Raw genomic sequence first — 72089 nt, 5'->3', positions numbered from 1 at the left:
TTATTAAATCCTAGCTGTGTACATTGATATGATCATGGGGCATCATTCACTAGCTTTACAGACCGTTTACCAAGTTTCACATAAACCCTTGTAAGATGCACCACTGGTATAATCCCACCGATCCCTTTCCCTCTATCCACCTCCCCCCTCCCCTCCCTTTCCCCCTTCCCCCTATTCTTGGGTTCTAACTGGGTTATAGCTTTCATGTGAAAACCCTAAATTAGTTTCATAGTAGGGCTGAGTACATTAGGTACTTTATCTTCCATTCTTGAGATACTTTACTAAGAAGAATATGTTCCAGCTCCATCCATGTAAACATGAAAGAGGTAAAGTCTCCATCTTTCTTTAAGGCTGCATAATATTCCATGGTGTACATATACCACAATTTATTAATCCATTCGTGGATCAATGGGTACTTGGGCTTCTTCCATGACTTAGCAATTATGGATGGAGCTACAGTAAACATTCTGGTACAAATATCTTTGTTATGATGTGCTTTTTGGTCTTCTGGGTTTATGCCCAGTAGAGGGATTACAGGATTGAATGGCAGATCTATTTTTAGATCTCTAAGTGTTCTCCATATCTCTTTCCAAAAGGAATGTATTAATTTTTATTCCCACCAGCAGTGCAAAAGTGTTCCCTTTTCTCCACATCCGCGCCATCATCTCTGGTCTTGGGATTTTGTGACATAGGCTAGTCTCACTGGAGTTAGATGGTATCTCAAAGTAGTTTTGATTTGCATTTCTCTGATGATTAAAGATGATGAGCATTTTTTCATATGTCTGAAGGCCACGCGCCTGTCTTCTTCAGAGAAGTTTCTCTTCAAATCCCTTGCCCAGCCTGTGATGGGATCCCTTGTTCTATTCTTGCTAATGCGTTTGAGTTCTCTGTGGATTCTGGTTATTAAACCTTTGTCAGAGACATAACCTGCAAATATCTTGTCCCATTCTGAGAGCTGTTTGCTTGCTTTACTTACTGTGTTCTTAGCTGTGCAGAAGCTTTTTAGTTTGATCAAGTCCCAGTAGTGTATTTTTGAAGCTGCTTCAATTGCCCAGGGGGTCCTCCTCATAAAATACTCGCCCAGACCAATTTCTTCAAGGGTTTTCCCTGCACTCTCCTCTAGTATTTTTATAGTTTCATGTCTTAAGTTTAAATCTTTGATGCAGTGAGATTCTATCTTAGTTAATGGTGAAAGGTGTGAGTCCAGTTTCAGTCTTCTGCAGGTTGCCATCCAGTTCACCCAGCACCATTTGTTAAATAGGGAATCTTTTCCCCACTGAATGTTTTTAATTGGCTTGTCAAAGATTAAATAACGGTAAGTAGCTGGATTCATCTCTTGGTTCTCTATTCTGTTCCAGACATCTACTTCTCTGTTTTTGTGCCAATACCATGCTGTTTTGATCACTATTGATTTGTACTATAGTCTGAGGTCTGGTAGCTTAATTCCTCCTGCTTTGTTTTCATTTCTGAGTAATGTCTTGGCTATTCGAGGTTTTTTCTGATTCCATATAAAATGAGGTATTGTTTTTTCAAGATCTTTAAAGTATGACAGTGGAGCTTTAATAGGGATTGCATTGAAATTAAATATTGCTTTGGGTAGTATAGACATTTTAACAATATTGATTCTTCCCAGCCATGAGCATTTTATGTTTTTCCATTTGTTAATATTTTCAGCTATTTCTTTTCTTAGAGTTTCATAGTTCTCTTTATAGAGATCTGTCACATCCTTTGTTAGATAAATTCCCAAATATTTCATCTTCTTTGGCACTACTGTGAATGGGATAGCGCCCTTAACTGGTTTTTCAACTTGACTGTTGTTGGTATATATAAAGGCTACCGATTTATGAATGTTGATTTTGTAACCTGAGATGCTGCTGTATTCCTTGATCACTTCTAAGAGTTTTGTAGTAGAGTCCCTAGTGTTTTCCAGATATACTATCATATCATCTGCGAAGAGCAAAAGTTTGATCACTTCTGACCCTATATGGATACCCTTGATTGCCTTTTCTTCCCTAATTGTGGTGGCTAAAACTTCCATCACAATGTTAAAAAGCAATGGAGACAATGGGCAGCCTTGTCTGGTTCCTGATCTGAGTGGAAATGATTCCAATTTAACTCCATTCAATATGATATTGGCTGTGGGTTTGCTGTAGATGGCCTTTATCAGTTTAAGAAATGTCCCTTCTATACCAATTTTCTTAAGTGTTCTGATCATGAAGGGATGCTGGATATTATCAGAAGCTTTTTCTGCATCGATTGAGAGAATCATATGGTCTTCGTTTTTTAATTTGTTTATGTGCTGGATTACATTTATAGATTTGCGTATATTGAACCAGCCTTGAGATCCTGGGATAAAACTGACTTGGTCATGGTGTATAATTTGTTTGATGTATTGCTGGATTCTGTTTGTTAGGATCTTGTTGAATATTTTTGCATCTATATTCATTAGTGATATCAGTCTATAATTTTCTTTTCGTGTTGGGTCTTTTCCTGGTTTGGGGATCAGAGTGATGTTTGCTTCATAGAACGTATTGGGTAGTCTCCCTTCTTTTTCTACCTTTTGGAACAGGTTGAGTAATATAGGTACTAATTCCTCTTTAAAGGTTTGGTAGAATTCAGACGTGAAACCATCTGGTCCCGGGCTTTTCTTTTTAGGGAGGTTTTGTATGGTTGATGCTATTTCAGAACTTGATATGGGCCTGTTCAACATTTCCACTTGATTCTGGCTAAGTCTTGGAAGGTGACGTGCTTCCAAGTATTGGTCAATTTCCTTCAGATTTTCATATTTCTGAGAATAAAGTTTCTTGTAATATTCTTTAAGGATTTTTTGGATTTCTGAGGAGTCTGCTGTTATTTCGTCTTTGTTGTTTTTGATTGATGAGATTAGAGATTTTGCTCTTTTTTTCCTGATTAGGTTGGCCAAAGGTTTATCTATTTTATTGACCTTTTTGAAAAACCAGCTTTTTGATTTATTGATCTGTTGTATAATTCTTTTGTTTTCAATTTCATTTAATTCAGCCCTAATTTTGGTTATTTCTTTTCTTCTACTGGGTTTGGGGTTGGAATGTTCTTCCTTTTCCAGTTGCTTGAGATGTCCCATTAAGTTGTTAACTTCCTCTCTTTCCATTCTCTTGAGGCAGGCTTGTAGTGCTATAAATTTCCCTCTTAGAACTGCCTTTGCGGTGTCCCAGATGTTCTGATAGTTCATGTCTTTATTGTTGTTTTGTTCCAAAAAATTGGCGGTTTCTTTCTTAGTCTCATCTCTGACCCAGCTATCATTCAGCATAAGGTTATTTAACTTCCATGTTTTTGTATGAGTATGCAGATTCCTGTTGTTACTGAGCTCAAGTTTTATTCCATGGTGGTCCGAGAAGATGCATGGAATAATTTCTAGTCCTTTAAATTTACTGAGGTTAGACTTGTGACCTAAGATGTGATCTATTTTGGAGTAAGTTCCATGGGCTGATGAGAAGTATGTGTATTCAGTTTTGTTGGGATGAAATGTTCTATAGATGTCTGCTAAATCCAAATGTTGGATGTTTAGGTTTAAATCTAAGATTTCTTTGCTCAGCTTCTTGTTGGAGGATCGATCCAACACTGCCAAAGGAGTGTTGAAATCTCTTACGATTATGGAGCTGGAGGAAATCAAGTTGCTCATGTCTATTAGAGTTTCTCTTATAAATTGAGGTGCATTCTGGTTGGGTGCATAGATATTAGTAATTGAGATCTCATCATACTGAGTATTACCCTTAACAAATATGAAGTGACCATTCTTGTCCTTCCTTACTTTTGTTGGTTTAAAGCCTATTGTATCTGCAAATAAAATTGTAACACCTGCTTTTTTCTGATTACCATTTGCCTGAAATATGGACGACCATCCTTTCACCCTGAGTCTGTATTTGCCTTTTAAGTTAAGATGTGACTCTTGTATGCAACAAATATCTTGCCTGAGTTTCTGTATCCAATCAGCTAACCTATGCCTCTTTAGAGGACAGTTTAAGCCGTTCACATTAATGGAGAATATTGATAAGTCTGGTGAAGTTTTGGGTATTGTGTTTTTCAAAAGTCCAGTGGGCATTTTTAATCCTTTTACCAGTGTGGAAATTGGAGTTTGATCTGAAGTTTCTCAGTGAGTTTACTTTTGTGGTACAGGATTGGGTTGGTCATTATGGAGGATAGGTCTGAGAATATCCTGAAGAGCTGGTTTGGTTATGGCAAATTTCTTCAACATATGAATGTCATTAAAGTATTTCATTTCTCCATCATAAATAAAGTCAGTTGAGCTGGATACAAGATCCGGGGTTGAAAGTTATTTTGCTTTAGGAGATTAAAAGTCGGTGACCACCCTCTTCTGGCTTTAAAAGTTTCAGCAGAGAGATCTTCAGTTATTCTAAAATTTTTCCCTTTGAAGGTAATGGTTTTCTTTCCCCTGGCAGCTTTGAGGATTTTCTCCTTCATATTAACTTTAGTGAAGTTAATTATGATATGCCTGGGGGATGTCTTATTGGGGTTGAGTCATGTTGGGGTACTGAAGCTGTCCGCTATCTGAATTTCAGAGTCTCTAGGCATGTCTGGAAAATTCTCTTTCATCATTTCATGCAGAAGGGCCTCTGTGCCCAGCGAGGCCACTTCATCTGTTTCTGGAACCCCTATGATTCAGATTTTCGCCTTCTTTGAATTATCCCAGAGCTCTCGGAGAGAATGATCCATTTTTGCTCTCCATTTCTCTTCCTCTTTGAGAGTTTGGGAGCGTTCAAAGGCTTTATCTTCGATGTCAGAAATCCTTTCTTCTGCTTGCTCCATTCTGTTGTTGAGGGATTCTACTGTATTTTTCATATCTTTGAGGGCTGCAAATTCTTGCTTCAGTGTGTCTAAGTCTTTGGTGGTTTTGTCTTTAAATTCGTTAAATTCTTGAGACAACTTTTGAATTTGTCCTCGAATTCCTAATTCCACTTTGTTACTCTTGTCTGCAATCCAAATTCTGAATTCGATTTCTGACATCTCAGCCAGTTGTTTATGAATGGGATCTTCAATTGCATCTGCCATATCTTTCCTTGGGGGGGTTGATCTATTCTGGTTATTCATGTTACCAGAGTTTTTCCGCTGATTCCACCCCATGGTTGTTTTACTCCCTCTGATTTTTTCCCCTGAGGCTTTGTCGAGTGCCTGTACAGTGTTGTGGCCTGAGAAACTGGGGCCCTGTCTGGTGTGGTGGGGCTAAGTGGTTCTGTCTTGTTTTCAGCTGGTTTCTGTTCCACCCTAGTGAAATAGATGCTTTGGATTGAAGTGTCAGCTGTGGAGAAATGTCAGCAATTAAGTCACCCCGCTCCCCACCGGCAAACAATTGGAAAGGAAAAATAAAACCTTCCTACCACCGTGCACCCAGGGCACCACCTGATTTGTCCTCAGGCGATTGGTTCAGTTCAAAAAGGTCCAAATCAATTGTCTCAGTCTGCACCTGTCTCCGGTGAGACAGTTTAAGAGGTCTCTGGGAATTGGACACAGGGGTCTGGTGACTACTCTGGTTTGGCTTGCTCCAGTGCTGTGTGGAGTCAGGAGAAGTCATCCAGCCAATAAATCAGTCTGGGAAGGTTGCTGCCTCCTTCCCCACCTTGCACCACTTCACATCCAGTCACTGATAGCCCTGCAGTTGGCTGACCCAGTTGCCTGTAGTGAATCGGTACTCTAAGAGTTTGTACCTACCTGAATCACAAGGAAGTCTGCCAGGCCGCTGCGCTCTGCCTCTCTCCAGCAGGAGGAGGTGAGGCCTGACAACCTCGGGCGCTAGATGAAGGTTGAGGGGTTTTCACTCAGGTCCAGTCTCGCCCCTGATTAATGTTACTGACAGAACAGAACAGAACAACTCTGCGGTTCCCGTGCAGAAGAGAAGCTGAATTGAGCTCCAAATCAGCTTGTCTTTGCTCCTGTATTGTCTATAGGCTGACGATCCCCTGAGGGCCAGGTGCATCTTAGGTTTAGTAAAGTGGACCTCTGGGTCAGCCCCACCCTGGGAGTTTCCCTGGTTTGCAAGTTGGAGTTGCCTCAGGCAAACTCAGAGTCTCTGGTTGCCCAGGGAGACAGGGGATGTGGCTTCAGAATATTTGGTAGTGAGCCGTATTGCTAGCAAAAGAGGGCCGCTGCTTTATGGCTCAGGCAACGGCTGCTCCGGTGTAGCTCCCTTCCCGCCAACCATCTTCTCTCTGCTCCCGTACCCCAGAGTCTGCACCGACAGGCTGCAGCCCAGCACTGTCTACACCCCTCGAGCAATCGCCCAAGAGTCTGGACCCCTGGGGGACGGGCCTCCAGACCTTGGAGCGACAGCAGAGGGGAGTGCGGGGAGCGCTGGGAGGCTGGGGTTGTGGGCAGAGAACACACAGAGCTTTACACAGTTTTATGCCTGGCCGTATTGTCACCAAAAGACGGCTGTTGCACTGTGCCTCAGGGAACTGCCACTCTGGTGCAGTCCCCTCTCCGCCGACCAACCGGGACTGGCCTCCAGAGCCCAGTGTTAGCGAAGGGGAGCACTGGGAGCTCAGAATTCCAGGTGGAGAGTATATACAGTTTATACAGTTTTATGCCTGGCAGGAGGACGCTGTGGCACCCTAGTAGGGGAGGTAGGTCCAGTTTTTAGGGGGTCTCTCCCGTGGAGTGTAGTGGGAGGACCTTTGAACTCTGACCTGTTGTTTGTGGGGCACTCTGAGCCATTCTAATGGGGGATGGGACTGCTGTCCACTTGGTGATGGATTTTTTACCTTTCGTTTGTATCCTTGTGGTTGCAGCTCGCCTCAGCAGGGTTGACGTGCGTTCTACAACCTTCTCTCTTAGTGCAGCTCAAATCCACCAGGTTACTTGCTGAATTTTTGTCCTTTAACTCTCCTTCTGGACGGGAGCCTCTGTGGAAAGCTGGCTTTAGTCAGCCATCTTGTCTCCTCCCCCCATACATAATTCTTAATGTAAAAATACTGCTTCTCAATGTGCCCCAAAGTGAAAAGGACAAAGTCATGCATTTTTATGAGAATGGGAATGTAAATATTTCTGCAAATGAATATTTCATCTCTGATACATATATTTTTTTTTCCTGTGTCACATGTAACTAGTAGGTTCTCTTTAAAATACACTTTCATAATACAGAGGTAATTTTAAAATCTTATTACCAAACAGCGGAGAATGTCAAAAACATGACAAGTTGGTTTCCAGTTCAAAATGGAATGTCTCCAATGCAGCATCTTCTAATTTTATGCATTCAGACTCATGAAGACACTGAAAAATGATGACTCCTCATAACCATGACACTGGAAATGAAGCTTGAGTGGCAGCCAGAACCTGGGAGGAAACATCATTAAGTGAAATCTCATGGAGCTTGACTAAAAAATCTCTGTCAGGAACTGTCAAACGCTCTGCCCCTGATGTGAAAAATCTTGCTAGAAGTTGAAAGCAGCTTCTGCATACTCCCTGCTTCAGGAACTCGAGAACTTTTACCAATCAGAAAACTGGGGCAGAAGCTGTTCTTCTGCTGTGAAGGTTAAAAATAAAAAGGTAAACAATATAACGAGAGGTGGGAAAGAAAAGAGAAAGAAGGAAAGAAAGAAAGGAGGCAAAGGTAGCCATATTAGTGTCTTTCAAATCAAAAACAATTTGGTAGGAAAAAAAGAATCATTTTATACTGATAAAAGATATGTTCCACAATGAAGAGAAAATTTATGAGTCTTTATAGTATTACAACTCAATAAAGAAAAAAAAAATTCTGGAAAATCAAAGAGAAATTGACAGAAATATAATTGTTTTATGAGACATTGACATATTTTTCTCACGATTTGGTACAGACTGAAAAATAAAATAAGGTTGAATCAGCAGGCAGATATTGAACTTTGTATCTTAAATACAGAAAATACATCATGGATCATTTTTAGTATCTTATCTTGTACTGGGGTACAAAGGGAATTTTAGTATATAATACGTGGGTAAGTGGGAATGCATAGAAGCCACATTCATGTGATCACAATTACCATATGCTAAGAAAAGTTTAAACAAACAAAACTCTTCCATCTGTGACTTACCCAACAATTTCCAAACTGAATTCTTAGAATATTTATGTTTTTGAAACTTTTAAGTTTATTTACAATTTATAGGAGGATCTTCACGACAACACTTTAATAACAAAATGCTGGACTAGCCCAATGTTTGCCAGTAGAGAATTAAGAAACCATAAAAGAGAAGTTTCTCTATTTGCTGCCATCTCTATATACTCTGCAGGATACATTGTTATGTGAAAAAAGCAAGATGGAGGAAAATATATAATATGCTGCCCTTTATACAAAAAAGGTAACAGGGATATGGATATATGTATTTGCTTATATTAAAACCACAGGAACAGAATGAGGACATAATAAAACAAAACTGAAAAAATTAAAAATGAGTTACCTATATTCAGAACAGAATGGAGGAAATGTGGGTAAAAACAGCACTTTCTGATCATTATTTTGTTTTATAAATTTGACTTTGAAATCAATACGAATCTTTCATAATTACAAAGTCCAACTAAATTTTTGAAAAATCCCCAAAACTGAAAGCAAAATAAAAGTTACTGTGTTCAGCTGGTGACTTAACTACACAGAGAAGAATTATATCAAGTAACTTTGTAAACCAGGAATTTAATGTATAAACTTAGTGGGATACTACCTAAGAATAAAAAGAACTTATGAATATACGTTATGCTACTTTCAGTTATCATGTTGTTTATAGTAATATTGACGCTGTTCTTCTAAATATGTACATATAGGATATGGCAAATAACTAATTATGTGTATATTATTAAGAAACACGATCTTAACATGAGAAACAAAACATAAAAGAAAAGAAGTACAAACTCTATAATCCTTTTAAACGTGAATTGCTAACACCAGTATGAACTCACAGTGTATTTGATTAGGTGTGTGGAAAGAGCTAGCCTTGCTACTGCGTTCTCTGGAGAGGATAAAGACTGTGTCTTCACACGGTAGATGTCAGAAGGGCAAAAAGGGCCCAAGGTAGTTCCCTCCAGCCCTTTTACTCATCCATTCTACCCTCTCTTATGACTTAATCACTTCCCAAAAGGCCCCACCTCCCAACACCACCATAATAGAGATTACGTTTCAACACATGAATTTTAGAGGGGACACATTCAAATTATAGGAGTCTGGAACATGTTGTCACACCACATAGCAAGAACATTTCATTGGCCACCAAAGTCATGTTAAAAAGGACTCAGAATCTAATTTGAATACCTGTCAAACTTCGCTGACTGTAAAATGGGGAAATTTGAATGATGGATTGATTATGCAGCAGATATGTTTAAATCCGTGAGTTCATTAAAAACAAATATCGCTAGGTCACCTGTAGAGGATTCTGGGAAATCAACTCTTTATTTTGAAAATTGATAAATCAAAAGAAAGAATTAAGCATCTATCCTACCTTTCCTGTACTAAGTGTACCACAGGGAAACCAAATAGTTGATGAAGGGAAGTTTCTTTATTATAGAAATATTCCTGCTGATACATGAATAAGGAATGAGAATTAGCAAATTTGTACACTCTCATTACATAGTGGGGTATAAGGTAAAATTTCTAACATCACACAAAGAGAGGTAACTGGGAATTATGGATCTACTAGAGTCCTGTCACTATCACCAATGATGTCTTCTTGCTCAAATATCCACTTGTAAGTGATTAAACTAACAGTTAGGAAGTGAGAACACATATGATGGAGGGGATGGTGAGCACAGACAGAAGACACAGCATGGATGCAGTCAGCAAAACCCAGAATATTGGAAAATCTGCAGGACAAACTGACCCGGTTCTTTCACCACCTGCTGGCAAGGAAGGAAGTGAGAGGGGCTGTTGGTGCCCACCCACATCCTGTGGGCCTTTCCCTGTGCTCAGCCTGACCCCCAGCTCTCCTAGCTGCCTCTCTGTGCCAAGAACTTTTTTTTCCTGAAACGCAGAAGGCCAGAAGTGCCAAGCAATTAATGCCCCCAGAAGCGGCCCTTAACCAATGATTGAATAAAGTGGATGATTAAAGGCTCAACCTCTTTCAACTCCCAGGTGAATAACTCTGAGGTGGGTGTGTGGAATTATACCTTTTCCAAGAACTTCTCTGAAGGATTAAGCTTTAGTTACCTGCTGGTAAATGGCTTAACAGTTCACTCGGTGACTCATCACTATTTGTGGCTTGAAGTTATTTTTTAGTTACATAGACTTATAAGGCTTACATTTTTTCCAAAATGCTGGAATTTCTGGGATATTTTGATGATTTGATGAGACAAAGCAGGACTTGATTAGAAAAATCTAAGATTGTTGAATGCTGAATTTATCTAACGGCTATGGTTTCTGAAATTTACAAGGTGCCCATTGCTATTGCTACCAAAACCACCCAGCTGATAAAACTAAAACTTCATTGAGAAAATCTTTTAAGTAAAAGAATAATTTATTATGTGGGAGAGGCAGGGTAAATCCGAAGTCTTAGAAGCTTGTAAACAGAAATTTGCGAGGAATTCCTATAGAATGTGTGTGTGGGTGACCGTGGGGCTGGACCTGTAGTCCAGGAGGCAGGAGGATTGCTAGAGCACAGGAATTCAAGGCTATGTATAGTATACCCTGATCATGCCTGTAAATAGCCACTGCATTCCAGCCTGCAATATAGCAAGACCCTATCTCTTTATACATATATATATATATGAGGAGAAAGAGAGAGATGGTGTGTTTCTATATCACAGCAATCCCTAAAACATTCTATTACTTTCCAGTAATTCACATTATTGCTAAGATTTGCTTTCTTGCAGGATTTCCTAATGACATGAAATTCTTGTATAAAACAGTATTTAGTTTGACGATAAGATATGACTGATTCTAAGAAGACTCACTTGAAGATTCTAAGAAACATAGTGGAATATTTTTGAAGCGTCCTTCAAAAGGCAAAGTTTAAACTGAAAAAAGCAAAAAGTTAAACGTTATATATTTATAAAAAGTCGAACTATTTTTTTCTCTCTTGGTTAAAAAGGTGGTTCCAAGATTACTCACTAGCTTTACATAGTAAACAATTGTTTTTTTTTAAATGGATTTATTCCTAGTTTTATTTCTACTTGTCTTTTACTGTCCTTTTTTGCTTACATGTAACATAATCAAGTTATAGTTTTCATAACCTTCTAAGAGGCTTTTTATTTTTTATGGAAAATGATGTAGGAATAATTATAAATAAACTTAAAAACTGAAACAAACTAAAGGTTGACACAATAACATTCATGTGTATTGTTATCCTTAAATTAACCATTATAGATTTTATTTTCTAAGATATTTCTGAAAATGAGGGTGGTGCCTGTGGCTCAAGGAGTAGGGCGCCGATCCCATATGCCGGAGGTGGCAGGTTCAAACCTAGCCCCGGCCAAAATAAAAAAAAAAAAAAAAAGATATTTCTGAAAATGAAATCCCCAGCCAGCTAAATTCACTCAAATTTACTCTCTGGATTTGGCTGTTGAGCCTGTAGGCTAAAGCTTAATAAGTTTGCTATTTCTTGGAGTCAAACATATTTAATAGAATAAAATTAATTTCAGTAAGGGACGGATTTAAAGTTTTTGCTAACAAAGTGTATAAGAGGGCTCGGCGCCTGTAGCTCAGTGGCTAAGGGCGCCAGCCACATACGCTGGAGCTGGTGGGTTTGAATTCAGCCCAGGCCTGTCAAACAACAATGACAACTATAAGCAAAAAGTAGCCAGGTGTTGTGGCGGGCGCCTGTAGTTCCAGCTACTTGGGAGACTGAGGCAAGAGAATCGCTTAAGTCCAAGAGTTTGAGGTTGCTGTGAGCTATGATGCCACAGCATTCTACCGAGGGTGACATACTGAGACTCTGTCTCAAAAAAAAAAAAAAAAAGTGTATAAGAGATTTATCATAGACTCTGAAACAGTAATTTAATTTCCCTAACAGGTTAAAGGAAATTTTAGTTCCCTTGGAGGACTTTGGTTAACTAACCATTTATAGTAAGACTGACTTTAAACAGACATAAATTATCCTTATGGGGAAGTGTAAGAGCCCATTCATAAGTATGGAATGCCATAAGTTATGGACAACCTGACTTACAGCATTCCATACTTATGAATGAGCCCCTAAGTTTCCCCATAGGATAATTAATAATTAAATAGTTAAATTAATAATTTGTTAACTAGTTTCTTCTGTACATGTAAACAAACCCATGTGGCGTAAGCAATCCTTTGGTGTGGCATTTTTGCACCAGTGAGTAATCTCATTGTTTATATGGTCGGTTAAGTACAGCAGCATTTTTGTCTTTACTTTTAAATCTGATTTTGTGAGTCAGTGCCTACCCTATGACCATGTCTCCAAAGCCGAAGTCCACTGCAAGTATAGATCAGCTGGCGATGAAGAGAAGGGTGATTACAATGGGAACAAAAGTAGAAATAATTAAGTGTTCAGAGAAAGGCAGCTGCCCTCATTCATTGGGAAAGCATTAGGCTTCAGCAAGAATAATGGGACAGGTGGAAAAAAGGGCTCCAGTGAAAACATTAGTTATTGAGCAGCATAGTGGACTAATTATTGAAATGGAAAGGTTATTATTCATTTGTCTAGAACATACAAATAAGTAACATTCCTATTAGTCAAGTATTGACACAGCATTAGGTGAGTATTAACCTTTAATATTCTTGTTTTGAAAATTTTCCTATCTCCTATCTAAACTTTTCGCATGAGTTTGTTTTTATGTTTCGTTTGTCTGAATGAAAAGAGCCCAGTAGTTCCTGCACCTTATTTTTACAGTACAGAATTGTTGTTATTATTAATATAGCATTACACTTCATTAATATTACCACATGTGAGCCATTATAGTATTGCTGTTATTATTACCATATATGTACTACTCATTAGAGATCCAAAGTACATACAAATCCAACCTAAAGATGTTCTCAGGAAGGTTCTGTGGTCCTGGGACAGCTGGTATTAAAGATTAAGTAATACAGCAGTTAATTCTAATTTCACCAAATTGTAATTCCATTAATTCACCCATTTTTCATGGGCAGAGTTTCTATCTTGAATGCATAATGGTGTTGAAGGTGAACCCTGTTCACCTTCCTTCAGCCTTTTCAGCTGAATGGCTTCCTGCTCCTTCTCTGAGGTTTTCACCTAAGTCCATGATGGATTTTTGAATGCACATTCTGTGCCATAGCAGAATGTGAGGGAAGAGAAGCGCCCCTTGAGCAAAGTCCTCCTTCCTCTGCCCACTGCCTTGTAAACTTGTCCTCAAATTCCATGACTTCTGAACCCACTTACATTACCCTCAGGAGCACTTTGTTACCTTTGGAGGGAAGGATCCATCACCTTTGGTCCTCTCAGCCACCTTACTAGTGAAAACATATTCATTTTATACAGGAGGAAACTGAAGCCCAGAGAAGGCACCTTGGCTTCTTAGCTGTGTGTCTTCTTAGCCTGTCTAAACCAAAGCTGGTTGTCTGCAGAACCTCTGCCTGTATAAACCAGTAGCATCCATGCTTAGATGGCAGAAAGCAGAGCCTGGAGGAAATGGACCACCGACCATTATGTGTTGAACAGGCCATGGGCATGAAGAAATAACTGAGCACTTGGGAGTGGAACTCGAAACAGGAAACAAACTAACGTAGGGGCAGGGCACTGAAAAAAGCTGGGGAAATAAACATATTCAAGTTTCCCATTCCTTTCTTAAGACCAGGTCACGTTGGAGCTTGTTAAATAGCAGACATTAGGCAGCCAGACCAGTCTGTAGGACAAAGGAATTTTTGTTGAAAAGACCAGTAAGAATCTACTCTGATGGGGCAAAGTTGTTTTTTTTTTTTTCTAAATCTAAGATCTTTTCTTTTGTGTGCTTTGTAGAATGAAGTGCGGTTCTTTGGGTGGGGTTATACATGCCACAGTTTTCCAAGTTTTGTTTTGTCTTCCCTCTCCATGTTATTTAATGTCTTTCTTTTTCCTTGGCTCTATCCAAAGATACCAGTCAAAGAAGCCAAGCAAAATGTTCCCTTATCTCTAGAGTTAAATATTTCAGATATGGGTAGGTGGTTCTGTTAGGCAGGAGAGCACAAGATCTGCTTACAGGAAGAGAAGGCGGGGAGTATGTGGTGTCAGACACTGAGGCAACCTTCCTCGCACTCCTGCACCCCCCACGAGGTATTGTGCTCTGGGGGTCAGAAGACAGGAGGCGGGAGATGGATCTCCCAAGGCTTTTTACTAGTCTCCATTTATTCTTTCGCTGAATGCCTCTTCTGCATGATCTAGACCAGGGTCATTTGCTTGCAAGGATGGAAAACAAACTAGAACTAGCTCAAGTGAAGAGGGATTTACTGGAAGGACATGAGGAGATGCCCTGGAATTCACTGTGTCCTTGGCTGAGGTCAGAACTGCTCTCTATTCCCTGGGGCTATTTGCAGTAATGCCCCCTTGTAGTGCTATGTTAGCTACTCAGCTGCTCAAGTTTATGGGGTAAAAAAATTTTTGTGCCTGTTAGCCAGGGTAATGCAAGTTGTTTCAAGGAATGCTATAAAATACTTGCAATAAAAGTCATGCTCACAGTCATTAAAAAAGAATGAACTAAACCTATACTGTGTTGTTTCTGTCCATGCAAGTGCAGGAGTGGAAATTGTGATATCAAGACAAGGTAATCAAGTAGATAATGATAGGGTGCCAAGATTCCACAGGGATGGAGAATCACTGTTGTTGGGGCTGGTCAAAGAACTCATCCCCCCACAAGGCATGTGGCTTCAAGCCTGCACACCAGCATACTCAGAATTTGTTCTCTATTCCTGCCTCTATTTCCTGCCTCCTTATAACATTTTAGCTTAACTGGGGGACTGTGCAGTGTAAGGTCTTTCTATATAGCCTTTTAACATCCAGATACTTACTTTTCTTTTCTTTTTTTCCTGAGACAGGGTGGCAGCCTATCTCACAGCAACCTTAAGCTCTTGGGCTCAAGCAATCCTCCTCCCTCAGCCTCTTGAGTAAGTGGGAATACTACAGGCATCTGCCACCGGACTGGCTAATATTTCTATTTTTTTGTTGAGACAGGGTCTTGCTTTTGCTCGGGCTGGTCTTGAACTCCTGCTAGGATTATAGTTGTGAGCCCGGCACCTGGTCCCGTTATTTCTGAGATGTGAGGCAACCAGTAAGGGTTGCGTCTATTGCTCTAGTTCTTATCTTTTGAAAGTTTTAAAGTCTTCTCTTCATCCTTGTACAAAAGATCAAATATTTGATCAAAGGTCAGAGTCTAGAACATCAGACCCAGATAGTAAACCTGTGGCTTGCAAATAGCTGTGTGAAGGGCATTGAATTTAGACAGATTTCAAGTGAGAGACCAAGATCAAGGAACTGAAAGGCCTATCTGGATTTGTTTAAAATGAATAAAAACATAGAGTGTTTATAGGGGGATATAAAATGGAAAGAACCTGTGGTGGTCTTGGTTCTCTGGTAAATGCAGATTGGCCACCTCTGTTGCTGACACTCTGCCCTACTGTACCAGCCACACTGCTGTTGCAAGTTCCAGAGGGTAGGATTGGTAAATCATACACACTTTCTGAGCATTGGGTCTGGGTGATCCTGAGAGCTGCTAGTATGGCCAGTGCTGTTGGCATCAAGAGGCCAGGAGATGACTTTGGTCAGAATAGATAAAGAACATTCAGGGACACAGAGAGCTATGGATATAGCTTCCTTCTTTCCTAGAAGATGGTGCAATAAATTACAGTAAGCAGGCTTGAAGGGAGTTCGTGCCCCTAGGGGGTGGATGAGTGGAGAAGTTTTGTTAGTCCTATTATTTCAGGGCCCCACATTCCAGAGCCTTTTAGTTTTAATGTGAGAGTAGGACCAACATTCCCGGTCCCTTTGAGAATGACCCAAGAAAATGGGACAGGGAAAGGAAGTTGTCACTTCTGATCCCTCCAAAGGAGTCCCTAAAGTCCCTTTAGTGTTTGGTTTAATTGAGGTGTGAAGTACAGTGTTGATTTTTTTTTTAAACAAAAAACGATTGATTTATATGAATTGGTTGATGGCTGGCTATTGGGGATTTAAACATGAAAATCACATGATCTTAACTCTTCCAGAACTTAGAGATTAATGGGAAAAATGGATACATATTTATGGTATTATATGATAAGGACAGTTGAAAATCGAGTACAAAATAAAAAGAATCTTTTGGGCTTTGCGTTGGACAAAATGTGTCTAGGATGCCCTTTACCTGGGGGCAAGTATGGGTCCAATTCCAGCTCCAGATGTTCTAAAAGAGACCTGAGTCTAAAGATCACAGATTATCTCATAGCTGGAGGCTGGCCTGATGTTAGAAATTTCCTAGTGTCTATCGAGCTATTGGTCTGGTCCGCACAGCCCCATTAATTATTATCCATCTCTCATTTCTGCTTCTGGATTAAATACCTGCCAGAGCATGTCAGGAACAGTGTGTGTTTGTCCCAAACGGTCTTTTAGGTCAGGCTAAAGGAGATCCAGACCTTACTTCTTGATTTCTCTTCCACCCCTTCCACAAGCTTAGACCCCCATAGCCAGCTGCCTGAAGAGCTGAAACGGCAAGAAATCAGTAATGGAGAGACAGGAAGCTTAAGACATGAGTAGCGTATGCCCAGCACATCACAGTCACGGACCACTGTGCCGCCCGTAAACATTAAGGTTCCTTGTCATGCAGACTGCAGGAGTCCTGGATAAATAGTCTCTCACTCTCAGCAGTCTTTTCTGCAAGAATTGGAGAAAGATCATTCCTTTTTTTTATTGGTCTCTTTTTAAAAACATCAGCTTAACATGAGGCTACAAATGACTAGGTTACAATGCTTGCGTTAGGCAAGGCCCCTATTGTAGTTGTGCCCCTTACCCAGGAGGTGTTTCATAAGCCCTTACATTGTGCCCATAAGGTGAGAGCACACCAGTCCCCCTCCTCTTTCCCTGTCCCTCCTCCTGTGGCCCCCCAACTTGAATTACATTGAGTTTTTCTCTTGTGTGGGTCATCAATTGGCTTCGTATTAGTATTCTTGTTATACGTTACTAAAGAGAATGTTCTTCATCTCTACCCAGGTTTCTACAAAAGATGCAAAGTCTCCATCTTTTTATGGCTGAATAGTATTCCATTGTATACATATACCACAGTTTATTAATCCATTTATGGTTGATGGGCACCTAGGTTGATTCTGAATCTTGGTGATTATAAATTCAGCTGCACTAAACAATCTAGTGCAAACATCTTTATGATGATTTTTTTTCTTCTGTGCAGATACCTCGTAATGGGATTGCGGGATCAAATGGAAGGTCTGTTTTGAGTTCTTTGAGGATTCTCCATCGTTTTTTCCAAAGAGGCTATATTCGTTTGCAATCCCATCAACAGTATAAAATTTTTCCCTTCTCTTCACAACTGCACTGGCAGGAAAGATCATTTTGCTGCATGCAAAATTATAGAAGATATTCTATTAAGATACAAAATGTTTCTGTTTTAGACAAAACTTGCAAAAGTTCAAAGATCAACCATTTATTGGAAAAAATGAGTTTCAATGGCTTAAAAATAAGGAAAAATAAATACTATAGATAACAGTATTAGCCTTCTCATTCTACCTAAAAGCACATTTTTGAAGCCTCTCTTCTGTATTTGAAGACAGGAATAGAGAAATATTCAAAAGAGATAGTAGATAAGACTAACATCTCAGCAACCTGAAGATAAATCCTGTTCTTAGAAGCAGATACTGGATTCCAGAAGCTCTCTGAACACTATGGAGCACGGAGAAGCAGCAATCCTGGCTCGGACCTTGATGAAAGAATGGTTAGCATATTAATGAAGGTGCTTCTGCTAGTCCAGCACACTCCAGCCACTGTATATACCCTCATCTATTCAATCTTATAGGACATCAATTATTACCAGATCCTTCAGGCTCTGGTGTCTTCTAAGACAAGTTAACTCAGACACTTTCATAGAAAGAAAGATTTAACAAAAAGGGAACAGCCAGTGTATTACATAGATGTCCCTGTGGCTTCGTGATAGACATAATACATTTGTGCCCTTAGGGGAAAAATGATGAGGTCAGAGAGGAATCTGATAGATCAGGTCTGGCACTTTTGATCCTGGAGTCAAAGACGATCTGATGGAAAGCCAGGCAGACAGTTCAACTGAGGCATTCGGTGGGTCTGGCCATAAAAGTACAGTTTAGGTGCCAGTGTGGGTGCACAGATCAAAAGCAAGAGGTCTGGGAAATGGGGTAGATGCCAGAGCCCAGAGAGAAGCCTCAGGCCTGGGGCAAAGTGGTTGGTGCTTTTTCCAGGGTGCTGGTATCTGGGCACCCTGGAAGGGCCCTGTGAAGGGCATGAGGTCTCCAGTACTATCTTGGGCAATGCTCCCCTGGTTTCCAGGCAAAGGAGGGGAACATCATAAGAATGGAGCAGTTGTGCCAAGTTTCATCCCAACATGTACTTCTAAACAAGTAAGAAGGTTCTTAATCCCCTGCTTTAATCCTAGAGAGCTGTACTAGATTGTCATCAAGTCCCCTTTTTTCCCTACCAGTTCTGAGATTCTGATTCTCAGTAGTAACTGGCCTGATTTTTTTGCGTCTTTATTCTCATGATAACAAGAGATTTTCAGTTGTTTAAACCCTGCTTCGCATACTAAAGGGCACAAATGCCAAGCTTTTATCACTAAGCTCCTAGGTTTGTCAAAGAAGTAGTAATGCCAAGAGAATCTTTGCGAGCTACTACCCGTAATCCATGTGCAGGATGCTTGATGTCTTGTGGTGTGTTGTTTCTAATTCCCTAAGTAAAGGGTTAGCAGACTTTTTCTGTTAAGAGCCAAATAGTCAATATTTCAGGGCTTGTAGGCAGCATTCAATTCTGCATTGTAATTAGAAGCAGACATAGGCAATAAAACAATGTGACTGTGTTCTGATAAAACCTTATTCACAACACAGGCAGCAATCAGACTTGATCTGTGGGCCATAGTTTTTTATTTTTTTTATTTTTTCCAGAGACATGGCCTTGCTCTTTTTCCCAGGCTGGAGTGAAGTAATGGCCTCATCATACAAGCTCATTGCAACCTTGCACTCTTGGGCTTAAATAATCCTCCTACTTCAGCCTCCCAAGTAGCTGGGACTACAGGTGCGGGCTATCAAGCATGGCTAATTTTTTTTTTCATTTTTTGTAGAGATGAGTTCTCACCATCTTGCTCAAGTTGGTCTCAAACTCCATCTTGCTCAAGTTGGTCTCAAACTCTTGCTCAAGTGATAATCTCTCCTTGGCCTCCCAAAGTGCTGGTATTACAGGCATGAACCATCACACCTGGACTTCATAAGCATTCTTTTCTTTTAATTGTTTTTTTTCTGAAGGATGGGGGAAAGGAGGAACCATTTTGCCTACAAGGGGCTGCAAGTCACTGCCATTTCTCTTGTATCTTACATTTATAACTTGGGAAGCTAATAGCCAGAAACTAAAATTTCTTCCTGCTTTTAAGACAGAGAAGTTTCTGGAATGTCCTATTCCAGGTTTTCTTGAAAGAGAGGGACCTCATTTTTGACTTTCCCCCTCTAATCTAGTGAAATTTTTTGCACACAGCAGGCCTCTGGTAAGAGTTTGGTTACTTCTCCTGGATGGCCTCTATTCTTTCTTTTTTTTCTTCTACTTCATTGGGAGCAATGGACAACTGAAAGCTTTTGTAATCTTATATTTTGGTTGGGGGTGGCTTATACACATAAAAAGTTAATAGGTTTAAAGACAAAGCAAATACCATTTCTTTTAAACTCAGAAAAAAAATCCAGCAAAATAAAACTTGAATGAAAAACTACTAGAGAGTTATCACAACCTAAAGGTTAAATATGTTCGAGTCCAAAAGTTGAACATGTTTGCCTTCCTTATCTAAGGACTGAAGATGTTCAGACCAATGGACAGAACTTGATTGAGTCTAAATTCTCTTAGGTAACTAGCAAATTCCACATCTATTGGTTGAATTATATCCCCCCCAAAAAAGATATGTTGAATCCTAACCCTTAAAACCTATAAATGTTACCTTATTTTGAAATGGGATCTTTGCAGATGGAACCAATTAGAGATCCTTGAGTTGGGGCCAATTGCATATGACTGATTTTCTTATAAGAGGGAAATTTGGATGCAGATATACACAGAGAGAAGAGAACACCGTATGAAGACACAGAGGCAGAGCTCAGAGTGCTAAGAAATGCCACGGACGGCCAGGAACTGCGGGTAGCTGGGAGAGTCACACAGAACCGACTCTCCCTCAGATCTCTCCAGAAGGAACCAACCCTACTGGCACCTGCATGTTGCACTTCCAGCCTCCAGAACTAGAAGAGAATAAATTTCTGTTGTTTTAAGCTACTCAGTCCATGGTAATTTTTTTATGGCAGCTCTAGGAAGCTAACATACCACCCATAGGCTGCAGAAAAATAATAACTCAAATACATTCTGTTGATGTTTTAATGAACATCTTTCTCCTTACTGTGTAGGCACCTCAGTTGTGGAACAAACTGAATAATCTTGACTGTCATTGTATGCACAAGCTACCCACTGGTTTCACTTTGATTTATCTTTCATTCAGATAATCTGGGACTTTCAAAGTCAAATGGGAAGTGATCGTTTTTTTTTTTTTTTTTTTATTGTTGGGGATTCATTGAGGGTACAATAAGCCAGGTTACACTGATTGCAATTGTTAGGTAAAGTCCCTCTTGCAATTATGTCTTGCCCCCATAAAGTGTGACACACACCAAGGCCCCACCCACCTCCCTCCTTCCCTCTTTCTGTTTCCCCCCATAATTGTTATTAATTGTCCTCATATCAATAACAACCATAATTGTTATTAATTGTCCTCATATCAAAATTGAGTACATAGGATTCATGCTTCTCTATTCTTGTGATGCTTTACTAAGAATAATGTCTTTCACGTCCATCCAGGTTAATACAAAGGATGTAAAGTCTCCATTTTTTTTAGTGGCTGAATAGTATTCCATGGTATACATATACCACAGCTTGTTAATCCATTCCTGGGTTGATGGGCATTTAGGCTGTTTCCACATTTTGGCGATTGTAAATTGAGCTGCAATAAACAGTCTAGTACAAGTGTCCTTATGATAAAAGGATTTCTTTCCTTCTGGGTAGATGCCCAGTAATGGGATTGCAGGATCAAATGGGAGGTCTAGGTTGAGTGCTTTGAGGTTTCTCCATACTTCCTTCCAGAAAGGTTGTACTAGTTTGCAGTCCCACCAGCAGTGTAAAAGTGTTCCCTTCTCTCCACATCCACGCCAGCATCTGCAGTTTTGAGATTTTGTGATGTGGGCCATTCTCACTGGGGTTAGATGATATCTCAGGGTTGTTTTGATTTGCATTTCTCTAATATATAGAGATGATGAACATTTTTTCGTGTGTTTGTTAGCCATTCGTCTGTCGTCTTTAGAGAAAGTTCTATTCATGTCTCTTGCCCATTGATATAAGGGATTGTTGGCTTTTTTCATGTGGATTAATTTGAGTTCTCTATAGATCCTAGTTATCAAGCTTTTGTCTGATTGAAAATATGCAAATATGCTTTCCCATTGTGTAGGTTGTCTCTTTGCTTTGGTTATTGTCTCCTTAGCTGTACAGAAGCTTTTCAGTTTAATGAAGTCACATTTGTTTATTTTTGTTGTTGTTGCAATTGCCATGGCAGTCTTCTTCATGAAGTCTTTCCCCAGGCCAATATCTTCCAGTGTTTTTCCTATGCTTTCCTGGAGGATTTTTATTGTTTCATGCCTTAAGTTTAAGTCCTTTATCCATCTTGAATCAATTTTTGTGAGTGGGGAAAGGTGTGGGTCCAGTTTCAGTCTTTTACATGTAGACATCCAATTCTCCCAACACCATTTATTGAATAGGGAGTCTTTCCCCCAAGGTATGTTCTTGTTTGGTTTATCAAAGATTAGGTGGTTGTAAAATGTTAGTTTCATTTCTTGGTGTTCAATTCAATTCCAAGTGTCTATGTCTCTGTTTTTGTGCCAGTACCATGCTGTCTTGAGCACTATGGCTTTGTAGTACAGACTAAAATCTGGTATGCTGATGCCCCCAGCTTTATTTTTGTTACAGAGAACTGCCTTAGCTATACGGGTTTTTTTCTGGTTCCATACAAAACGCAGAATCATTTTTTCCAAATCTTGAAAGTACGATGTTGGTATTTTGATAGGAATGGCATTGAATAGGTAGATTGCTTTGGGAAGTATAGACATTTTAACAATGTTGATTCTTCCCATCCATGAGCATGGTATGTTCTTCCATTTGTTAATATCCTCTGCTATTTCCTTTCTGAGGATTTCATAGTTTTCTTTATAGAGGTCCTTCACCTCCTTCGTTAGGTATATTCCTAGGTATTTCATTTTCTTTGAGACTATGGTGAAGGGAGTTGTGTCCTTACTTAGCTTCTCATCTTCACTGTTATTGGTGTACACAAAGGCTACTGACTTGTGGACATTGATTTTATATCCTGAAACATTACTGTATTTTTTGATGACTTCTAGGAGTGTTGTGGTTGAGTCTCTGGGGTTCTCTAAGTATAAGATCATGTTGTCAGCAAAGAGGGAGAGTTTGACCTCCTCTGCTCCCATTTGGATTCCCTTTATTTCCTTGTCTTGCCTAATTGTATTGGCTAGAAGGGAAGTGATTGTTTTAATACTTTTCCTCTTTTAGTTATGTGAATGCAGGTCCAATGCCAAGTGCAGCCTGGCAAACTGTCAGCAACTGATAATATGACTGAAAAACCTGATACGTCAGCTATTGTTCTACTGTATTAGCTTTTCTAGGTCCTATGAGCTCATGAAATACAGCAAAGCACTATTCTGTCTAAACGCTTCTGAATATATAGCTGGTGTTCGTGGAACTTCTGTTATCTTAGTCTGTGCCTGTTGAAGGGGAATTCTCTGATATCTCTGTTTTCTGTTGGAGCTTCCCTCCGAATTTGATCCCTATTTGATGACATGGGAATAAGAAGACACGCTGAAAACCATTCTCCATTGTTGAACTGTTCTGATGGGCCCACTGTACAGCCAAAGGTAGGATATTCCACAGGAAGAATTACAATTACTGACATTTATTGAGTGATTCCCATGTGCCAAACACTCTTTTAGGTGCTTGACAGAGTATACTATTTTCATTCTCACACCAAATGTATGAGGCAGGTGCTAATGGTACCAAAAGTTAAGCGGTATGTGGCATTATTCTGTGTAGGACTGTCTCGTGGATTTCACAATACTTACCATGGCTGGCCTTCAATTGTTGGGACGAACAGGGCCCCCTTAAATTCGCAAGCCCCCTTCCATGGGTGGAGTGCACATGCCCACAGCGGTTAGGCAGGGGTGCTGCAAGCAGATCGCCCCTCCCCTTCACTCCTCCTTCTCTTCTTCTCCAAGCTCCTCCATCCTGTGGCCACCATTGTTCTTCATCTGCCCTGTTCCCTGGCTTTCTCCACGACTTGCCTGCCTTGGTCTCCTCTCTCAGCAGGGTGGAGGCCATGGCTTCCATGCTACTATCGTGGGGAACGTAGCCCTCATGTGGCCACCTGCTGCCATCTTCCCAGCCTTGGGTGTCCTGATACTGTGTTCCACCTCTTGTTTCTTTCCATTTTTTCTTTTTTTAATCTCCAAATCTGGATCTGTAATTTCGTCTGGACCAGTCAGCAAATACTGCCTGGTCCGCACCAGATCTGAGTAGGAGCCCTGCAGGTGGGAGTCGCAGCGGGAGGAGTGTTTAGAAAGTTTCTTCTGCTCTTTGAACCTTGGTTGAAAGGTGTGCAGCAGAAACCCAAGGAGGCCTTATGCTTCCAGAAGTCTGGAGGAAAGGTATTGCAAGCTAGCGGCTCTTGGATCAGGCTGTAAAGGAAAGGATGGAGAGATTCAACCCAGAGTTCCTGACAAAGTTTTTCTCCCAAGATATGCAGGCACCAAAGTGACAAGTATTATTTATTATTTAGAGATGGTGACGTTCTTGGAAAGTATGTCGACTGAAATAAATCACTGTTGAAAGGGCATCCACGTGAAGCTGCCCATTCCACTAAGTTCTGAAATCGTGTAAATAATTTCCATGTCTCTGTTTTATAGCAAATTATATCTGAAAAAGAAAATACTGTCTGAGAAGCACTGTCATATTAGAGCTTTCACCCTTTACTATGGTTTTAATATAGATCCTTAAACACCAAATAATTGCTAAGATACATTGCTTACGATCGGACCAGCACTATCCGTTAAAGTATTACACCTTGCCTTTGATTTTCAGGTTACTCCAGTTTTACAGATGAAAGCTTGAGACATAAATTAAATGATAGATCAAGCTCACAGAGCTTATCATGACAGTGCTGGGATGTACTTTTATGCAAGAGGTAAGGGGGCTACGGAACCAATTCCTATTCTCAGACAACTGGCTACCTAGTACAGGATTAAAAATTTGCCTAGGAATAGAAGAGAATTTAGTAGCTAATATTTATTGAAATTGCCATGTGTCATCAAGTGTGCTTTATGTATATTATTAATTTATAAAAACTTAAAAACTTGACAAATAAAGAATTGTACATATTTAAGTATGTTGACAACTTGGCAAATAAAGAATTGTATATATTTAAGTATGGTCTTTCAAAACACGTGTTCATTGTGTAATGCCTAAGAGCTAATTAGCATACACATTAGCTCACATATTTATTAATTTTTGTAATGAGAACACAAAATCTACTCTCTCAGTGATTTTCAAGTATACTATGTGTTATTATCTGCAGTCACTATGTTGGACAATAGGTTTCTTGAACTCCTTTTTCCTGGCTAATTGAAGTTTTGTATCATTTGGCCAGTGTCTTTCCAATCCTTCCTTCTTCCGCTCCCCAGCCCCTGGCAACCACCATCTTACTCTCTGCTTCTGGGAGTTCAACAGTTTTTAGATTCCACATGGAATTGAGGTGATGCAGAATTTGCCTTATCTGTCTGGCTTATTTCACTTAACATAAGGTGCTCCACGTTCATTCGTGTTGTTGCAAATGACAGGATTTCCTTCTTTTTTAAGGCTGAATAGTATTCCACTGTGTATATATACACCACATTTTCTCTATCCATTCATCTGTTATTGGACACTTAGGTTGATTTCATATCTTGGCTATTGTAAAATAAACATGGGAGTGCAGATATATATCTTTTCCACATACTGATTTCATTTCCTTTATATATCTATATACACCCAGAAGTGGGATTGCTGCATCATATGATAGTTCTGCGTTTAATTTGGGGGGAACCTTCATACTGTCTTCCATAATGGTGATACTTATTTACATTTCCACCACCAGCATGCAAGGGTTCTCCTTCTCTATATTCCCACCAATGCTTATCTGTCATTTTTGTCAATAATAGTTCTTGTAGCAAGTATGAGATGATATGCCATTGTGATTTTATTTGCATTTCTCTGATGATCAGTGATGTTATTTTTTATATATTCATTGGCCATATGTATGTCATCTTTTGAAAAACATCTCTTCATGTCCTTAGTTCATTAAAAAAAGTATTATTTATTTTCTTGCTCTTGTTTGAGTTCCTTATATAGTCTGGATTTTAACCCCTTATCAGATGTATGTTTGCAGACATTTTCTCCTGTTCTGCAGGTTCTCTTTCCTCTGTTGATTGCTTCCTTTGCTGTGCAGAAGTGTTTTAGTTTGATGGAATCCTATTTGTCTATTGTTGCTTTTGTTATTAATCTTTTTAAATAACTGTGTAATGACCAAGTATTATTAGTATTACCACATAGCTTCCCACTTACAGATAAGAGATCAGAGGCAGAAAGATTGCTAATAAGTAGCAGGGCTGAGATTTAAATGCAGACAGACTGTTTAGGTGGCTGGGTTCAATCTTACCAGTCTAAGATGAGTGACTTCAAGTGAAGGGGATGCTTCTAATAGCTGGGATCAGGGATGAGTGGTATTTGAGCTGAACTTAGGGATGAGAGAAATTTCTACAGGGGGTGATGGGGAAGGGCATTTAGTACCCCAGAATTGCTAGAGCAGAAGAACAGAAAGGCCCCTATAGTGGTGTGCAGACCATTGGTAGAAAATTGGGACCTGGAGCACAAGAAAGAGAGCTGTTCTTTCAGGCACTGCTTTCTTCTTTTACATTTCAGAGGCATGATCTTTCCCCATCAATTGAATATCGAAAAGGATGGACTTTACTACTGAACATCTGTAATTAGAACAAACATATTGGTGTCTGTTCTGAGTAGCTATTAAAGTAATTTGTTAGAAAGCATCCCCACTGTCGTTCCTATCTGTTGCTCTAGGCACTGTGCATATAAAGGAATAGTGTGAAGGCAGGATCTGGAGCTCAAGTTCTTTTTTTTTTTTTTTTTTTTTTTAGCTCACAGCAACCTCAAACTCTGAGGCTCAGGAGACTACAGGTGCCCGCCACAACACTTGGCTATATATATATATATATATTTTTTTTATTGTTGGGGATTCATTGAGGGTACAATAAGCCAGGTTACACTGATTGCAATTGTTAGGTAAAGTCCCTCTTGCAATCATGTCTTGCCCCTATAAAGTGTGACACACGCCAAGGCCCCACCCCCCTCCCTCCGTCCCTCTTTCTGCCCCCCCCATAACCTTAATTGTTATTAATTGTCCTCATATCAAAATTGAGTACATAGGATTCATGCTTCTCCATTCTTGTGATGCTTTACTAAGAATAATGTCTTCCACTTCCATCCAGGCCATATAGCTAAGGCAGTTCTTAGTAACAAAAATAAAGCTGGGGGCATCAGCATACCAGATTTTAGTCTGCACTAGGCTATATTTTTTAGAGACTGGGTCTTGCTCTTGCTTAGGCTGGTCTCTGAACTTGTGACCTCAGGCAACCTACCCGCCTTGGTCTCCCAGGGTGCTAGGATTACAGGCGTGAGCCACGACACCTGGCCTTGGAGCTCAAGTTCTAATTCATCCCTGTTACCTTGGGCTTCTTTATCTTCCTCATTCTCCTGCAAATCTGGAGTAATAATGCATGCCTCAGCTTATCCTTCAAAGACATTAGGAAGCCAGAGAGAGAACAAATGTGCATAGCTTCAGAAGAAATGTGCTAAGAAATCACATATTTTCATCACTCTGATTAATCTGTTATTTTAATGCATAATAGTGATTAATATTGTGCACAAATAACTCAGGATAGAAATGTCATGACTTCAGCAAATGTGCAGAGTGCCTGTGTGTTTTAAAAATGTTTTCAAACGTATTAGATTAAATTATAATCTTTTCAATTGTCCTATGAAGTAAGTAAGCAGGGTGGCTATGATTCATTGTCATTTTTACAGATGTGGTAACTGAGGCTCAAGTAATCTGTTTAGCGAATGCTGGGTCTGAGTATGAAATTCCAGTCTTCCAACTCCCAGTTTAGGCTGCTTTCCAATGACCATAGCAAAGGCAATTAAGTCTTAACCCTTGCTAAATTTCTTGGCAAAATCCCAGAGGCAAAAGTATAGATTTTATAATACTCTCTGAACATAGTCTGCAATCCATAGGAACTGTGAATTTCTAAATCTTTTTAAAAAATTCACCTCTACATTTGCCTCGTGCTTTGACCTCTCCATATAGATCTTGCCACTCCTTCTGCAGTAATCCTGCAGGGCTCTGCATGTGCCCCTTGGAATTCCAGGTATTGCATCATAGTCAGCAATGTATTTCCATGTCTGTCTTCCAGTCTCTCCTCCCTGCACACCCCCAGCGACAGTGAGACAAGGTCTATGGCTCCAGCACCTATCATTTTTCTAGACGCAACAAAAGCTCAAGAAGTATCTTCATGTAGAGACTCCTGTATATCCACAGCCAGCAGAGATTTGCCAGCATTCTCTCTCTTTAAAAGTCATTCTGATTTATTTCTTTTTAGTTGTCTTTAACAGCTTAATGACTCCTCTTCCCCTGATTTTCCAAGGGATGTCCTGATTTCTCTCAGGCCTGTGCTCAGGGCTGCTTGGTGATCTTTATTTTCTACTGCTACTGGACAAATCACCATGATTCAGTGTGTTATAGCAGCATAAATTTATTAGCTCATAGTTGTGTAGGTCAGAAGTCAGGTTAGCTCAGCTGGTTTCTCTGTTGCAGATTTCACAGGCAGTAAGCTAAGTGTTGACAGCGTGGGCTCTTACCAGGAGGCTCATTCAGATTGCAGGACAGTTCAGTTTCTTGCAGCTATTGGACTGAGGTCTCCATTTCCCTGCTGGCTGCCAGCTGGGAGCCTCCATTAGCTTCCAGAGGCCTCTTTTCATCTTGTATCTGGGCAGTCTCAGAGCCAGAAATAGCGTATTACATTCATCTCACACTTGAAGGCTCCTGGATTTCCTCTTCTGCTACATGTCTGACTCCAGCAGGAAAAATTAGTGTGCTGTTGAGAACTCAAGTGATTAGACTGTGCCCATCTGGCTGATCCAGGATAATCTCTGCACCTCAAGGAGGCCAAGGCAGGTGAATTGCCTGAGCTCAAGAGTTTGAGACCAGCCTGGGAACAAGTGAGACCCTGCCTCTATTAAAGATAGAAAAACTAGCCAGGCATGGTGATGCAAGCCTGGAGTCCTAGCTACTTGGGAGGCTGAAGCAAGAGGGTCACTTGAGCCCAAGAGTTTGAAGTTGCTAATGACACCAGGGTGACAGAGTGAGATTCTGTCTCTAAAAACAAACAAACAAAAAAAGATCCATAACCTTAATTATAGTAAGTACCTTTTGCCACATAGGATACCATAGGCACAGGATCCAGAGATCCTAACCCTAATGGAGCAGTCGCTCTGGGCTCCCCTTGGCCCTACATAAAACCTGGGAGAGAGCGAAGCACTCCTGTGCAATAACCCATTCGCTGGACACATGCCTGCCGGGGTAGAGTGGTGGCCAGTACTGCCGCAGAGCCTCCACACGCCTTCATCCTGGGGTAAGAAGTGGTGACATCAATTGGCCTACTATCGGGCTCAGGGCTGCTTAGGAAAACTAGATTTAAACTCTGCTTCAGCCGATTTCAGTCTGTTGTCATCATTTTCTTTTCTCATCTGCCTGAGTTTCCTCTTAGTCAAGAGATCTGCTAAAGATTTTCTTGAGTTTTTTTTTTTTCCTCATGGAAAATAATTAATTCTGCTTTGATAGAAGCAAGTTACTCTTTGTAATTATTTCTCCAGAAGTCTTTATTCATCTTCATGTAGGAGTTTGTGTTTCCAATTTATACTGGTAATGTAATTCTACATTTTAAAAAGTTTCTTCTCTATTTCTAAGAGGTAAACTACATCCTCAATTGATTTTCTGCCAAGTTTCATTACATGTTCTTGATGTCGTGTAGTTAGTATTTGAAATTTCAGCCAAAACTTTTGAATCTCCCTGCAAGCAGTGAATTTTCAGACTGCTTGCTTAGTTTGCTTAGAGACTTTTCATTGACCTGTAAGCACTTCATTCATCTTATTTTCTTCACATAATTGAAAAATAATCTTTTCCATTTTCTGATTCAGTCTTTTTGTCTCATTCCAAGTTGCCGTCATCCATGTAATCTGTTGCCAGCAAAGTTGTCATCTTCAGCAGTTTTGGTCAGAGATTGTAACTGGCTTCCTTTCTCATTCACAACCAGTTTCATGAGTGTGTTTGAGTTTTCAAACATTTTTTTTTCTGAACTCTTTCCATTCATCCAGAGCTTCTTGGGAAACTCATTTTAGGCTTTCCTGACAGTGAGCATTTTTACCCAAAGCCCCCATTCTTTCCCTCTGAAGTTGTTCTACATTCTTCTGAGATATTTTGGTGTCTGTCACTTGGGAATGAAGTGCTCTTTTATCTTTCAGTGGCCATGTCTGTTCTTGAGGGCGTGCTCTCATCAGTCCATGAAATAAAAGTTGACAGGTCTTCCTATGTCGAAAAGGTCTACGGCATCCTCAGGTGAAGAGATGGACTCATTCAGAGTTTTGTCAAGTGCCTCCAAACGCAGTGGTCATAACTTCAGAGAAATGGTGCCCGCTGAGGGGTGCCTTGAGGGCTTCTCACTCTGTTCTAATCAAGTCTATCTGCTCATTGCTTTTATCATATTCTTTGACCCAGATAGAAAATGCTTTGGCTAGCTCCTTTCCCCCTCTTAAAAATATCTTAGTTCTTTATTATAAAAACAGTCATAGCAACAGATACCAGAACCTGTGGGAAGCTTAAAAAGATTCGAGTGTTGTCTCTAGCATTCAGACAATAGCAGAACACTGCACAGATGCCCAGGATGGCCCAGGATGGCCCAGGATGGCTGGAAGATCCTTTTGTGGTGCTCAGCAGGCCCCCATGGCTCCGACTGGTCTTGCAGTTCTGCCTCTGGTTACCAGTATTCCCTGAGGCACAACCCCGGCTGCACTGAACCTTGCTGAGTGTTCTGACCCAAACAGATGCCCAGCAACCAGGGTGGACCATCAGACGGGCTGGGAGAAAGGGCTCTACAAAACAGTGCTCTGTAACTTTGCTTTGCTCACTGCACAGATGGAAAGATATTATTTGTATAATGCACTAGGGAAAAATGGAAAAGGCTGGCTGTAGCCTGAGGAACTAGCCTGTGAACTCTGGTTGCTCTGGGCTCCCCTTGGCCCTACATAAAATCTGGGAGAGAGTGAAGTAGTGCAGTTTAATAACCCATTCTCTGGACACATGCCTGCCAGGGTGGAATGGTGGCCCGTGTAATAACCCATTCTCTGGACACATGCCTGCCAGGGTGGAATGGTGGCCCATGCTGCAGCAGAGCCCCCTTCTCCCTCCCCCCCATGCCTTCGTCCTGGGGTAAGGCTCATTCTTCTGATTTGAAGTTTCCTTATGCAGCCTGGACCTCTGATCTGCCTACAAATGTCACAAGGGCTCTCCCTTCCCTGAGGACCCCCTTTTTCTTTTATGTTTGGTCAGTGCAGGCAGGCCGGGGCAGAGGACTAAATAGCTAGCTTCATCAAAGGCAGTCAGTTATTGAATTGGGTTTCCATTGTAAGAATTCAGCAGAAATTAACAGGAATTGGCAATGTCTTAACATTTCATGTATTTTCCGTGATGGCAGTTTGTCTCTATTCAAAGTAAGCATTTCTGGAGAGACTTTCTTCCATGGGTAACTCTTTCCATTTGTGGCTCTGCCATCTTTAGTGTGTACCTCCCAGAGTTGCCCCACAGATGCTCCAGTCCCCCTCACCATCTTCAGGATGCCCCTGGGGAGCACCACTGAAGTGGGACACATCCTCTTTCAGCTGAATATACCACCTTTTATTGTTTTATACAACATTTCCCTCTGCTAGTATCTCTGACAGACTCGGGTCCAGACGTTCACTGTCCATCCCCCAGGGCTCTGCCATGAATGACCGACCTGTCTTCAGTATCTTTACTCATCAAGGAAATACTATTCGTGGAGACTGGTCTGGAGGTTCTGAAAGATACCAGGGTTTGGGCTGCAATTGTCCTGCACCCAGGAGTTCCTCTGTCTCCACTCCTAAGGTGGAAAAAGCCCTCTGGGTGTCTATGGATAGGTTCCATGTCTCTGGGAACACAGCTGCCCACGAGAAGTAGTTAAAGCAATGAACATTACCTAATAAATCAATTAGCCCTTACGTAAGGTCAGGTGATGGAATCAGAATGGCTCTTATTCTCAGAATGCAAGCATGTAGCAACATGATGCTGTATGTGTTGTATTTCTATACATGTATAGTGTATGTATACGCACACCCAAAAGATATGTGTCTATGTGTGTGTGGTTAGTAAGCACTGAAAAAATGCTTACTAGCTAAATGCTAGAACTAGTTCTGACCTGTTTCTGAAGATTTGGCAATTATGGAGAGAAGTCATGTAATTTTACACTTGATCTTAGCCAAAAGGCCGAGAAGCGATGAGAAGTCATGTAATTTTAAACAATTTAATAGAGAAGTAACTTTAAAGATATCAATCTTCCGAGTTTTTTCTTTTTTAAAAAATGTAAACGTTTGTTTGCATAGCTCCTTTTACCTGCAGTGTAACTAAGTAATTACATTTTGGGCTTCCAGCTGGTGTAGAAAAGTCCTAGTTATCATGGTTGTGTTTTTTTTTTTTTATGATGGTCACCTCTGATGATTCAAAATGCTTTGGATGTGGTAGGTGGTCGGTATTTATTGATTCAATAAATGAGTGATACTGGAATAGGAACTGGCGAGCAGTAAGTCACGATGGCTTTATTGTTTCATTCACTCATTCATCTTCACTTATTTCACATAAAATATTGATCTCCTACTATACTTCAAGCATTCCTTTAGACCAGTGTTTTTCAACCTTTTTCATTTCACAGCACACTTGAACATCTAGGTAATCTTCCATAGCACATTTAAATTATGTTGATTTAAAAAAGAATAAAAAAAATACTTCCTGTGCTTTGCACTTCTTTCAAAACTAATTTAATTAATTGCCACTACAAATTTTCACAGCTCACCTAAGATCCTCTCATGGCACACCAGTTTTTCATGGCCTGCTGATTGAAAATCACTGCTGTAGTCTTTCTACCAAACTTGCCAAAAATATGATGTGCAAAATGGCGTTCCTTTCAATACATCCTAGAATACCTTAGATGTTAATTAGTGTCATTAAATAATTCTACATGTCATGAATTGAATAGATGGATCAATGGGTAGGTGAGGAGGCTTGAAACCAGGAGGGAAGCTTGGAGTTACATGAGAGTTTAAAGAAAATGTAAAGAAACTCTGGGACACCTGGTTGATACGAGCAAAACTGAGATTGTGGTATCAGCTGGTTTCTGTTTGGGGCTAGTATAGTTTGTTTACATGGTTATGGGGCTTGGAGAAGTTTAAGAAAAGTATTGCTGCCACGTAGAATTTTCTAGATATTATGTCTTCAATGGGATGTTACTATTTAAGTACTAACTTAGATATAAGGTTGACCACCTCTTGTTGGTTACAGTTCTTTGGCTTGTTTGGAAGGGTGAGGTGGAAGAGAAAGGCTGTGAGGATGTGTCTTGAACAGCAATACGATCCTATTTCCTGACATGTTGTTTAATGGTGAATGATGATGCACTTGAGTCCGTGCCAGGTTGGCCATCGGCAAGGCTGAAACGAGACTAGAAACCACACTTAATCTAAATGGTCAGGGCTGAGCTAGGCCAGAGTTGAGCTGGCATTTGAGTTACAAAGTAAGTCTCTCTTTACTGATTTTATACCTTTTCTTTTACTAGTCTTTTTTCCCCAATTATTTATCATTTTATTGTTTTTGTTGTGTATAGGTGGATCATCATGAAAACTACATAGAGAAAAAAAAACACTCCAATCATCACAGAAAGGATACTTCAAAACTGCCTACATCGAGTCATTGACTAAGCTCTCACTGAATGCAACTTTATTGACAGTGTGAGATTACAAAGTAACACTACATACATTTCTGTTTGCTGTTCACTACACAGTACCAGAATGTTTTTAGAAAGCAAAAGTATTTACCCCAAATGTGCTGAATAAATACTTGTTTTAGGAATACCCAAAGTAAGTATTTTATTTCAAATTCCTCTGAGGGGGGAATATTAAACGGTTATTTACCCCCTGAATGTCTCGGAGGGTAAAGTTTTGATATTTTAGAGTCTTTAGTTTTCATAATTACTCATGAAGGAGGAAATAGTGCAATATTTTGTATTAGTATGAAAAGAAGTACTGAGAGGTAATTCCCTTTAATGCTGCCTTGAGCTTGAGAATAGTGGCTGGGATGGGGATCTAACTCATTCATAGATTACGCAAATTCATGTGATTGCAGCTAAGGGAAAAAACAAATGAAGTGATTTTAGTTTCTTTCATCTGATAACTTGGAAAAATTCTGAAGACACTTGGCCAGGGCAACCACCACCACCACCAACATGACCTCTTGTATTTATATATTTCCTGTTTCCATGTAAACTTCTATTGACATGAATGCCTGCAAAATGCACTTACCGCGATTGCTGCTCTGCCTTAAACCACAGAATCACTCCGTACTCACTTCCTTATTACCTCCAGTATACCTCCTCACTCGCAGCACTCCACTACCATCTAACCATTATTTTAAATTATATTAACCTGTACTTCACTGACCTATTGACAACCATTTTTACAATATAGGAAGTAGAATCATCAAACTCATTCAATGTGCTGAAAGCAACTAGTACACCAGGGATGGCTCCCTGGCAGCAGAAGCCTCTCTAAACTACATAAACTACATAAACGTCTGGCTTCCTGGAGACTTTCTTATCAGGTCTTTGGCCCATTCAGAAAAGGGAAGCTGGAGTTTTATTATTTCAGCTGCTGGGTAACATGCTGTTTCTCCAATACATTGAACGAGTGCTTTTATTTAACCATAAGACGCAGGCATTATAAAAATAACAAGTCCTTTAAAGAAAATAAAAAAGGAAGCGTATGGTTGGATCCTGAGACCTGGGAGTGTAATTAATGCAAGCTTAAAACATAATAAAAACTTTCCAGTTGGGAAACATGGAGTACCTGTCATGTTTTCTAGGAGCAACTGCTTCAATAGTTGGGTTAAAGAATACGTTTCATTTGCACATGAAAGGTGATACACCTTGTTTTGATTCTGCTTACTTCTGTGTCGTTCAATTAGCAGTGCCAAATATTCGAGATTATGAAACTGTCACCAGCTTTTACATTCCATGCCCCCCACTAATGTGTTAGGAGAGAAGTTCTAGCATTCCACATTCATATGCGTCTTTATTGACGTAACTGTTAATACAGAAGATAGACAGCAATGTACCCGGGATTCTGGTAAGCTCAAATATCTGTATTTTCTGAGTCTTCAGATAAATGACGCAGAAAATACATTAAATGGTCATTTTAAATGATTTATTCAGCTCTAATATGTTCCAGTTTCATCTCCAGAAAGCCACTGTCAGGTTTTTGCACAACCTATCATATCAAACCTCAACAGATGAAAAATCCTCTGCTCATTCTTCCATCACATAATGTTACAATTGGTTGTTTCTTTCAATTGTTTCTTATTTCATTTCAAGCTCTAGATCCTCCTGTTTACATAATTCTTCTAAGATTTCAAGGGGAGCCACATCTATTAGTGTGCACCAGGAATTACATCTATTTTCTCACTTGTGATCTCTAATCCATAAAAAAGCATTTTTTCCTTTCAAGATTACCACTATAGACTTTCCAGTTGTATAAGCATAGTGTGTGTGCATGTGTGTGTATATAGATATACTCACATATATACATATACCGAGGTAATGAACCAGATACACACATACCAAGGTAAAAGATGTTACAGTAAACCTCACATAGGCTTTGCAAGTTGGGTCCAAAATGATAAAAAAATGACAAGTTAATTTTACCAATGCTGCTGCCAAGACAAAAGGTTATATGCTTGTACAAACTGCATCATTGGTAAATAACTTGGTCCATAAAATAGTAGTTTCTCACAAAGCTTTATTTTCCAGCCTGAGGGTATAAGGAGTCAAAAGAGCAGGTGCCTTTAGATCTGCCTTATACTTGGTAAAACTCCTCATTCTCTGCCTGGGGTAAGAAAGTAGCCCAGGGTTTTTGGATTAATAATGTATTGTTCTTAATTTATAGTGTTTATAGCCTTTATCTGGGTGTTACAACATTAAATACCCAGACACTGAACTTTTCATAAGGGGTAATAACATAAAATTGTTCCACAAAGTGTACTATATGAACCACTTTTCACAGTTCGAACAAAATGCTTTAGATATAAATATCATAATTCCATCAATAAGCCATCTACACAAGGTGGGAGAGGATAGGATTAATGAAAATCAAGTTATATTTCCACATACCTTATAACCTTTAAATAGTTTATTTTTCAAAACCCAATTGCACATAACCCATAACTGGTAGGCCACTTCCTCTCCAAAACAAATAAGCTATCAAAGAATAAAGTGATAAATTACAATAAAGGAAAACATGTATCATTTACTACAATCATTCTCTTTCCCCAAAAGTTGGCTAGAACGTAAGAAAAAAATGATATCAAGTGGCTACACTCTGATTAACGAAGCTAATTGGAGCAGATGAGGTTAACAAAAATAGGACAGAAAGGGCATATATTCTTTTAATATTTCTATGTGAAATGAATGTGTTAGATTTTTAACTAAAATTAAGAGGACTGATACACAATATGGAAACAAAGGCATTTACCACCAGGAGAACCCATTCACCCAGTTATTGCCAGATCTAAGAATTCTAAATGTTTCCTTCATTCCTACCATATAAAAGAGTGGACAAATCAAATTGTCATTACTGGTTGTACAACTTTCAGGCTATTTAAGCCTTAAGTTAATGATCCTTAAGGAAATAGTTTTAGTTGGTAATCATCCCAGTGCTCACATTAGGTCAAGATTGCCTTGAAACATGTTGGTGTAAGATAAGGCTCCCAAGATACTTAAAATCTCTTGAATAGTGAACAAGGGATAACATGTGAATACTTCTAGGAGAAACAACAAAATGACTTACATTTACATTATAATTAAAGAACTAATGTCAGTTTCCCCTCAGTAGAGTGCTGTCGTGTCACAGCTCACAGCAATCTCAAACTCCTGGGCTTACCTGATTCTCTTGCCTCAGCCTCCCAAGTAGCCGGGACTACAGGCGCCCACCACAACACCTGGCTATTTTTTAGTTGCAGTTGTTATTGTCGTTTAGCAGGACCGGGCCGGGCACGAACCTGCCAACTTCAGTGTATGTGGGCAGGCACCCTACCCACTGAGCTACAGGCGCCGAACCCAGGATTTATTTTTTCATAGAAGATACCCTGGGGGCCTGAGGCATGGAGGAAGAGGGGAAACATGCTGTCACAAAGGTATCAACTTGACAGTCCCTGTGTCATATCCCTATTCCTTGTCGGTCAGAATTAAGTTCTATGTCATGGGATGTCTTTCCAAATTCTTTACTCAGTCAAGTATGGAGGGAAAACTGTGTTGAGACTTTGAATTAAATCTTACGTCTACATGGTTATAGACAATTTCCATTTTTAAATATATAAAACCTATAAAGGAGCGTTTCAACTCCTAAAGATAAAAAAGGAGAAGGAAATAAACTTTTGAACGTGAAATCGCTTACTCACAGAAGCCTCACGTGTACCAAATGCAGAAGAAAAAAATCTCAAATGTGGGCGTAACCGCTATACATTTAGGAAGCAAGCCTTTTTGGGTGAGGGCCTGCAACGAACTCCGTCTGCCACCCAGTGGCCGCTGACATAAATTCTATTTCTTTTGTTGGCTATGGCCCAGTATTTTGCTTTAAAAAAAAAAAAAAAAGAGAGAAAGAAAAAGACACAGAGGTAGATTATGCCATACCAGGAATTTAAAACCAAAGACATACGCCTCGATGCATTTCAAATTACAATCAGTGTAGTAAATGTTACATATTTTCCTTTTCGCGAACTCAAAGGTTAACCTTGTGAATGACGTGTTCTCCCTGCCCTGCGTCCAGGCATCTACCTGGGATCAGATACTGACGGGCACAGAAGACACCGAACTGGCCCGGGATTCCCGAGTCACGTTGTTGGGCATCGAGAGGGTGCAGCAGGACACGCCCACGGTGGCCTCGGGCAGCTCGTCGTCCTCCGTCCACTCGTTGAGCTCGGCGCTGAAGCACTGGATGCACTTCTTGTACTTCTTCTCGCCCTCGTTCCAGCCCCCCACCAGGTAGGCGCGCCCGTGCAGCGCCGAGGCGCCCGCCGTGCTCACGCCCACCAGCAGGGGCGCCGCGTAGCTCCACTGGCCGGCGGCGGCGCTGTAGCTCTCCACCGTCAGCACGTCCACGCGCTCCCCGCGCGGCCCCAACTGGCTGCCCCCCATCACGTACACCCTGTCGCCCAGCGTGACCGCGCAGTGCCAGCCTCGGGGCGTGCTCAGGTTCGGCAGCTCCTGCCACGAGTCGGTGGCCGGGTCGAAGGCGCACACCGAGCGCGAGTAGGCGTTGGCGATGTAGCCGCCGGTCACCAGCACGCGGCCGTCGGCGACGGCGCTGGCGTGGCAGCAGCGCGCCACCTCCAGGGGCGTCTTGGGCTGCCACTGGTTGGTGGAGGGCACGTAGCACTCCAGCGAGGCCAGGCTGCCCTCGGCGTTGCGGCCGCCCACGGCGTACAGCAGCCCGTTGAACACGCTCAGGCTGAAGTGCGTGCGCTTCTGGTTCATATTGGCCAGGTGTATCCAGGTGTTGAAGCGGGGGTCGTATCTAGAAATGGCAGAGGAAGTGTGACAGCTTCGTCGGAGGCAGCCAGGGAATCTATTTAACTCCTGCAAACCTTAACGTGCGAATCGCGATCCTAGGTCCGCAAGCAGGCGAGGGACCTATCGCATCACCTCACTTGGGGGCTGGTGTTTCTCAGCCAGTAAAAATGGGTGACTCTGGGAAAAGGGAAGGCCGGCATGGCCCAAACCCCTCGCCGATTATAAGACCGTTCTTTTTATTGGGCCATTTGGAGAAGAGCCCGCAGAGACGGAGCTTCTGTCCCCTTTCCTCCAGATTCAAACATCTACCATCCGCTAGGATTTGTGAGATGTGCACGTGGGGAAAGCTGCGCATTTGTGGCAATTAGAGGAGCGGACACGCTACAGTAAAAGTCAGTTCTACACATCTTCAGACATCAACCATCCCTAGCTCACTCTCATTGCTTCATGAACATAGCGGTTGACTAGATTCCTCCACTTCTCGAAAACCCCTATTCCTCCTACACCTGTCTCGGCCATTGCCATAGCAGAGCCAAGCCACCAATGGAATTCATGCATAAAAGCATCAAGTAAGGCTTAACTTTTGATACTTTTGTGTTTTCCAGCATTTATAAACTTAGTTTATAATTTAAGGACATACGTATTTTTTTCAGTGCTGGGAACTATTATAAGCACTGAAATCAATATTACAAAAACAGCAACTTAAATAGGTGAATTGTCAGTAGAAGGAAAATAAGTAATGATAGAGAACGGAGGCTTTCCTGTTTACATCGTTCAGAAGTTGAGAACTCACACCTTCAGGTTGAGGCTCATCTTTTGTCTCATTTAACTCCCAAATCAAAACTTAACTATAGTTATAAGTTAAAAGACTAAAAATCAATTTCTGTTCCTTTAAAAGATACATACACACACAAGAGAAACGAAGGATATTTTCATGAACTACTCTACACATTTTCCATCTTGTTCATTAGTTGCCTTTGTACTCCTACCATGATAAAAGCATGACTTTCTGAACATTTCATATGTTTCATAATTTTTATCATAAATATATGAAACGATATGGCATGTGAAAATATTGAATTTTTCTGTTATTCAGTATTCAAATAAATATTTTACCTTAACTAGCTAACACATTTCTAGTGATAATGTTCTATTGCATTTGCCAATTATGAATCTGACAGTTGTCAGTAGCAGTCACTTAAAAGAAATTTTGTATTGTTTTATTCTTTCTTACCATGTTACAAACTAAATTTGTATACAGCTTCTTTCAAAAGACAGTGTATCTTGAAGAGTAGTCAACTAGAAATGAATAAATGTGAATTGGCACTTACTAGTGTTAAAATTTTTCTGGGTATCAGATTTCTCATATGTAAAATCTGAATGATCATATCTTCCCTGTTTACCTCAAGGGCTTGTTTCAGAAATCTCAAGTGCAGAATATACATGAATGATCTTAATATAATGTAAAGTGCTCTACATAGGTAGGGTGGCATTATTATTTGTATTGATTTCTTCAGACAATGAACTTATAGGTATGATTAACTTCTATGCAAGGCCAACAAAAAAATCAAATACCTGCAGAAATTGCTGACTGCATGCTTGGCTTGATTTCTGGCATCATTCTGGTCTTCTCCTCCTGCCACATAAAGAAATCCATCCATTACAGCCACACACTGATTAAAACTCTTGGCTGGCATTTCTGTAAGCTTGCTCCATCCATTTTCAGGGTCTCTATATAAGATGTCTCTACTAAGGGACTTCTCAGTAAGTCCTGGGCGTCCCCCAACAGTGACAAGGACTCGACATCCGCCTCGGATTCTCGTTCGCCTAGATTGCAATGTGTTTTGATGATATGGAAGTAAGTGGTAGTTCATAGCATCGACGAGAAGTTTGTGACAATCAGCATCTTGCATCATTCTTGGTACAGATTGAACATAATTAACCAGGTCTTGTGCAGAGATGGTACCAAAACGAATATTGCTCAAAAGATCTGCAGCATACTTCACTCTCTTTTGGTCAAATTCTAACCATTTCATTGCAATCTGGAATGCTACTATCTCAGAAGGCAACTGTAAGTCATCATCTATAAGAAGTTCATTAATTTGTTCAAATGTAAGCTTCATAAACTGATCTGATTCTGCAAATTCCAGGAAGTTATCCCGGATAAATTTCTGGGCCGCTGCTTTTGCGTTTTTCAGGGAGTATGTTTCTGCAATGTTAACAACATACATGCAATTCTCAACACTTATATCTCTTATCAGAAAATCGCTGCACATCTTTACAAGAGTGTGGATCTGAAGATAAACAGCAGCAGAAATAATGCTTCCTATTGTATACAAGGAGAGAGTCAGCTTACCAGTGTAGGCATATGCAATGACAGTAGCCAGGCCTAGTGGGGAGATGTCATTAAGATCCACCCTCTGAGTTGATGGGTCTTTTTTTAGGATGTTGTAAAAATACTCACTGCATGAAGCCATCACTGACTTATGAACATCAAAGGATTTGGTTTTGGTACCAATGACTAAGTCACAGAGGAAGCTCTCCTGCCGCATTTTACTTAAACCTTCCAAGAGGTTGGGGCCATAAGAAGCATCTGTTAATTCAGAAGAAATGCAGCTGAGGCCATTGCCTCCCTCTAGGAGCCCATTCAAAGCATTCAGTTTGTTTAGGGGACTGTCTTCTACAATTATAGTCATCTCTTTGATGTCTCCTTTGTTCTTTTTGACAATCTTCTTTTTGGGAGCCATGTTGGCAAACACACTGTCACGGGCAAAAGCCTGTTAAAAAAGAAAAACAGAAAGGTATGATTTTAATTGTGTTTTGGACTTGGAAATACTACATTGAGAACTTCTTTTTCATAAGATAATTTTTTTAATGGCATAAAGTATATTAATTCTCAAAAATAGATTTAAAGACTTACATTAAACCACACTTTATTGCAGTTTACTCAGTGTCAAGAATTAAAGACAGTTTTAGAAAGATATGTGTTATCAAATGAGATCTCTCAGTAGATATATTGCCAAGTAATTATTATACAACAGAAATGACTAAATTTCCTCTGATTCAGCTATACAATAATCATAAAATAGTAGTTAAATATCATTTGAGGGGCCTAATTTACTCTCATGAAAAAGTGAACTCTAACCACTCTGAAGGTTTTCTTCAATAAAATACTAAAATTCTGGAATCCACATAAAACGTAAGAGAGATTATGGAAAGAGGATTTTATGCACAGTAGCAATGACATTTATTACATTTGAAGAGACTTAAGTTCTTGACTAGGGTTTAGTGAGCCCCACATGGTAAAGCACTGTAAGATTTTGCCAGAGGATTTAAAACAAGAGGGACTCTACCTTCTTACATGGAGAAATGGATGTCAATTCAGTGAAATTTTAGATACTCTCTGTGTAAGATCTTTTTTCTTTTTGGAACTGAAGAAAATAACTCCATAGTTTAACCGAGGGAGTAGGTATAAAAGAACATCTAGGAATTTTGTTTAAAAATAAGAGACTAGTGAAGGTAGGACTACCACATAAAAAAATTACAGGAATTAAAAATGTGTAATATTGAATATATATATATATATATACACAAACACATATATATAAAACTGTAGGATGGCCATAATATATATTCACCCTGTATATGTGTGAATATATATTTACATGTAAGTATATGTTTATAACATAAATATATATTATATATATTTCTAATAAAGGTTTTATAAATCTTATATGTTAACAATAAACATCTTATATGTTTAGAACATAAATATACATTATATATATACATATGTCTAATAAAATAAAGGTTAGACACTCACCGGTGTGTGTGTATAGGTATACATAGTACATCATTTCTCACCCTTTTGGCTAAAATAAAGTGATATATATGGTATACCTACATGTATGTATGTATACATACAGTGTATATATGTACTATGCATATATAATTTTGTGTACAAATATTTTTTAACATTTTTAACAGTTAACTCCCATCATACTTTAAGTTTTAACAAGTCAATAAGAAAAAAGATAACCTAATTTAAAAATGGATGAAGACTATAAATAGGGAGTTTGCAGAAAATAAAATACAATAGTTAAATAAATACATTTAAAAAACTGAACTGAATAATAATTAGGGGACCATCAACTGAAATTCAGAGATCCTTTTTATTAGTTTATTTATGTTTTTGAAGTAAACTGTTTTTTATTTAGTAATGACATAATCATGAATATGGAGAAAATCCTAAACAATTTATAGAATGGTTATTAGAATTAAGAATGAAATTTAATAAGGTCATTTGATAAAAGATCAATGCAAAAAAAATCAAATTTGCTTCTATATGTATAATAACAATATTTAGACCATAGAATTTAAAAATAACATTAACACAGTATTAAATATTATATAATTGGGGACAATTTTATCAAAGGCATAAAAGCCTTTATTCTAAATGCTATAAAATATTGCTGAGAGATGTTAATGAAGAGCCAATTTAATTTAGATGTATACCGTATTTATGAACACTGCTAAGATGTTTCTTGTCTCTTTTTTAAATTTCAAATTAATACGAGGGTACAAATTTTTAGGTTACATTGTTTTCAATTCTAAGGTAAAGTTCAGGTTGTAGTTGAGCCCTTCACCCAGGGCTCATATTGTGCACATTAGGTGAGATCCCACCAATTGCCCTCTCCTCCCAGCACATCTTTCCTCCCCATTTCTAGACTATATTTGTGTTTTATCATTCTCTCTAAGAGGATCTGTAGATTCCGAAAAATTCTAAGCAAAATCCAAGCAGAGGTTTTGAGAAAATCAATAAGTTGATTCCATAATTTATGTCAAAAGGAAAAAGGCATTGGTCAGCCAACAGTTTTTCAAAGGAGAACAAATCTGAATAATTTACACCACCTTATTGTGAAAATCATCAGCTATGGTAGTCAAGGAAATATGGCATTTCTGTATAACAAGACAGAAACAAAGAGGGTCTATAGAAAGAGACCCTGGGATGTATGTATGACTGGCTTTCCACAATGTTATAAGGTAATGAAGAAAACAATAGTATTTTAAATAAATTGTACTAGAAAAAAATTGGTATGTTCAGGGGAAAAGAAAATTCTCAAACTTTACCGCACATGGTAGAGAAAAACACTAACTTAAGTGGATCCTAGATCTAAATGTAAAACCTAAAACTATTGAACATTGAGTAAAAAAGTAAGAAAACATTTTCACCACCTCAGTGCAGCCAAAGATATCCTCCACATGAAACTGTAAGAACTAACCATCAAAAAAGAAAAACACTAAGTTGGACTTCAAAATTTAAGACTTATTTCCTAGAAATTTTGCTGTTAAGAAAATTAAAAGGAGACCAACTGTGCAAAAATATTCATACTTTCTATATTGAATGCTAAATTATTTCCCTTCCACAGCAAATGATTTGAACCAACATTTCATAAAGATGATGGTCATTTGCTAAATCCAAAGATAATACCACAACAGTTCTCATTTTTTGAACCAGAATATTTGTAACTGTTATCTTTTATCAGTCCCCCCATGGCACCATGTATGGGGGGGGGGGTATGCATCTTAGTTTTAGTTTCCCAGGTCCAAATATAGGGGAAATTATATTGCAGGAACCACACAGCTGACATCCCACAGCTTCATCCATATTTGATGCAGAAATAAATGATTTTGATGCTATGATTATGGACTTGAACTGAGAGATGATGAGATTTAACTTTAGATGATATGATTTGGGACTTAAGATGCTTCTGTAATGGTATGAGAATTTTAATAAGTTTGGGAGAGGCTATTTTCCACTTTGGAGGGTGGTGAATCATTGGGACTCAGGGGATGGACAGTGGCAGGCAGAGTTCTGAAACAGACCACGAGATCTCCTTCCCCATGTATATGATATAATTTTCTTCCCTTGAATGTGAGCAGGACTAATGAATATGGTGGAATATTGTTTCTCAGAACATGTTTCATTACATTTTTTTTTCAGATCAGAGAGGCTTTTTAAAAAGAAATTTGGTTAATAGATAGTTATAAGTTTTTAAAGATTCATCATATCAGATATTTGTGAGATATTCTTTGTACATTGTTAGTGGGAATAAAACTGATACAGTCTTTTCAATGATAATTTGGTAGTTTATAAAAAATAAAAACTATTTTTACCCTTTGACCCTAAATTTTAAATCTAGGCATATGCTTCCTAGGTATGTATTTATATAGAGATAGATTTATGAAAATACTCACATATTAAGGATAGCAACCATTTTCCCATGATCAATGTTACAAATATTTGCACAAGTTCTGTGTGTATGATTTTTTGGGGGGACAGAGTCTCACTCTATTGCCCAGGCTGGAGTGCTATGGCATCAACCTAGCTCACAGCAACCTCAAACTCCTGGGCTCAAGCAATCCTCCTGTCTCAGCCTCCCCAGTAGCTGGGACGACAGATGCCCACCACAACGCCAGTTAATTTTTCTATTTTTAGTAGAGATGAGGGTCTCACCCTTGCTCAGGCTGGTGTTGAACTTCTGAGCTCAAGGGCTCCTCCTGCCTTGGTCTCTCAGAGTCCTGGGATTATTAGTGTGAGCCACTGTGCTTGGACCTGAACCAATTTTTAAGCCTGTATGAAGTGTGAGTTTAATGCTATAAAGCAGTGTTGAGCAACTCTAGTGTTAAGTAAATAATACATAACCCTTAAAATGTCCTGTAGGTCAAGAACTGCTTTAGGTTTTCTTGAAAGATTGAACATGGACATGAGAAGATACTATTAAGAGGGTGCAGCACACACTACTCCCAGACATGGTGTGTTGGCCTATTAAATATTTTAAATTGGAGGAATTTAAGAAACAGCAGGTGCAGGAAGGGCTCTGACTTTCTCCTACAGCAGGTCATAAGCCCCTCAAGTAAAAGGTGCTCTCCCTATACTCAGACAAAAGGAATCAGGCATGCTAAATCCTTGCCTCTCTGGGTTCCTGTTCTTAGCTCACACCCTTTGTCCTATCACATTCTTCCATGACTTTGGACTCTTTATCAAACCTGGTAGAAAAACACTTACTTATATCCATTTATTCATACCTTCATTTCCTTATGAAAACTCCTCCTGCGTCACATCAAAATTGTATTGAATAAATTTGTATGTTTTTCTCTTGTTAATCTTTTTGTTTAGAGCCCCAGCCAAGAACAAAGTGTGGTAGAAAATATTTTTTTCTTCTGCTGAAGTATACTTGTACCTATAAATGGATTTATGGCACAGCAGTAGTCACTTTTTTATGAGATTGTTGGTGCTGTTTATCTTTTTAAAATATGAAATCAGGGCGATGCCTGTGGCTCAAAGGAGTAGGGCGCTGGCCCCATATGCTGGAGCGGAGGTGGCAGGTTCAAACCCAGCCCTGACCAAAAACTAAAATATGAAATCAATATGTACAATTCAACAATTCACAGTTTGATATCATTGCAAATAACTGTATATACAAAGTTGTATTTTTGTATTTTTGAGCAGTGATGTGCTGATTAATCAACTCTTTGGAGGGGGAAAAAGCCCTTATTTGCAATCTGCCATTTTTTTGGTACTAATAGATTCATTGTGGCTGATTTCAAGCTTGCCAAATTCCTGAAAATTTAACAATCAGCTCCTGTGAGCCAGTGCGAACCAACTCTAACATGCCACTATAGAGAACTTAAAACAGGTTTATGATACATTATTCAGCAATTTGATTTTCTTTTTTTTTTTTTTTTTTGTAGAGACAGAGTCTCACTTCATGGCCCTCGGTAGAGTGCCGTGGCCTCACACAGCTCACAGCAACCTCCAACTCCTGGGCTTAAGTGATTCTCTTGCCTCAGCCTCCCGAGTAGCTGGGACTACAGGCGCCCGCCACAACGCCCGGCTATTTTTTGGTTGCAGTTTGGCGGGGGCCGGGTTTGAACCCGCCATCCTTGGTATATGGGGCCAGCGCCTTACCGACTGAGCCACAGGCGCCGCCCCAGTTTGATTTTCTTTAACCTAGTGGTACTCAAGTGCATCTTTCCCTATTAGTATATATAAAAATTCACCTTATTCTCTCCAGGAGGTGCATAGCATCCCATAGTAAGGATCTATAATAAATTATCTGTTACCACCATTTTATTGTTCAAATGTATTCAATTTATGTATTGAGTGTCCCTTTGCTGGATATTCTGGGGGAAACTTTTGAACGTTTGTTCAGCAAGCAGTTATCAGATATGTACTGCTGTGCGGGTGGCACTGTGTGGGGGAATGAAAGACGTCGTTTATCTTACAGAGACAAGACATGATGAGGGCCAGGAACCTAGTGAGAACAGCAAGAGTAAATTAGGGCGGGTGGGGGGGAATCTGTGACCCTGAAAGAACTCTTAAGGTCAGTTTTTAATTCACACAGATATATATGGCTAATGTGTATAAAGAGTGAGTCACACATTCACACTCATACATCCAAAAAATATTGTAAAACACTAAAAGAATATAAACACTCATTGTTTTAGTTGCAGTTTGGTCAGGGCTGGGTTTGAACCCGCCACCCTCGGTATATGGGGCCAGCGCCTTACTGACTGAGCCACAGGCACCGCCCCAACACTCATTGTTTTAAAGGAAATCCTGAATGTGCAGAGTAATTTGAGTGCTTTGGACTGAAAAGCCAAATATTCCGTTTATCCATCATTAAAAGGTTGTTTTGTTAGGTTGTTTTGTTGGTAGCGTAAAAGTGACATTTACAATGTTAATAACTGGTCAAACATGGTAACATAATGGATTCAGCCCACAGTGCTAGAGCAGTCCCCGAGGCCCTCCCGGGGTACCCTGTGTAATTCTTCAGTTACTGGATCACAGTGAGGTCCAGAGGGATCCTAGGGGAGGGCTGGAAGGTCAGGAGGGATTCAAAGAAGCTCAGGGCAGTGGCTGTTTGGCTACTTACAATTGTGTGTTTGATATATGCGAAATATGTACTGAAGGATCTTGGTATGTTAACATAGTGATACACTGGGGCTACAGAGGAAAAGCGTCTGCGGAGAATTTCTACATGGTTGTTCTCTTAGGTCATCTTTACGTGAGGTGTTCTCAAATATTCTTTTTTTTTTCTTATTTATTTATTTATTTATTTTTCTAGCAGCTCACTCTGCCTTTAGGGATATCATAGAAAGATAACAACTGTAACAACTATACATCAGGATGGGGAGAGGAGAGTGCCAGGAGCTACCCCAGAGACACTAGCAAGTGTAAAAATGGAGGATGATTTTGTAGGGAAGTCAACAGTTGAAAAAAGGGAATAGCATAAGGTGAGTTTCCTCCTACGCACACACATTTCGTTTTAAGCCTAAAAGCAGGCTGCAATTGGTACTGCGCAGGGCAGCCACTACTCTGAGAGAAAGTATTTGGGGTTGAAGAACCAGAATACAGACTTGATGACAGCCACCATTCCCTGGGAAGTGAAGTGGCAATTCTGGAAAAGAGAGATCCAGAAAGGCGAAGCCCAGTGGAAACTTGCGTCTTCAGGAGGAATGAAGGACATCAGAGATGGTAAACATCTGGAAGAATATGAAAGACTATTTTTCCCCCTAAAGTTCTTTAAAATAATACAGCTCCTCAGAGCAAACATGCTAACATTTTGTGAGGACTATGATGTGTATAGATGTAGTATCTATGACAATTACAGCATAAAGGACATAAAGGGTATTCGTGGTAAAAGAACCTAAATGATAGCAAAGTTTGTAACTTATGCAGCCTGTGAAAACATGACTTTGCATATCATAACCTCTAAAGCAGTGATTTTCAACCAGTGTTCCATGAGAAGATCTTAGATGTGCCATGAAAAATTTTAAAGATCATTAATTAAATTATTTTCAAAAGAAGTTCAAAGCACAGTAAGTATATATATATTTTTTATTTTTATTTTTTTGATCAACATAATTTAAGTTGTTTACAGATGTTTAACTATAGGTTCAAGTGTGCCGGGAGATAAAAAAGGTTGAAAAACACTGTTCTAGAGTAATGCTTTTTAATAGAAATACTACATGAGCCACATATGAAATTTAAACATTTCCAGTAGCCACATAAAAGGAACAGGTAAAATAAATTTTAGGAATATACCTTATTCAATCTAACAATGCAAATTATCATTGCAACGTGTAATTTCTATAAAATTATCAATGTGATCTTTCACATGCTTTTTTCCCTACTGAATCTTCAAAATCTAGGGTGTATTATATACACTCACACATGTCCCTTTGGGCTAGTCACATGTCAAGTGTTGATAGTATCATTTTAGACAGCAGAGCCCTAGAAAAACCATTTTTTTTTTTTTTTTGGTTTTTGGCCGGGGCTAGGTTTGAACTTGCCACCTCTGGCCTATGGGACCGGCACCCTATTCCTTGAGCCACAGGTGCCGCCCAGAAAAATCATTTTTAAAAAAGGCAAAGTATAGCTGAAAATCCAATAGGTAACTTTAAATGGAATTCAAAAGAGGGCAGGGAAGTTGTAATAGAGGAACAAAAAATTAGCAGATAGGCAGAAAACAAATAACTTAATGGTAAACCTAAATTCAACCATACTAATAATTATACTAAACATCTATGGACAAAGCATCCTAATTAAAAGGCACAGATTACCAGAATGGATAAAGAAAAGTAAGACCTAAGTATATGCTGCCTACCAGAGGCTCATTATAAATATAAAGACACAAATAAAAAAGAAATGGATAGAAAAAATTTTACTATGGAAAGAAACATAAGGAGGCTGGAGTGGCTGTATCAATATCAGTTAAAATAGACTTCAAGAAAAATTTTACTAGTAATAAGGAGATAATTTCATAAGGATAAAAAATTCACCATGAAGATACAACAATCCTGAATGTTTATGTACCTAATAACATGGCTTCAAAATAAGTGACAGAAGGAGAGAGAGAAATAGACATTTTGACAGTTACACTTGAAAATGTTAATAACTTTCAGCAGCAACTGACAGAACTAGACAAAAAATTAGAAACATTATAGATTATCTGAATAACGTCATCACCCAGATCTAATTCGTATTTATAGAACATTATAGCCTAAAACTGCAGAATACAAATTCTTCTGAAGTGCATGTGGTACATTCACCAAGTCAGATCCAATGTTTGGGCCACAAAACACAACTCAGCAAATTTAAAAGCCCTAAAGTCATACAGAGTATATCCTCTTATTCTAATAGAATTAAATTAGAAATTAGTAACAATAAGCTATCTGGAAAAGCCATTTAATTTTCAATATTTGAAAATTAGACAATACACTTCTAAATAATCCATGAGTCAAAGAAGAAAATCACAAGGGAAATATTTCAAACTGAATGATAATGAAAATAAAACAGTGTCAGCTCTCTACTTATCTGCAAGGTGATTTTTAGTGGGTTACCTAACTAGCTTCATAGAACCTCCACTGACATATCTCTAAAAATAATGTTATATTAATAATAATACCTGTCTGATAGCATTGTCACTGAAACCTTAATGTGGAAATGTCTGTTAACAGTGTTTATGCTGTTAAATGGTTAAAATTTGAACCATTTTCATTAAAAGAAATAGCTTTGGTTAGCTGCATCGTTGGGAACAGAGGAAGGAAGGAAGATGTTTAAGCCTTGGGGTGAAGCACATCAGAGAAAGCCCGTGCGCCATGGGGAAGCCGCCATGGGGAGCAGGAGGAAACACAGGACAGATTATTTTTATTTTGATAGGAATGGTAGGGGTAGTTGAGCAAACTTGAAGGACATTTGGGTAGAGTTTGGGTAAGCAAAACAACAGATTATGTGGGACAGATGGAATCTATGTGCCCAGATTTAAGGATTCAAGTTAAAGGCACTAATTTGGTGGAATGGTGTTAGGGTGGGAAGATAACCCCAGGTTTCTGGGGGAGGGAGTTAAAGAGGAGTAGATATCAAAGGGAGAAGGTTACTTCAAGCAGAGGGCAGGTCTCAAGGGGAGGCTGGATGGCGTGACTCAGCATGCTACCTGCACTCTAAGAGGGCTGAGATCACGAGGCAGACAGCGGGGCAGGTAATGTTAGGCCAACTCATAAGGGATGTTGGATGCCAGGAAGGGTTTGAATTGGTAAGTTAATATGCAATCGAGAAGGATTAAAAAATCTACAGGGAAGGAGAACACAACCTGAGGCTGGAAAAAATAGCAAAATCAGCAAATGTTCTTCATTGACCTGCCTCCTCCTATTTCCTATTGATGTCTCTTTTCTCCACTGTCTGGCCTTCATGCTGGCCCTCACGTCCCACTGTTGACCCATCCCTGGCTTGCTCCACATATAGGAGCTTCCATGACACTTTCTTAATCTAAATTCTCTTGCCGTTGAACCATTTCTCTAGGGTCCTACTGGGTTTGACAAATGAATGTAAGCTGATCAGTTAAAGGGCAAATATACTCTACCTCCCCGATATACATGTTTTTTGTTATGCTTTGTATTGTGTTTTAGAGATGGGATCTTGCTCTGTTACCCAGACTGGAGTTCAGTAGTACAATCCTGGGCTCAAGTGATTCTCACATCTCAGCCTTCTGAGTAGCTAGGACTACAGGCACCAGCCACATTCCTGGTTAATCTTTCTATTTTTTTTTTTATTTATTTTTAATTAATTAATCAATTAATTTATTTTAAAAAGCCAACAGCACCTGGTATTTCCAGGTCTCCCATCCAAATACTAACCAGGCCCAACCCTGCTTAGCTTGTGAGATCAGATGATTTTGGGCGCATTCAGGGTGTTATGGCTGTAGACTAATCTTTCTATTCTTTGTAGAGATGGGGTCTTGCTATGTTGCCCAGGCTGATCTCAAAGTGTTGACCTCAAGCAATCCTCCCACCTCAGCCTCTCAAAGTGCTGGTATTACAGGTGAGAGCCACCTTTTTTTTTTTTCTTTAAATCGGTGTCATGATTCACATAAAGATTTCTAACAAAGTGGGCTCTGTGGCACATATGTATGTGTGTGGTGTGTGTGTGAATATATATATATATAAGCTTTTATTTTTTCAGCCCTTGAAATCACTTAATAGAGATAACTGGCTTCTTTATCAGGCCAGGGATAGGAAGAGGACTAGGCAGGAGACCATTTAAGAAACTATTAAAGACTGGATGTGGTAGCTCATACTTGTAATCTCATCACTTTGGAGGCTGAGGTGGGAAGATCATTTGAGGCTGGGAGTTCAAGACCAGCCTAGGCAACATAGTTGAGACCCTGACTCTATTTTTTTTTTTTTTTAATTAACCAGGCATGGTAGTTCATCCTTACAGTTTAGCTACTTGGGAAGGCTGAGGCAGGAGGATCACTTGAGCCCAGTAGTTTGAGATTACAGTGAACTATGAAGACACCATTGCATCCAGCCTGGGCAAAAGAGCAAGACTCTGTCTCTAACAGAAAACATGAAATGAAATGAAATGAAATAAACAAAAAAACTATCAGAACCTGCAGACAAAAAAACTATCAGAGCCTACAGACAACTTCTTGGTGACCCTATTTTCCTAGATATACTTAAAAATTCATCCTATTCTTGGGTCTGCATCTCATAGGTAAGGCTGTCTGTCCACCTGCCCAGGTGTTCTCAGTTTGTGGTCCTGTCCCTCCAATAAGGATGCTGCTGCGGATTTCTCAGAGGAGCCCAAAGTCAGGCTCACTGCTTAGAACAGCAGTTCTCAACTTGTGGGTCGCAACCCACAGGAACTGTATTAAAGGGCCGTGGCTTTAGGAAGGTTGAGAACCACTGGCTTAGAAGCTGGGCAAAGCTTTGATATTGTCATCAAGGCTGAAGAGATGTTCACTGGTTCCTACACTCCAACAAATTCTTCCTCTGGCCCTGCTCCTCCATCCTCCAAAAGGCATGCTTTTCTCAATTTAAAGAGGACTCCAGGCCAGTAGGAATGGATAAGGGCAGTTGCATCCTATGGTCTGAGCCCTGTTACAGAGAAAACTAGCTTTGCTCTGCAGGGGATTAGAACCAGAGGCTCTGTTCTCACAGGACAGACAGGGCAGGCTTTCCCAGAGTCTCAGGACCCCTCCCACTGGGCCTTTCTTGGGAATACAGACACAGGCATGCCCCCCCCCCCCACTATGCTATGCACATAGGCCAATTGACAGACTAGCATTTTCCCACAATCATATTTAAGTTAAGAGCAAGGGAAATTCTTTTTTTTCTTTTTTTTGGAGATAAGAGTTTCACTCTGTCACCCTGGGTAGAGTACCTTAGCATCACAGCTCACAGCAACCTCAATCTCTTGGGCTCAACCAATCTTCTTGCCTTTGCCTCCCAACTAGCTGGGACTACAGGCACCCGCCACAACACCTGGCTAGTTTTTCTATTTCTAGTAGAGACGGGGTCTTGCTCTTGCTCAGGCTGGTCTTGAACTCCCAAGCTCAGGGACTCCACCCAGCTCGGCCTACCAGAATGCTAGGATTATAGGCATGAGCCTTCGTGCCTGGCCGACCAAAGGAAATCTTGAAAAAATTCATAAAACAGCAGCAAAGGAGTATATGTGTATATGAAAGGAAAGTGGAATAGCTTAATTCACTTTCATTTACTCATTTAGTCTGGGTGCTGGGCTTCGAGGCTGATTGTATGGGCTAATCAAGGGTGATCAGAAAAGAAATGAATATTTTAAAAAACGTATTATCCAATAACAAGGTCACATGTGAAGGTGCAGTCAGGAGCAATTTGTACAAGAACTCTTCACAGTTTTTTCTACCATTATGCAAACATTTGCTATGCACTCTAAGTCATATTACAGGTGATTACCAATGATGTCACAATGACAGTCAAAATGTGGCCATGAGGAAGAGGTGTTAAAAGATGAATTGCACATAGATGTTCACACATAATCTAGACCAGGGATTCTCAACCTGTGGGTTGCGACCCCTTTGGGGGTTGAATGACCCTTACAGGGGTCGCCTAAATACTTCCTGCATATCAGGTATTTACATTACAATTCAAAACAGTAGCAAAATTACAGTTATGAAGTAGCAACAAAAATAATTTTATGGTTTGGGGTCACTACAACATGAGGAACTGTGTTAAAGGGTCGGGGCATTAGGAAGGTTGAGAACCCTGATCTAGACTATAACCTAGATGCTCAGCAGTACATTTTGAAAGCTTTTTATATTTTTTGATTCAATTTATATTTTAACTTAAAGTTGGATGAGGGTTTTACTTACTGTTGTTTTTTTTCAAAGCCATCTCTACTCAAGGGGTCCCCACGCTTGGTAGCGAGGGTCATCACCATGGTGACTGTACCCTAGGAAGGGCTCTGCCTCAGGCTATGGTCTGCCTGGGAAACCATGTACCCTTACTGAGCTGCCTGTGGCTGGGAGAGTTTCAACAACTTTTTCCTGAACCACAACAGGCTTGATTCTCCCTCACTACCCAGAAGAGACCTAACAAGCTACACCTTGTGATCAAAGAGAAGAAGAACTTTACAGCTCCGGAGGGACCAGGCACCAGTGGTGGCCTGCACTTTCCACATGGTCCCTGTCAATGCAGGAAACTCTGGGAACAGCAGCAGGTGGTGCAGCCACAGCAGCTGAGGTCCTGCAATGGGACAGCAGCGGCACTGGCAGTCCCTTCTCTTTTGGAATCAAAGAAGAGGCCTTCCACAGGGTGCAGCGGGCGGCAGGGACGTCCCTATGCCACAGGAGCTATCCCTGAGTTCTGCAGGAACCCAGAGAACTCCCCTCTCCTGTTCTGGACTCCACAGCCTCTTCCCTCCTTGCTTAATCCACTATCACCCAGAACAGCCTCTTGGATCCCCTGGAAGAGCAGCCCTTAGAAACTGGGCGGAAGGGTAACAGAGACGCGATTTCACACTCCCTTCCCCACTGCCTACTGCAGCCCCTGGCTCTTGGGCCACTTCAGTAATGGTCGTGTCACGTATTCAACACCTGATAAACAGCTGGGCAGAATTAGGAAAGTCATTCTGTTTTTCATCATCTTTTGTATTTGCCAAATTTAAGTATAGTAATAATTTCTAAATATAAACCACCAGGCATGAACCTATGTGACACATTAAATGTAAAACAATACCTCCATTTCTACCTATATATAGCTAGCAGTTTTGAATTGAGAACCTACTGTGTGCTGAGCCCTGGGTTAAGTGCATAATTTTATTTTTTTAGTGTAAGTATCACAGAAATCCTAAAAGGTAGGTTATATCGTGTTAATTTTACAAAGGAAGAAATTAAGATTCCGAATGAGTAAAAAGAAAAACTTGTCCAGGGTCATACTAGTAAGTACGTAGTGTGTACTGGAGCAAAGATTCAAAGCCAGGTGAAACTCTGGCCCCTATTTTGCCTCCTTGAAGTCCAGGGTAGGAGAAAACCTGTACAAGGTTAAAAGTTAGTGCTTTACAAAGTGAGAGGAGAGAGATCAAGTGAAGCAGCACTCCGGTTTATAGAATCAGAATTGGATATGGAGAACATGAAATGGTTCTTTCTAGCTCCTAATACTGAAATTAAAGAGTTGCCTTTTTGAATGTAAAATGAATTTGTTTGGAGACACATATATCCTGTAGATTTCTATCCTATTAAAGGTAGAAAGAATGTGAAACTCCAGTAGGTTAGGTAAGCCAAATAAACAGGTTCAAGGAGGGCCTGTGGGCATTTGTTGATCAGATAGTCAAGTGCTTCCTTTTAAGTGTTACGTTTTGGTTTTTGAGAAAACAATTAAATATTGTCAATTTCATATGGTTCATGCCTGGCTTTTATCTATAAAGCATACATACTCTATACACAAAGTTAACTATGGTTCTATTCTCTGAGCCAGGATACAGAACCTGACGAGCTAGTACAATTTTTAGTTTGGGGCTTGTTGCCCCACAGTGGTTATAGCGCCAGCCATAAACACCGAGGATGGTGGGTTTGAACCTGGTCCAGGCCAGCTAAACAACAATGACAACTGCAACAAAACATAGCTGGGTGTTGTGGTGGACGCCTGTAGTCCCAGCAACTTGAGAGACTAAGGCAAGAGAATTGCTTAAGCTCGAGGTTGCTGTGAGCTGTGATGCCCCAGCACTCTACCAAAGGTGACATAGTGAGACTCTGTCTCAAAAAAAATTTTTTTTTTTTTTAGTTTGGGTTTTGTTGAAAACTTTAGTGAAATGACTCTTCCTCTTTCCTAATCTTTCGTGTATGTCAGGAGTGAGAGGGGATCAGAAATCGAGTTTTTGAGACTGAAGTTTCTTCGATCATCACAGAACTAAAAATTGGGTTTGTTGTTTATTCTGCTCTAACCATTTGATGGACCAAAGGCAAAACGACCAAGCTTTCAGGATTTCAGTTGAATCATCTGTCAAATGAAGGGATGTGTGTGCCCCTTTCAGTTCCAATCTTTTACAGAGAGTAAAGAATACACAGCTGACTTTGCTGGCAGAAATGTTAATACCTGGTCCTGCATTACTTCTCTCCCCAACATGGGCGTCCCTAAAAATCCACTAAGCTCTAAAATCTACTCATTTATCAGATAGGGATGAACCAACCCAGACAGGGTTTCTTGGATCTATGTGTCTAGGTCTGAAGGATCAGATTTAGCACATAAAACTACAGCATAAGCCATAAAGCGTATTTTAATATTAATATGTCCCAGGCAGTATTTGAGACATACTAGGCAGTTTGGGGGAAACCTGGCAGTTTCATACTACACTGAAAACCAATTTGTGGTTTACCTGAAGTTCAAGTGTAACTGCGTGACCTGTACTTTATCTACCAATCCTGCTCTGCCTTGTGTTCAGGTGGACCCATGAGCCCTGTGGAATATCCTGAAACACACTGTGCCCGAGTGCTTCTGTGTACTTAGCTGCAGTGTGGGCTCAGGGCTTTCATGAGATTCTCAAAAAGGTTCAAAACCCCCCAACAGATCCAGAAACACTGAACTGAAAATAATGTTGCCAAGAAATGGTACCTAATTGTACCTTTGTCTGTAAGAGGCCAAGTCCGTACGAAAGTATTGCACTGAAATTCTTCCTGGCCTCAAACTAGGCCCAGATGAAAGTTCCTACAACTGGTTATAGAAAAGAGTTGTTACTTTACATTTAAGAACATTCTCCTTCCCACTGCCCTCCACCCTTGCCTCTTGGGAGAGACTCTACACAGGGCAAGCTGAAAAGCCATGTGTGCTAAAGTGTCACTGTCACTCTTATGCCAGAATGAGCTAGGATCCCAGAATGTCTACTTGCCAAAAGGGCGATCAGCTGCGCCTGCTCCCCATCCCTGCCACATTCCAATCTCTGCATCTGTCAGGGTTCATCAGCACTACCCCAGGAATAGAAACACTAATGGCTTCTGCTGCTTGTCATCTTAAATCTAACTGGGGGGTTGGGGTGGGGTGGGGTCCATTTTACTATTCATTTCCAACCTGATTTTTAATATGAAACATAGATCGGTATAGCCACATATGCACATTTAAAACAAAAACCTGTTATTCAGTCGAATAACCAATCCATGTTTTTTTGTTTGTTTTTGTTTTTTAACAGGAAGGATTTCTACTTTGTCAAAATTTGTATTTCGGGACATTTAAAGGCTTGTCTGATTTTTGTGCTACTACTATTGGTTAAAACTGATAACAGTTTTATCTCAAGTGATGTTTAAATGATTTTTGATAAAAATAAAGAAGGAATCCTAAATTTTGTGAACAATGCTTACGTATTGTCTCTACAAGCTAGTGAAAGAAATAATATATCTTATGGTTTAGAGATGTAAAATTATTAGAAATTACTGGTAATTTTACTTTCATAGGGCATTGCTCTTATGCGTTGCTGTTACTTTCTCCTAACATACTACATTTCTAAAATTTCAAAAATATATATATTCTGCATCCCAGCTACATACCAGGGAGGTGAGCAATCTGACCCAGCTGTGGACGCCCTCAGGAAGCGAGCTCTACAACCACAAACACTCAGACCCCCCGGCCCTGTCTCAGCCTCACATTCACACACACCTCGGGAAGATGAGTCTAATCTAGGATGTAGGAGACGGGGAATTGGCAGTTGAGCTCCCAGCTCCTTACCCTCCTGTGTGAAGTGGCAGCCCGGCTTGAGATGAGGTTTTAGCAGCAGACTGCTCTGGGGAAGCGCTCTGTGGAGAGAGAGAGAGAGAGAGGGAGAAGGAAAATCCAGGAAAATCCGGTGGGGAGCCACCAGCAGCCACCGGACAAGGCACAGCTGCAGCAACTTTTGAGTGACCCTTTGCCGTCCTGCTGGGTAAGGCAGGCTGAGCCTGCGCTCTGGCCTGGAGTGGCACCCGTGTGAGCGCTCCTCTCCCTCCTTGGCCTTCAACTCTGGGCCATCCCGGGGCAGGGGGCGGGGCTCTGGTTGGTGGAGGGGGGTTGGGTTTCGGGACCAGACCAGTTGTTTATTAAAAAAAAAAAAAAAAAAAAGAGGCTCAATTAACCTGAGTGTGAGGAAAGAAAAGTCATGAGAATGAGTGTTTAATTGTTGGAAGCAGAAATTAGAGTAGAATAAGAAGGGAAGTTAGGGGGAAAAATTTGTTTCTAGACAGGTATATTGCCTGTTCAGCTCAGGTCTTGGAGAAGATTGTGGTTATAAATAGTTCTTTAGCCGAGGAGCGCATGTTTACCAGGACCTGGTAAGTTCTGTAGCACCTCGCTCATGGCACCGGCATTTTTAGGGCCATGTTTGGTTTAATAAAGTGAGGTTTATGACCAGTCTTTGACTATCCAGCCATCATGGGGAGATCTGAGATTAACACACACTCTGGAACACATGCAGGCTGGGGAATATCTACTTTGGAAACACTTCCTGTGGGGGGGCAAAAAATTCAAGGGATTGTAATTGATCACAAGCTTTAAATAGGCACCAAGAGTGTTTAATGGCAGCTAAAAAAGCTAACATGGTATTAGGTGCATTAATAGAGAATAGGTCAAGGAAAAGAAATGTTCTTCATAAAAGGAAAATTATTCTTCTTTAGTCAGAGGATGTCTTAAGCATTGCTTTGCTGCCTCCTCACAGTAAGAATTTACAGCACTCTCCAGAAGATGGCTGGAAGGAAGAAAACTCCGGAAACTGTAGAAGCTGTGCATAGTGGGAACATGTGAAGAAAAATCCGACCAAGAGAGGACTCAAGAGAGATAAGACTGATGCAATCAGGCATTGCGTGGGGGGGGGGGGGGGGGGCGTTGTGCAGCAAAAAGACTCAGTGAAAATATGTATAGCCTAAGATGTCAAAGATTAGGCTCACTGGGTGGAAATTCCAGGGTAATAAATTAAAAATAAGGAAGAAAAGTTCTGATTACAACTAAATTCTAATGATGAAAATGGCAGCCTCGTCAAAGAGCCAGTTCCCTCATATTAGAAGGGTGGAAATAGAAGACAGGACTCTGGGTCTGGCTGGGGGCTTCCACTGGGTCCTCTCTGATGTGTTTTCAGCTCTAAGCCTCTATGATGCTACATGTCCTGGCCTCTCATTTTCCTGACTCCTCTCAACTTGTTGGACAGCATCTGTCTTAGCGATCACTTTTGTCGAATTTAAGCCACACTTTTAGCAAAGAAAACTATTTTGATTTTTTAAAAATTCTTTGTTTCCACCCATCCATCTCCAGCATTGTGTCAAAAGTGAATCAAAGAAGCTTATGTTATGGTTCATATCCAGGCACTCCTTGATTCCACCTTCTTGACTCAGATAAAGGTCTGGAGCAGTGGTTCTCAACCTGTGGGTCGTGACCCCTTTTTAACAACGAAAATACATTGCGGCATTAGGAAGTTTGAGAACCACTGGTCTAGAGCCTTGAAAACTATTTTTACTGTAATAAAAGTCGGCTTTATATCAGTATTTATGATAATGATGATGGAAGGGACTTTCAAGAAGCAGATGTTGGTACCAGTACTACTGTCATCAAGAATTCAAGATTGCTAATTCCTTTTTTACTACAACAAAACTAAGATATTCCATGATTCGTTCCAGTGATCCTCCCCACTCAACCTCCCAAAGTGCTGGGATTACGGGCATGAGTCACCCTGCCCTGCTAAAATACTCCTTTCAATAGAATTATCACTTGAGGTAGAAGTAGGAACACAAGTGGAAGAACAAAAGGCCAAAAGGGAAAATCTGAGAGACACTTCAATTAATAAAGCATTAGTGGAGTGGCTGCCATATGCAAGTATTCAACTACTGCTATGGCTGGTGTGCTGGGAACATGGGGGCATGAAGTGTAGGTACAAAGGAGCCTGGGCCCTAGGTTTTAGTACCTGGTAAGAAATATGGCCTTTATTCTTAAAGCAATGGAGTTTATTTAACATAAAATGAGATTGGCACTTTAGAATAATGCTAGAATAATACTCTAGTATTTGGGGTGTGTGTGTGTGTGTGTGTGTGTAAACTTAATTTCTTAATTTAGGAAATTTCAATTGAATAATATCTTTCCTTTATTAGAATCAATCTCTTTCCCACCAACTTCCCCCTAGCTCACATGTAAGCTCCATGAAGAGCCAGCTCAAATGTAAGTTCCATGAAGTTGAGGATGTTTATCTTTGCTCACAGATGAATTCCAAGTGCTTATCACAGTGCCTGGCACTGGAAGATGGTGAATGATTGTTTAGTATCTGAACGAGTAAATGAATGAATGAATGAATGAATGAATGCATAATGATAAACTGTAGGGGAACTGAGGGAGAGAAACTGAGAGGAAACAGCTGGGAAAGAGGGAAGCATAAAGATGGTGGTGGGGGTCTCCAGGGAGAAAGGGAGCTATGTTTTGTACAGGACACTGTCATCTGAGAGAACAAAGGAATTTTTGGTGGGGTCATGTGACTGAAGGGCAATAACAACAAAGTTGCATAATGGTCCATTTTCAGCTGTTTGCATTTCACTGCTATAAGTGCTCTCCATGGCACAAAAGTTTTAGTAAAATCTCCTATACATAAATGCCTGGGTAGTTGTGCTGAGTGGTAATCAATGAAACATCACCCCCGTTTGCACGGAACAGAGATGGTGGGAGAGCTATGGCTGGGTTAGGAGGGGAGCTCAACAGTGCAGTAACTTGGAGTCAGAAGGGACAGACATGAGCCTGCAGCTCGGGCAGTTCCCTGAAATCCTGGCAAGGGCACAGAACTTCCCAATGGGTAGAAAGGTCAAGACAATCTTATTTAAATATCAAAATATCAAAAAGGCTTGGTGACCTCAGCTGATAAGTGAATTATACCATTCTTAATCCATTTGTTTTCACCAAGAAGGACTGGTTCAGAGATGGGTCACAGGAGACAATAAATGATGTTTCTCATCTTTTATATGGTAGGAGTGATCTTTGCCTGAAGGAGGAGCTAGCTGTTAACTACTCACCAAACAAATGGGAGTAGAGATAGGAGAGTCTGTATTCTAAGAATTTTATGAGAATGATGAGAACTTGCTTTTTCCAGGTGAAATGGAGGCATATGTTTTATGATTTCAAACGCATAGATTTTAAGTAGGAAGCATTAGCTAAGTCCAGACAACAACACAATGTGTTCAAAGGTCTTGTAAAATTCTTGCTTTTGGAAAAGAAACATGAGAACTATCAATGAAGTAAAGACTTTCATGGAAACAGGAGCTAATTCAGTGAATTCATACAGCCTGTTCCAATAACAGCTAGAAGTGCCAATTATTCTTGGGCCATGTTCAATATCGTTAAGAGGTTCTTGACGTAAGTGACACTTGCAAACCACATGCTCTGTTGTGACATTTTGAAGACAGCACTGCCATTTTTGGTATAAAGATACACTTGTAAAGGAGAAAACAGTCATTGTAAGCACTTCTAAAAGTACGGCATAGCTTTCAAAATACAGAATGCATGTTTCCAATGTTTGTAAGATTATATTAATAGGGCTGGTTTTAGATATCAAATAATTTGAAAAACCTACATATGAAAGCTGAAGTCCAACTCTCATTTGGTGTAGCACCATCAAAGAGTCAACCCTTTTAAAATATAGAAGCCTATTGTATAGAGAACTTGCTTTCCTGACAGAGTACCTGGCTTTAAAAAAAGTTAGAAACTGGCTTACATGGCCATGTTGGGTTAAAATGAGTTAAGGCTCTTTATTAACAAGTTTGGAATGTTGTGTTTCCTCCACCATTTGCCTTTTTCTTATCATGACTCTTCTTTCCTGACTGACATGGCCTTCTTCTCTGCCCATCCTATAGGTGGTCTGCTGATTATTTACTGTGTTATGCAGAAGCTTTGTTCTCTATTTGTCTATTTTTTATTTTATTTTATTATTTATTTATTGGCAGTTTTTGGCTGCAGCTGGGTTTGAACCTGCCACTGCCGGTATATGGGGCCAAAACCCTACTCCTTTGGCCCACTCTATTTGTCTATTTCTGTTTTTGTTGCCTGTGCTTTTGAAGTCTTAGTTATGAGTTCTTTGCCTAGACCAGAAGACATTGGACTTATTCCAATATTTTCACAGTTTCAGTTCTCAAAATTCAATTCTTTAATGTATCTTGATTTTTGCATATAGTGAGAGATAAGGATCAAGTTTCAGTCTTCTGAAATTTGTAGCAGTCTAATTTTCCAGGCACCATTTATTGAAAAGGGTGCCCTTGATTTGGTCCTTGACTAGATAATTATTGGTATACAGAAATGACACTGATTTCTGGGTATTCATTTTTTTCTTTTTTTTATTGTTGGGGATTCATTGAGGGTACAATAAGCCAGGTTACACTGATTGCAATTGTTAGGTAAAGTCCCTCTTGCAATCATGTCTTGCCCCCCTAAAGTGTGACACACACCAAGGCCTCACCCCCGTGGGTATCCATTTTGTATATTAAAACTTTACTGAATACATGTATCAAGTCTAAGAATTATTTTGTGTAGTCTCTAGGGTTATCTAGCTATAAGATCTTATCAAAGGTGAATAGGAATAATTTAACTTCTTCCTTTCCAATTTGGGTGCCTTTTATTTTTATTTTTCTCTTACTTAATTGTTCTGGTGAGGACTTCCAGTACTATGCTGAATAAAAGTGATGAAAGTGGGCATCCTTCAGAGAAGTTTCTCTTCAAGTCCCTTGCCCACTCTGAGATGGGATCACTTGTTCTTTTCTTGCTTATACGTTCGAGTTCTCTGTGGATTTTGGTTATTAAACCTTTGTCAGAGACATAACCTGCAAATATCTTCTCCCATTCTGAGGGCTGTCTGCTTGCTTTTCTTACTGTGTTCTTGGCTGTGCAGAAGCTTTTCAGTTTGGTCAGGTCCCAGTAGTGTATTTTGATGTTGCTTCAATTGCTCAGCTATTTTCAGCTATTTCTTTTCTTAGAGTTTCATAGTTCTCTTTATAGAGATCTTTCACGTCCTTTGCTAGATAAATTCCCAAATATTTCATCTTCTTTGGCACTACTGTGAATGGGATAGAGTCCTTAACTGTTTTTTCAACTTGACTATTGTTGGTATATATAAAGGCTACCAATTTATGAATGTTGATTTTGTAACCTGAGATGTTGCTGTATTCCTTGATCACTTCTAAGAGTTTTGTAGTAGAGTCCTTAGTGTTTTCCAGATATACTATTATATCATCTGCAAAGAGTGAAAGTTTGATCTCTTCTGACCCTATATGGATACCCTTGATCGCCTTTTCTTCCCTAATTGTGGTGGCTAAAACTTCCATTACAATGTTAAAAAGCAATGGAGACAATGGGCAGCCTTGTCTGGTTCCTGATCTGAGTGGATTCCAATTTAACTCCATTCAATATGATATTGGCTGTGGGTTTGCTGTAGATGGTCTCTATCAGTTTAAGAAATGTCTCTTCTATACCAATTTTCTTAAGTGTTCTGATCATGAAGGGATGCTGGATATTATCAAAAGCTTTTTCTGCATCGATTGAGAGAATCCATATGGTCTTTGTTTTTTAATTTGTTTATGTGCTAGATTACATTTATAGATTTACATATATTGAATCAGCCTTGAGACCCTGGGATAAAACTGACTTGGTCATGATGTATAATTTGTTTGATGTGTTGCTGGATTCTGTTTGTTAGGATCTTGTTGAATATTTTTGCATTACCTGGCTATTTTTAGAGATGGGGTCTCGCTCTTGCTCAGGCTGGTCTTGAACTCCTGAGCTCAAGCAATCCGCCCATCTTGGCCTCCCAAAGTGCTAGGAGTATAGGTGTGAGCCACCGAGCCTGGCCTATTCCAGTAATTTTTTTTTTTTTGGAGGCAGAGTCTCTTGTGTTGCCCTTGGTAGACATCTGTATCATAATTGATGGGCACAAATATTTCATTCCTCTCTGCTATAAATTTATAGTAGGACCTTTCCTCCCAAGTAGCTGGGATTACTGAATTGACCATAAACCCTGATCACTGCTAGATAAACTAATGAATAGACCATTCCCTCAGACTTCAAAGTTCAGTTTCTGGCCTTGAATTCAGTGACATCACTAAGGTACAGGTCTTCACTGATGCCAAGACAGCGCAGCTGCCCTCTCTTAGTGGCAGTTTCAGTTATCTGATGGTGAAATCAACAAAGATGATCAGAAAATATATCATTAGAAAATATATCATAAAGAAAATGTCTTTTTGCAGTAATCAGAACTGGATTCCCAGCATGTCAATTTGCCTTTAGTACACTAATAACAGAAGGACCCTTTAAATGTCTGGGCATGCACAGATTGTGGTGGTGGCCAGTCTGGGTAGAAGCTGGAACACTCAGAACTCCAAACGTGTCCTCCACTGCCTTTCAGCCCTAGCCTGCTTTCACCCCTAGGCTCTGAACTCACATTCTATTTATTACCTCCTGCTTCACCAAGATTCCAGTATCATTATTTCTCACATTGGTCCAGGACCTCGCCTTCTATTCTTCATGGCTCCTTTTGCTTGAATGCTTTTTATTATTATTCTTTACCTTGGACCACATCTCATTCTACTTTGATTCAGAAATTGGACCCTTTGTCAGCAGTCCACACCCAGAAGGAAGAACTATTGTCAAAAGAAATAGAAGGACTTTGGCATCACACTGGTTCGGACCGATGTGGGCTTGACTGAATCCTGGGAACCGGTTCTTTTTCCTGTGAAAATGGGGAAATGCCTCTCATCCTGCAGGGTTGTTGGGACTAAATGCAGCACTGAATGAGCAAGTGCTGGGACATTTTAGGCTCTCAGTCATTGTAACTTTTTCCTCTCGGACATGCCTATGTGACCTCCTAGACCAGGAATCAGCAAACTATTTCTGTGAAGGAACAGAGAGTAAATATTTTAGGCTTTGAGGGCCCATATAGACTCCATCTCACCTACTCATTCATGCCAGTACAGCCAATTAGGTATACAAATTTAGACCAAGTTGTATGAGTATAGCATTTCATCATCAAATTGCAGAATAACCTTAATTCAATCACTATGAGATTCTGAAACTCTTTCTGTCTCTCCTACAAATCTTGTGTATAAACATAAACCAAGAAGTTCCTTACTTACTTCTGCTTTTCTTTTTTTTAATTTTAATTTTGATTTTAATTTTTTTACTTTCAATTTCAGCTTGCTTGTTCATTCTTCTTCATTTGAAGTTTTTTTTTTTCTTTCTGTTCTTCCTTTGGCAATTCTCTTCTCTTTGCCTCCCAAGTAGCTGGGATTACAGTTGCCCACCACAATGCCTGGCTTTTTTTGTTGTTGGTAGAGATGGGGTTTCACTCTGGCTCACTCCTGCTCAATACACCCGCCTTGGCCTCCCACAGCGCTGGGACTACAGACATTAGCCACCACGGCTGGCTTTCCTTCTGCTTTTCATTTAGAGAAAACTGCCACTAGTTCTGAGATGGCATGTCTGTCCACCTTTTTTGGTGTTGGGAGCAGGTTGCCAATACATGATGATTTTCTGCTAGTCATAGAATGTCTCCCCTCTGTTGCAGCAAAGAGAAAAGCTATTCTAGACATGAATTCTGCTGAAACAAAAGCAATCAGAGAAAATAAAACATGTCCATATATTTTATAATATTTATTTAAAATTTTTAAAAGGAAAACACATCATAGACACATGTACCTTGACTTTTCCCCTTCAAAGAGCGTCCACTTAGGGAAGTCTTCTTGCACAACACCTCTTCGGCCTCATCTGAATGTAACCCTAGCTGAGGTCAACATTGAACACCAAAAGCATTTCTTTCTTCTTTCTTGATTAAACAATTCTTCATGGCTGACAGATAGTTGTGGAGAAATCAACGTAGCAATGAAAAGGACAATGTTGTAAGGTTTATAAAATGACAAGCAGCAGTGCTATCAACATTTTATGGAAATTCTTACCAAGGACCTGCTAAGTGGCATATGTACCCTTTAAAGGAATCCTTCTTGGACAGGTCATCCCCATTTTATATTTAAGGCTCAGAGTGTGTAGACATCTGTCCAAATTCACCTAAATGTCAGTTAATCAAGCTGGACTTCATATTCTGGACTTCCCAGCCCCGTATAATCATATTGCAGACACTACACCTCAGATGACTGGGAAAGTAATTTTGCAGGGAGGAACTTAAAAAACCCAACTCTCAGCTCATCATCATGCAAGAATATAAACCACTTCTTTAATTCAATTGTGCCTAATATTTTTCTGTTAAAACAAATAGTTTAGCAACAGTATGGATTATATAGGCTCTTCTGAACTAGTCTTGAAATCTACATTTCTCTTCCCTTTGATAAATCTGTGTAATTCCAGAGGAAACTGCCCTATAAATATATATTTAAAATAGTATTCAATTACATATTAGGGAATTCCAAGGTCAATGAGTAAATATTGCCGAACTATTACATAGAGTATTATCCATAAAAAAATCTGCATTACATTTACTTGTGTTCATTTTATTATACTTTTGGCCTTTAAAAACAGCTATAATTTATGATTAAGAGAGATAGGACAGTAAGTTAAGATCAAAGTAAATCATAACCTTTATGAGTTAAGATCATAACATAAATCAGACCTGAGAGTGACTTGGAGCGCTTTAAAAATACTGATCCCTGTGTCTTACGCCTAGAGATTCTGATATAATTAGTTTGATTGAGGCCTCAGGATCAAGATTTTTTAAAGTGCCCCTCCGCAGATAATTCTAAAAGGCTGTTGAGAATGACTGACAAAAGAAAAACAAGAGAGGGCGGTGCCTGTGGCTCAAGGAGTAGGGTGCCGGTCCCATATGCCGGAGGTGGCGAGTTCAAACCCAGCCCTGGCCAAAAAACCAAAAAAAAAAAAACAAAAAAAAAAATAAGAGAATTTCTTCTTTAATTTGGTGATAAGAAAAGTAAATAGCTATGAAACTATCACCAGGAAAATGTTTACTCAAGATAAGTAGATAATATTAATATAAGCAGCTTTTTAAATGTAAAGACTTTTTACATGATATACGAAAATATGCTTTTAATTTTTTTTAATTTATTATTATTATTTTTTTATCATTGGGGATTCATTGAGGGTACAATAAGCCAGGTTACGCTGATTGCAATTGTTAGGTAAAGTCCCTCTTGCAATCATGTCTTGCCCCCATAAAGTGTATGACAACTATGTGCCAGGACTTCTCTAAGGGGTTTAAATGTAGTATCCCATGTGGCCACAATCATAATTAAAAGAAAATGCATAGCTTTAAGCACATATTAGAAGTGAGGAAAACTAAATACAAATGAATCCAGCACAAAACTTAAGAAACTAGAAAATAGCAACAAATAAAATCAAAGGATAGGTGATAATGAAGGAAGAAAGTAACAAAGATAAAAGCAGAAACCAAACCAATGGGAAATTTAAAGAAAAAATAAAAGCAATTAATGAAATCCAACGTTAAAAAGAGAAATAAAATAGATTAATCTGGCAAATAAGATCAATACAAAATTAGAGAGAACATATAAACAACATTAAGGATAAAAAGAGTGAGTCTATTACTACAAATATGAGACACAAGAATATGCTATAGTCAACTTAATATCAATAAACTTATAAATCTATATCTTTTTTTAATTTTCTAGAAAATTATATATTATTAAGATTAACTAAAAAAAAAAACTTAGAATAACTAACCACAGAAGAAAATAAAGAAATAACTACTCATCTATATCTAATAAAGAATATTCACCTCAAAAGGAATCTTAAGTCCTTTCCTTTTTTTAGAGGCAGTCTCCCTTTGTCACCCTCAGATTCCTGAAGTGCCTCAATTGTTGTATTTTTAAAAATTATGAAACTTTATTGCAGAAGAAAAATAAGGCCTAAATGAAACTATTGCCTGCCTCAATATTCCAAAATGTCAATACTTTGCCAATTAACCAGTAAACTCAATAAAATAATAATCAGTATTATTAGAGAGTTATCTCATGGAATTTTTCATGATGGTTGTAAAGTTCACAGTGGAAGACAAAATTAACAATAACAAAGAAAATTTGACAAAGAAAAACAGGTATCAACTGTCCCCCCAGATATCAGAACATACTCTAAAGCTATAACAATTAAAACAGTATGGTATTAGGCTCAGGAGTAGATAAATAAACCGATAGAACAAGAAACAATTTAAGTAAATTTAACTTACTTAATTATTTTTAAGAGATGGGATCTCGTTCTGTCACCCAGGCTAGAGTGCTCCACTATGATCACAGCTCAATGCAACCTTGAATTCCTGAGTTCAAGAGATCCTCCTGCCTCAGCCTCCCAAAGTGCTGGGATGATAGGCATGAACCCAGTCTAATTTAAGTTGCTAAAGAAGCATTTCTAGTAAGTGGGAAAGCTTGAATTTTTTAGTAAATGAATTGAGAAAATAGAAAAAAATCAGTTTAGACTCATAATGTTATCTTGTTTAATTTTTACAGTCTTACTAGTTAATGTTATATAGACATACTAGCATTTAACTAAGGAATAACAGAAGTAGCAAAGTAGGAGATACAAGGCACCATTCTCTTTGTTGCCACCTCACAAAAAGGAGGAAATTTCAGACTCATACAATTTCTGTGTGATCCCCTCTACTAATGCTACATATGTTATTCAAAATAGTTCAGAATTCATTCATTCATTTGCTTGACAAGTATTTATTGTTCCTTGATCAGGGCATTTCTAGGTTCAGGGAATAAAGCAGTAAACAAAATAAATTTTTTCCTTCATGGAGCTTGATTTAATTAAAAATAGACACAAGAAATAAACATGCAAATAATTAGATAGAAATAAGTACAATGGAGAACTATTAAGTGGAGTAAGAGAAATAATCAACTAAGGGGCAGATAACCAGAGGCAATAAGACCCTTAGACAAGGCCCTGGGCCCTTGCACATGCCTCCCACAGCCATGATCCTCACGGGACTGGAATTCTGAGCACCAATGGGAAATGCCCACCTGGAGCTCACAGCACTGCCCACAGTTATACTCCAAATTGCCCAAGATCGTGGAATTATCTGATCTAAGGCAGGGCTTGGTTGTTCTTATCTTTCCCAAAAAGAAGCCTACCATAAGTATATACACCTGTAGGTACAGTGAAAGGTCAAAGGTAGCTTTTTGAAGAGTTATGTAAGGGAATTATAACAAGCTGACTGAGAAGTTAACATATGTGTACGTGAAGCCCACATATTTTTGGGCATAGGATACATGGGCCTCTATTTATAGTCTTACCCACCCCTGCATAAGTCCAATGCGATTCTGGTCAGGCGACTTAGACAGGAAGTTCCTATTTTATATAAGCAGGGCAAAGAAATCCTCTTTGATAAAGTGAATGAGCAGAGAGCTGACAGAATAAAAGAGCAATCCATACACATAACAAAATAAGCAAGGGAGGAAATCCAATTTAAAGCAATACAGAAGAAAAAAATAACCCATCCAAACCCAAATGGTATACACATTTGTGGCAATGAAATCTATAGGAAAAGTGTTTTTTGAAAGTTTTCTTAGGTATTCTCAATTACATGGATTATGATCTTCAGTCTTGTAAATGGAATTATAACCCCCTAGCAACTTCCACATCACCTGTGCTATAACAAGGATTCTGATCGAGGCCTGAAATGGAATGGCTGAGTGTGCAGTGAGGTCAGCAGCTATGTGTGGTGCAAGGAGAAAGGGCTTCCTTACACTGAACTATAATTGGGTGATATAAATGCCACCAAGTCAGGCCTGCATAAAAAGAAAGGACTGAACTGAACTCAGTAAGTCTCAGTAGCACAAGTTACATGAGTATTTCTTCACATTACTGAGAAGCACACAGCTCCTTATAAAACAAACAAAATTTTGGATGTTGAATACATATTTTCTTTTAAAGTACACCCAGTTAATTATACCATGTGATTACAATTACATAGAAGAAATTATGCAAATATAAAAAGAATGAAAACTGATGCAGGTAAAATCATGAGAATAGTCATCAGTTGTTGTCTACATTTCTAATTTCCCCTATGAGTACTTTTTAGTTCCACAGTTGAAGAGAAATTTCAATAAATGAATTTTATCAAATCTAAGTTCCATAGCTCCAAAGACAATCAACAAAATTATTAGACTTTATGAGAGTCTGGTAAGCTGCTTAATTAAGAAAGAAATACATTAAAAATGTGAAAGATTAATGCAATCTAAGAGAAAATGGAGTATATGAGGAATATGTTTATACCATTTGTCATATATCGGCAATAGTCAATACATACATATATACATGTTCACTCATTCAGGAATAAACCTAACAAGAAATATACAAGATTAGGCTGGGCACCATGGCTCACACCTGTAATCCTCGCACCTCTGGGAGGCTGGGGCAGGAGGAACAGTGGGGCTCAGGAGTTCAAGACCAGCCTGAACAAGAGCAAGACCACATCTGTACTAAAAAATTGAAAAATTATCCAGGTGTGATAGTGCATACTTATAGTTCCAGCTACTCAGGAGGCTGAGGCAGGAGGATGGCTTTTGCCCGAAAGCTGGATGGTTACAGGGAACTATGATGATGCCATTGCATTCTGGCCAAGGCAATAGAGTGAGACTCTGTCAAAAAGAAAGAGAGAGAGGAACAAGATCTATTTGTAAAGACTATACAACATATTTATTTGAATAAATGGAGTGACAGACCTTGTTTCTGCATGGCACATTCAATACTATAAAGATGCCAATTCTTCTTGCACTAGTGGACTATTAAAATGCAATTTCAGTAAAAATTCCAATGAGACTTTGCTTTAAAACCTGACATGAGAATTCTAAATCTAGCTAAAGAAAAATAGAAATGAATTTTTTTTTAAGGAAGAAAACCTAAATAATAATGAAGATAGACTTATCTTTCTGTAAGTTCTATAAAACTACGGAAATTAGAACAAATTTGGGATGTCATAAAAAAGAGATTAAAAAATAAGACTTTTCGGGGTGGTGCTTGTGGCTCAAACGGGTAGGGTGCTGGTCCCATATGCTGGAGGTGGCGGGTTCAAACCCAGCCCCAGCCAAAAAACACAAAAAATAAAATAAAATAAGACTTTTGTGCATGTGGGACTGATTATATAAAAAAAGAAGGCATTTCAAGTGCAGGAGTAATGATGTCCTGTTCAATGACTGGTGCTAGGAATGATATTTGGAGGTAAGAAAAACAACAGCAGCAACAAAAGCAAGAGCTCTACTTCAAGTCATAAGTAAAATACAGTATATATTTTGCATATGGATTAATTATCATCAGGATCAATGAATGGCAGATCTATGCCAGTAGTAGATGCAAAAACCAGGGATACATATTTTATAATTTGGGAATGAGAACATTTCTCTTAAATAAGAAATAAAACTCAGAAGTCATAAAAGAAAATTGACAAACTTGACTACAAAAAAAAAAAACACTTCTGTAAAACAAAATTAGAAATGAACAAGACGAAAAGGAAAATATTTACAGCATGTATAATAGATAAAAGGTAAACATAAAAAAGACAGCAATCAAATAGCTAATAGGGCAAAGGGATATAGGCAATTAACCCATAAACGAATAAAATGCTTAAATCTAATGATATAGTAAAAAGTATTCATTCTCACACATTCATCATGACATGCAAATTGAAACATCAATAAGGACTATTTTCCATTTGTATTGGATAATATAAAAAAGACTGATAATACCCAGTAGTTGCAAGGTGGTGGAGAAGAGAGGCATTTTTACTTGTGATGGTACAAATGTAATTCAGTGAACCTTTTGGAGGGCAATTTGAGAATAGCTTTCTAAATAATCTAGCAATTCCACATCTAGAAGTCTATTCTACAGACTGATTTATTCACATACTCATGGATATGTGCAAAATGTATTATCTGTAAAACTGAAAAAATTAGAGTCAACTTAATGTCCACCTGTGAGGAAATAGATGAATTATGGTTCCACTGTGCTACAGAACACGATGTAGTGTCAATAGAAGTGAAGTAAGATGATGTAGATTTTTTACTATGAAAGAAGTTCATGCCATATCATTGAATTAGAAAATTGTTGTATGAGTGTGTGTAGTAAATAGCGATGTTTCACTTTATTTAGAAAAATTCTTGTTAAAGGGAGAGGATTTCTATCTTTTATATTGTAACTTGCTTATTGTTTCAAATTCTATTACAATTGTATTTTTATAGTTTTTTTTTTTTTTTTTTTTTTGGCCAGGGCTGGGTTTGAACCACCACGCTTGGCATATGGGGCCAGTGCCCTACTCCTTGAGCCACAGGCACTGCCCATACAATTGTATTTTTAAAACAAACTTTTTTTTAGCTCAAGTATTCAGAATTACATATTTCTATATCAATCCATTCTCCAATTTTCTTGCTCTAGGTGAGGTTTCAGTTGTTAACAAAAGATTCCTGGAGAACTTTTACAAAACAGCCATGTCTGGCTGGATGCAGTGGCTCATGTCTGTAATCCAAGCACTTTGAGAGGTTGAAGCAAGAGGATTGCTTGAGGTCAAGAGTTCAAGACCAGCCTCGACAACATAGCAAGCATGATGGCGCAAAATTGTAGTCCCAGCTA

General features: G+C 39.4%; 1 protein-coding gene, 1 long non-coding RNA gene and 2 pseudogenes across 3 annotated transcripts; 1 reads left to right on the top strand and 3 right to left on the bottom strand.

Annotated features, from left to right (window-relative positions):
- Positions 1–31690: 31690 nt before the first annotated feature.
- LOC128594957 (uncharacterized) lies at positions 31691–31867 on the bottom strand (annotated as a pseudogene).
- A 301-nt stretch (positions 31868–32168) lies between these two features.
- KLHL31 (kelch like family member 31) lies at positions 32169–57459 on the bottom strand. The gene is made up of 3 exons (XM_053602609.1): positions 57234–57459; positions 39771–40972; positions 32169–38199 (listed from the first exon to the last, which is right to left on the bottom strand). The coding sequence occupies exons 2-3, from the start codon at positions 40940–40942 to the stop codon at positions 37467–37469; spliced, it is 1905 nt and encodes a 634-aa protein (XP_053458584.1). The 5' UTR covers positions 40943–40972; positions 57234–57459; the 3' UTR covers positions 32169–37466.
- LOC128594075 (uncharacterized) lies at positions 37541–56837 on the top strand. Of its 2 annotated transcripts, none has more exons than XR_008382486.1 (3): positions 37541–37667; positions 50989–51081; positions 56701–56837. It is a non-coding gene; the product is annotated as an uncharacterized LOC128594075 (long non-coding RNA). The 2 variants fall into 2 exon arrangements; XR_008382485.1 differs by lacking the exon at positions 56701–56837 and adding an exon at positions 53411–55235.
- Positions 50852–50967, bottom strand: LOC128595164 (uncharacterized; annotated as a pseudogene).
- Positions 57460–72089: the final 14630 nt, after the last annotated feature.

Source organism: Nycticebus coucang, chromosome 9 (assembly GCF_027406575.1).
Source record: "Nycticebus coucang isolate mNycCou1 chromosome 9, mNycCou1.pri, whole genome shotgun sequence".
NCBI lineage: Eukaryota > Metazoa > Chordata > Mammalia > Primates > Lorisidae > Nycticebus > Nycticebus coucang.
Note: the sequence above shows the minus strand (reverse complement) of the source record. Positions and strands in the feature narration are given on the sequence as shown.

Bases quoted from the DNA above. Each gene is read 5' to 3' on its own strand.
- KLHL31 (XM_053602609.1), bottom strand. From the start codon at position 40,942: ATGGCTCCCAAAAAGAAGATTGTCAAAAAGAACAAAGGAGACATCAAA. The intron at 38,200-39,770 runs GTATTTGATTTT...TGCCATTTCTAG, and splicing joins GCAGTCAGCAATTTCTGCAG to ATACGACCCCCGCTTCAACA.